Source organism: Apium graveolens, chromosome 6, assembly GCF_009905375.1.
Source record: "Apium graveolens cultivar Ventura chromosome 6, ASM990537v1, whole genome shotgun sequence".
NCBI lineage: Eukaryota > Viridiplantae > Streptophyta > Magnoliopsida > Apiales > Apiaceae > Apium > Apium graveolens.
The window spans coordinates 222,889,416-222,961,504 of NC_133652.1; positions in this window are offsets into that span (position 1 = coordinate 222,889,416).

Genomic DNA, 72,089 nt, shown 5'->3' on the forward strand with positions numbered 1-72,089 from the left:
GTTCCCATAAGGGTTTTAATTGTCAGTACTACGTTAGGTAGCCCGACTATGAACTTGGAAAGAGTTCTTATTATCTTAGTGAGCTTATTATCTTAACGCCACATCATCTCTGAGGTTTATAACGCTTCGCTCTGATACCATTTCTGTAACACCCCCAAATCCGGGGTCGGGGATCCGGGTTGTCACAAGTTCCATTTCCCTTAATAACACTTAATTCTTAATAAACAATCATCTACTGCGTACTGTGACCCCACAATATACACACACCACAAGTTATAGTCTCAGAGATGAATATCCAAAAATAACACAAGTCATTTTATTCCACAATTATAAACCATTACACCTTAAAAGGGTTTCTGAATAAATTTACATATTCTTTCCCATTGTTACAATTCATAAGTATACATAAGTCTGGTACATCAAAAGTTGAAAGCCTAGCCTATTGGTAGTTCCTACCTCAGCTACAACGGCATCAACGCCTACAGGAAACTGCAGAACATTTCTTATCCGCTCACGAATTGGGAGCTTGGTCCTATTCCTCTTGTCTATCTGTTGTTGTGTGATGAAAGAAGAAAGCAAGGGTGAGCAACAAGCCCACCGAAATAATATGTATAATAATCAACAATATATGAGCATTCTCATAGTACTCATGAAAGTCTTGGTCAAGTAAAAATGAACCAAGTTTGTTATTTTAATGCGACGAAGTCGCAAAATATTCAGCATATATATACATATATACTTTTCACAATCTTTGAAATCCTCTGACATGTATAATATACACAGAGTTCCAGTTCATAACTGTATAAAATATCGTTGCAAGGTGATCTCATATGTCTAACCTTGTCTCAACGTTTTTCTGAAAATCTTTGTCATGCATAAGATAATCATTTACTAGATATAAGTTGAAAAGAGAAGTTACAAGATACTCCAATATACTTATATCTTTTCCGAACACTACATGAACTACCACCGTTCAAGTTATAATTAGTTTCAAAAGTTCATCACACATATGAGACTACAAGATAAGACTTGAATAGATTCAATCTTTGAAATATTATTGAATGAAATGAAGTTACGAGATACTTCATTAAGTCCCGATATATATATATATATATATATATATATATATATATATCCATATATATCTCTCATACATTTCCTGAAAACCTCCGTCATGTAAAGTATGAACAGAATTGCAATATCCAATGAATTTGGAAAGAAAAGAATTTCGGCATAAACCCGATATCTTGCTGATCAGGCAAAGATACCAATAAGTAACCTTTTCTACTAGTAGATGGATGAATCCCCCACCGGTCATCACCCTGACCTCATTAGGACCTTGTGCTGGACCACCACCCGGCCTCTTACGCGTTGATGGGCTACCACCCAACCACTTACACTTTGATAGACCGTACCCCGGCCTGTCGCTTATGCCGACTCAATTAGATGGACTTACTTCCCGAACGTTGGGTAAGTAATCAATTCATTTATCAAATCAGCAACCTCGTTGCGAATATAAAATACACCACAGAGCCAGATCCCTTAATTTAAAAGCGAATATTTAAATCCCCTTCGAAAGGATGATCTTAAATTTGAAAACGAGTTTTGGGATCCGCTCTAACTTTTAAAATCATTTTGAAGACTCGAAAACATTTTTAAGAATGTTTGGAGTAATACTGATTTAATAAAATAAATCAGGCCCAATATATTAGAAAATAACTGAATATTATTATTTAAATAATATTCCCATAAAGAATAATCTTTATAAAAATAATTGATGTAAAAGTTTTAAAACTCATACTTGAAATGAATAATAAATAACCAAAGATATACTTATACGAAAGTACGATCTTTATTTGAATAATTGAAAATAAGTTTGATTATCGAAACATTATTCTTTAATAAAATAAAGAATATTATTTAGTAAATAAGCGGAGTCATAAGTCCTCGAATGAATATTCAAAATAATATTCATTAAATAGAATAAACGGAGTCATAAGTCCTCGAATGAATATTCATGATAATATTCCTTAAATAAAATAAACTGAGTCATAAGTCCTCGCATGAATATTCAAAGTAATATTCATTAATAAAAATAAAGTTATCGAATAAATCTTATTCGATTAATAGTTTTGAAAACTATATCTATATATATATATAAATATATATAATATACTCGGGAACATCGACTCCCGATTTTAGAAAATGTTCGCCTTTGGGTCCCCTATACTAAGGGTATACGCAACTACTGCTTATCTCTAGCATAGGTATTATGCAACTTATAAGCATGAATCAACAATTAGATATGAATATTATGAAACAGGCATGCATATAAACCATATCAGCATGCTCTAATATATCGCAAAATTTTGCTAATAACAATCATGCATCTATCACAAGATAATGCATATACATATATACATCACAACAACAGTATAACGGGTAGAAAACTTGCCTGAGTGTTCCCGGTTAGACTTAAGCTTAGAGTGGGTCCGATAACCTATGAACAAAAGCATAAGTCGGAATTAAACCACGGCCGCTTAAGAAACTAGACTTTAACCAATTGAACCCTAATGTTTGCTTATGGTCACTTCTACGCTTAATGAATCACATAAGTCGTTCGAGTACCCTTGGCTCCACCATTTTTAATAAATTAACCATTAAGAATTTTAAGGCGATTCTTTCGCGTGTACTCTACCAACTTCCTAATCCACTTTACATAATTGTTTCATACTCTAATTAGTCATTTAAGGGCCTTAACCAAGGTTTCAAAGTAAGGCGAGGGGTAATGGTTTGTTCGCGAAATGCCGTTATTTAAAACGGTTGTTTCTCCTAAAGCGTACATCGGATTCAAGCGAACCACATATCAAAACGAAGCTCGTAACATGACCTATCTAATAAAGGCAATGGTCAAAACCTATCAGTGAGTTCATGGGTCCTGATGTTAAGGACAAAAACAGTCTAAAGTAAATCGGGCATTACGACGGCTATGTTTACGCGATTACCAAATTTTATACTACTCCAAATCAATCCACGATCAACCCACGATCATTATTACAACCAAACTCCATCCATACACTACTACAACAGCCCCAACATCTCAAGATTTCCAATTTATACTACTTCTCAATCATGAACTAAAAGCTTATATTTAAGTTCATTAACTAATAATCAAGATTTACAACTCCAAAAATATTACAAAACCAACCAATCTCTAAATATTCAATAACCATGCTTCTCATGACCTATACTACTCATAAAAAGCTCTTAACATTCAATAATAATGCTAGGTTAAGATATTATACCTTCCTTGAGAGTAGGAGTAACTAATGAGCTTGAAACAACCTTGGAAAATCCTTACTAAAGCTTTATCTAAACAAAAACACAAGATCAAAATTTCAAGTTCTTGAAAAACACTATTCACTCTTTTCTTCCATGAATTATTGGAAGAGATTGTGGAGGAATTGGAAGCTTAGATTCATGAGATATCTATATCTATGTATAAGGAACCTTGGATAATTACCTCATGATTTAACAAAGCTTGGATCTTGGTTTTGGTTTTTTTTTCTCCTTGAAATGGAAGGAAGGCCGAGAGCTTGATGTTCTTGAAAGTGAAAGTCAACTTGTGTTTTGTGTTTTTGATTTGTTTTATCTTGGTTGCTTTGTTTTTGTTGTTAATTAACCTTTTATCATGGTAAAATTTGTGTGGCTTATAATCAACCAACAATTCCTTCCCATTGTGTCATGCTTATGTCATCCTCTTATGTCATCTTCCCACACTTGTCTTCTTCTTGTTGGTGTGATGACATCATTATCACTAACCTCTTTGATTAACTCCTAATTACTTGGCTAATGATCGCTGATCTGTTATACGGTTCGCTTAACTTTCGTTTTCGTTTACCGTTTGAGGGATCATACCCGGGATCTTATTACTTGGGTTCCCTTAACCTTTCTCAATACATTATATTCCTTTTATGATCCTCTCTTATAATCCTTGAATTTAAATCCTTTTTATCTTGTTACCTCATACTCAATTCTTTCTGTATTTGGTGGATTTTTCGGGAAAAATCAAAGTGTTCGAATTTGGATTCTAACGATCTTTACATACACTTATATACCATATAGAGTACTAATAAGATCTCAAAATAACAATAAAAGAACCTCTACAAGGTGAGGCATGAAAAGTTTTCTTATTCAGCATAATCAGCAAAATCACTATTCATAAGGGTTACAAAAAGTCCAAAATTTTGGGGTTATTACATTAAAGTACTTATCAATAACTAGCATATAAAGCATGTTAAGCATGGAAATGTTAACAGAGTCAAAATTACTAATTTTACCAGAAAATACTTTAGTTACCACATCACATAGATAGTTCCATTCCTTTCTAAGACCTAGCCTCCTAATTTCACTTAACTTAGAAGTAGAAAGTGCATAGCCCATAGAATTTAGCATGTTAACTATATCAGTGTCTGTGTGTGGAACAGTAGCAGTGTTATCTGGAATTCTAAAGCATGCTTTGACAATATCACTATTAATGCAAAATTGCTTACCTTTGAGAGTGAAAGTTATGGTCTTGTCAGATGAGTTGTACACGGCAGTTGTCCATATCTCCTCCACAACTTCACAGTAGATTGTGGGTGATTTCAGCATAGCAAAACTGAGTTTACAGCTCTTTAGAAAATCCATCCTCTTGTGAAAGTCTCCAGACTGAGGAATCTCCTTATTCATAAGTGCTGCAAAGTTGTTCTTTTCATAGATATATCCAGATTGAGACATGATTTTGACTACTGGTGCCATTGTTAGAGAATGAGAAATTTGTAGAGAGAATATTTTCTTTGGAGAAGAAAGGAAGTTAGAGCAATTTATTTGAGAATGATAAAAGAGTAGAATAAAAATGAATTCTGTTTTTATACTATCTCAGGAAGTAAACTGTCAAAAATAATAAAGTTAAGTAAAGTAACCAATCAAAATAGCCCAAAATAGCCGTTTAAAAAAAATAAATTGTAAAAATTATGTCACTTATCCGTCGTGTTATACTTACAAACTGTAAGTATACCCGATGGATAATTTTCAGAGTTTTAACGGCTAAGATTGAGACAATTTCGACGGATGAGGATAAATCAATTATCCGTCGGGTTGTAAAATAATCCAGAAAAGTAATTGATTTTTATTAACAATTGATATTCCGACGAATGATTAAACTCGATGGATAATGAACATCCGTCGGGATGTAAATTTTGACTTAGCCAAAATTTCATCCAAAATAGAAAAATCAATTAAGTTTTTGGCTGCATCAAAACTTGCAAAAATATCTGAAATAATTCAAGACTAATTAAGCATACCTAACTCAGTTACCAACCTTGAAAAGGTGGATTCATCAAGTGTCTTGGTAAAGATATCTGCAAGCTACTTTTCACTTGGAACAAAATGAAGTTCCACAGTACCATTTATCACATGTTCCCTAATGAAGTGGTACTTGATGTCTATGTGCTTTGTTCTTGAATGTTGTACTGGATTTTCAGTGATGGCAATTGCACTTGTGTTATCACAGAAAATGAGAATTTTATCCACTTGTAGACCATAGTCCAACAATTGGTTTTTCATCCATAAAATATGTGCACAGTAACTACCAGCAACAATATATCCAGCTTCAGCTATAGAAGTAGAAACTGAATTTTGCTTTTTACTGAACGAGGACACAAGCTTGTTTCCTAAAAATTGACAGGTTCCTGTTGTACTTTTTCTGTCTATTTTACAACCTGCATAATCTGCATCTGAATAACCAGTTAGATTAAAACCAGAATCTCTAAGGTACCAAATGCCAAGTTTTGGTGTTCCCTTGAGATATCTAAAAATTCTCTTAATAGCTACAAAGTGAGATTCTCTAGGATCAGTCTGAAATCTAACACAAAGACAAGTAGCAAACGTTATATCTGGCCTACTAGCTATTAAGTACATGAGTGAGCCAACCATGCCCCTATAGCTTGAAATATCCACAGACTTTTCAGTAGTGTTTAATTCAAGCTTAGTTGCAGTGACCATGGGAGTTTTTGTATATGTGCAATCCATTAGTTCAAACTTCTTTAAAAGATCATGAATATATTTAGTTTGACTAATGAATATTCCATCACTAACTTGCTTAACTTGTAAACCAAGAAAGTAAGTTAGTTCTCCCATCATGCTCATTTCATACTTACTTTGCATCAATTTGGCAAACTTTTTGCAAAGTTTTTCATCTGTAGAGCCAAATATAATATAATCTACATAGATTTGAACAAGTATACTAGAGCCATTAACATTTCTAAAGAATACGGTTTTATCAACAGTACCTCTTGTGAAGTGATTTTCCAAAAAAAAACTTTGATAAATTGTCATACCAGGCTCTAGTTGTTTGCTTCAGTCCATAAAGTGCTTTCAAAAGATAGTAGACATATCCTGGAAAATTTGGATCTTCAAAACCAGGAGGTTGACTGTCATAGACTTCCTCCTCCAAATCTCCATTCAGAAAGGCACTTTTGACATCCATTTGATAGACCTTGAAATTGGCATGGGCTGCATAGGCTAAAAAAATTCTGATGGCTTCAAGTCTTGCAACAGGAGCAAAGGTTTCATCAAAATCTATTACTTCTTGTTGGCAGTAGCCCTTAGCAACCAATATAGCTTTGTTCCTATCCACTATGCCATTTTCATCCATCTTGTTTCTGAATACCCACTTGGTGTCAATTGGATTCTTTCCTTTAGGTTTGGGTACCAGCTTCCATACCTTGTTTCTTTCAAATTGGTTTAGCTCCTCCTCATAACTAAAACCCAATAAGGATCCAATAAAGCTTCTTCGACCTTCTTTGGTTCTTCCTTAAATAGGAAGCTACTATATAGATATTCTTCTTGAGTTGCTCTCCTTATTTAAACTTTAGAAGAAGCATCACCAATGATGAGCTCAAAAGGGTGATCTTTAGTCCATTTTATTTTTTGAGGTAGATTAGCTCTAGATGAAGAGGCCTCATTGTTGTCTTGATGTGTGACTGAGTTTTGATTATGAGAATCTCCCCCTGAGTTTGTGAATCTTTGATTTGAGAAAGGGGAACTTTCTGTAGGTGATCTATTCTGACTTTCAGCTTCTCTTAATGTTCCGATGGATAATGCACTTTGTGTCCCGACGGATGAAGCTTATTGTAACTTGACAGATGTTGAATTATGTGCTTCATTGGTTGTAGATTTTTCTGCATTATCCTTATTCACTATTTTTTAATCACTTTCATCATCACTAACCATCTCCACATTATCAAACTTGAGGCTCTCATGGAAATCTCCATCTTGCAGTCCTTCAATATTTTTGTCATCAAACACAACATGTACTAATTCTATAACAATGTTGGTTCTTAGATTGTAGACTCTATATGCCTTTCCCATAGCATATTCAAAAAAGATTCATTCATCTTCTTTAGCATTAAACTTCCCATATTGACCAGTTTGATTCTTTAAGATATAACATTTGCATCCAAAGACATGAAGAAAATTTAGAGTTGGCTTCCTATTCTTGAACAATTGGTAGGGTGTCATGCACTTTGCTTGATTAAACAAAGAAATATTCTGAGTGTAGCAGGCAGTATTCACAGCTTCAGCCCAAAAATATGTTGTTAACTTTGATTCTTCAAGCATTATCCTTGCAGCTTCAATAAGAGATCTGTTCTTTCTTTCCACTACTCCATTTGTTGTGGAGTTCTTGTTGCATAAAACTCATGCATAATCCCATCCTCTTCACAAAATGATCTCATCACAGAATTCTTGAACTCAATTCCATTGTCACTCCTGATTCTTCTTACTTTAAAATCAAGATGATTGTTGACTTGCCTTATGTGATTGATGATGATTTCACTAGCTTCATCTTTAGACTTAAGAATATATCTCCAAGAGAACTTTGAGAAATCATCCACAATTACTAGGCAAATCTTTTCGTTGAGATGGACAACACATTGACTAGTCCTAACAAATCCATGTGTAATAATTGCAGAGGTTCTTCAATTTTTGAATCAAGCTTCTTTCTGAATGAAGGTTTGATCTGCTTTCCTTTCTGGTAGGCATCACATAATCCATCCTTAGTAAACTCCACTTGAGGAATGCCTCTAACCAGTTCTTTCTTGACAAGCTCATTCATGGTTTTGAAGTTTAGATGGGACATCTTCTTGTGACATAACCAACTTTCATCTTGACTTGCTTTACTGAGAAGACAAGTGAAAGATTCTGCATTTGATGAGCTAAAGTCAGCTAGGTACGCATTTCCTTTTCTCACTCCAGTGAGAACCACTTTGTTGTGTATATGTTGTGTACTTGATGATTACTTGAACAAAACACCTTAGTAGATTTTACTTAGTGAAATAATGTAGCACTCGACGGATAAGATTTATAGTCCCGACGGATGACTCATTATAGTCCCGACGGATGATGTCTTATTATCCATCGAGTGAGTAGCTTATGTAATAATGAGTCTGTAGCACATTTCTGCATTCACCATTGTATAAATTCTGTAAGTAGTATTCAAGTCATGTTGACTTTAACTAGATATGCAGAATAGGTTGATTAATTGTACATAGATGATGTCTTGTAATTCTACATAAGTGAAATGCAGTCAAATGCCAGTTTGCTACCAGTCGGATAACCTACAATGAAGTCGACGGATGATCAATATCTCGACGGATGATCAATCTCGACGGATGATCACGAACCCGACGGATGAAGAATTCAAACATCAGTTGACAGTGACAACACAGCCACATGCGTCGAGTGGATGCAAATGGAATGTGGTAGCCTATTCAACTGGGTTTTCGAGAACAAAGAAGCATTGCCATTTCCATGCTATTATGAAGATATTCAAAGATGCTAGAATAGAGTAATAAAGTAGTATTGTAATAGATTAGATAGTTTTTGTTTTATTATCTTGTCTTATTACTTTGTAATCTTGGTGATATATAAACCAAGAAGTAGCAAATAGAAACAACAATCTGAGAAACAACAAGAGAAACATTTGTAAGCAGAATTCTTAGCATTTCTCTGTATTCTCAGCAGTTCAATATTTGTAAGCAGCTGTGAGCATTCTTGCACACAGGGTTCTCTCAATATATAATATATATCTCTGGTGGAATCATTCAAATCCACCAGAAAGTTTTTAAAGACTCTTGTATTTAATAACTTGTGTTTTGATTCACTTAAGTTTTATTCCGCATTGTGCTAATCAATACACTTATATTTATATTTGAGTTAGAACATTTTATTTCAAGAAAAAGTTTCAAGAATTCCATTCAACCCCCTTCTGTAATTCTTGTCATATTGTTAAAGGACTAACAATTGGTATCAGAGCAAGCTCTTAACTTACAAAGAGTTTAAAGATCAAAACAATACAGCAAGATGAACAAGAAGGATGTTGGAGTCAAGATTCCTTTTCTGGATAAAGATAATTACCATCATTGGAAGGTAAAGATGCATCTTCATATGCTTTCTCAAGATGAGGCCTATGTGGACTGCATAGAAAGAGGCCCTCATGTTCCAATGAGAGCTGCAACAGGAAACGAGCCATCAGTCCCCAAGCCAAGGCATGAAAGGTCTGATCCTGACATTGAACAAGTCAGGAAGGATAAAAAGGCCATGAATATCCTGTTTAATGGAGTTGATGGAAATATGTTTAACAACATTATCAACTACAAAACTGCCAAGGAAGTTTGGGATACAATACAGATCATCTGTGATGGCACTGAGCAAGTTAGAGAAAACAAGATGCAGCTCCTGATTCAGCAATATGAGCATTTCCACTATGAAGAAAGTGAGTCTCTCACTGACATCTTTAGTAGGATTCAGAAACTACTAAATGCTCTAAAGTTGAATGGAAGGGTCTATCAAACTAAAGATTCCAATCTGAAATTCCTTAGATCTCTTCCAAAGGAATGGAAACCAATGACAGTCTCATTAAGAAACTCACAAGATTATAAGGAGTTTACTTTGGAGAGACTGTATGGTACCCTGAAAACCTATAAGCTTGAAATAGAGCAGGTTGAAAGGATGGTGAGAGGAAAGAAGAAAGGAGGATCCATTGCACTAGTTGCTGAGTTGGAAAAGGAGAAGGAAGTGAAGATGGAAGCTGTTGAATCAACTTCAAGGGTCTGTGAGAACAAAGACAAGGGGCTTGCAATAGAAAGTGAAGATTCTTTGAGCCAGGATGACATGGAGGACATTGATGAACACCTAGCATTTCTTTCCAGGAGATTTTCCAAGCTCAAGTTCAAGAAGAACTTTGGAGCAGCCAAGCCAAATAGAAACATGGTAGATAAATTAAAATTCAAATGTTTCAAATGTGGCTTGGCAGGGCATTTTGCCAGTGAGTGTAGGAAGTCAGATTCCAGTAAGAAAAAGTTTGAGCCAGTGGATTATAAGAAAAAATACTTTGAGCTGCTCAAACAAAAGGAAAGGGCTTTCATAACACAAGAAAATGACTGGGCAGCAGATGGTCTGGATGAAGATGAAGATGTCAGCTATGTCAATCTATCCCTAATGGCCAAGTCTGATGAGAATTAATGACATGTCTACAGAGTTATATCATTTGCGTGTTACACTTAAGTCTCTTACTAAAGAAAATGTTAAAATAAAAAAAAATTGTTTTTGAGTGAGAGGAATACTGTGCTTGAGTCTCAGTTTACTGATTTTGAGAAATTAAAAATTGAGTGTAAGATTGCCAAGGAGGAATTAACTGAGTCCTTGAAAGAGGAAGAAATTTTGAAGGAGCAGCTCGAGCGTGAACAAGAGGTGATTAAGGCATGGAAAACATCCAGGGATGTCCATGCTCAAATCACCAAAGTTCAAGGAATCGAGTCCTTCTGTGATGAAGCCTGGGAAAAGAACAAAGAGAAACTAGAACCTAATTTGGTAGATGGACTGCTAACAGATGTAGACTCGACGGATGATGAGGATCATCCGTCGGATAACAAAAAGTGTTATCCGTCGAATGATGAAATCATCACCCGTCGGCTGTGAGCAAGCCCATCAGTAAAGCCAAACTAGTTAAGCTGAATGAGAAGTATGGGTCTGTTTCCAAGAACTTTGTTTCAGGAGAGTCGAGTCAAGTTAAGAAAGGGAAAAAGGCTAATGTTGGTCACATGACTGTCAAACAGTTAAGTGACAGACTTGAAAAGATTGAGGTAAGAACAGAGACTAAAAAGAAAAATAATAGGAATGGTAAAGTAGGGATTAACAAACACAATAACTACACACCTGATAAATATGCTCCTAGAAATATTTGTGTCAAGTGTGGTAGTGTAAATCATCTGTCTGTTAATTGCAAATCTGCCATGCCTACTTCCATATCTGTGCAACCTCAATTTCCTAACATGAATGCCATGCCTCCCATGCCTGTTAATGCTATGTCTACACAGAACATGAATGCACATTTTGCTAATATGCCATTTGCACCTAATCCTTATTATGCTGCATATAGTATGCCATAAATGCCATTTAGCATGCCTTACGGGAATAATATGTTTACACACAGCATGCCATTTCCTGTTAGTCATAATATGCATAATAATTCTGTTGCAATGAATGGTTTCAAAGGCCCAGCTCAAATGACTAAGGATGAATCTGAAATTCCCAAGTCAAATGAGATAAAGCCTAAGAAACAGAAAAAGAAAGCTAACAAGGCAGGACCCAAGGAAACTTGGGTACCAAAATCAACTTGATTTGATTTTGATGTGTGCAGGGAAACAGAAAGAATCTTTCGTACTTGGATAACGGTTGTTCAAGACACATGACTGGTGATTCTACCCTGCTCACAGAGTTTAAGGAGAGAGCTGGCCCAAGTATTACTTTTGGAGATGACAGCAAGGGTTATACTGTGGGATATGGCTTGATTTCAAAGGACAATGTCATCATTGAGGAGGTTGCTTTAGTGGATGGTCTCAAACATAATCTATTGAGTATCAGCCAGCTTTGTGATAAAGGCAACTCAGTAACCTTCAATTCAGAAGCCTGTGTTGTGACTAATAAAAGAAGCAAAAAAGTGGTTCTCACTGGTGTGAGAAAAGGAAATGTGTACCTAGCTGATTTTAACTCATCTAATGCAGAATCTGTAACTTGTCTTCTCAGTAAAGCAAGTCAGGATGAAAGTTGGCTATGGCACAAGAAGCTATCCCACTTAAACTTCAAGACCATGAATGAGCTAGTAAAGAAAGAACTGGTCAGAGGCATTCCTCTAGTGGAGTTTTCTAAGGATGAACTGTGTGATGCCTGCCAAAAGGGGAAGCAGATTAAAGCATCATTCAGAAAGAAACTTGATTCAACAATTGAAGAGCCTTTGCAACTGCTTCACATGGATTTGTTTGGACCAGTCAATGTAATGTCAATCTCAAGGAAAAGATTTTTCCTAGTAATTGTAGATGATTTCACAAAGTTCTCTTGGACATATTTCCTAAAGTCTAAAGATGAGGCTAGTGAAATCATCATCAATCACATAAGGCAAGTCCATAATCATCCTGATTTCAAGGTTAGAAGAATCAGGAGTGACAATGGAACTGAGTTGAAGAATTCTGTCATGAGAGCATTTTGTGAGGAAAATGGGATTCTGCATGAGTTTTCAGCAGCAAGGACTCCATAACAGAATGGAGTAGTGGAAAGGAAGAACAGATCACTTATTAAAGCTGCAAGGACAATGCTTGAAGAATCAAAGTTACCAACATATTTCTGGGCTGAAGCTGTAAATACTACATGTTACACACAGAATATTTCTCTGGTTAATCAAGCAAGATGTATGACTCCCTATCAATTGTTCAAGAACAAGAAGCCAACTCTTAACTTTCTTCATGTCTTTGGCTGTAAATGCTATATTCTGAGAAATCAAACTGATCAAAATGGGAAGTTTGATGCTAAAAAAGATGAAGGAATTTTTGTTGGATATGATGTTGGTAAAGCATATAGAGTCTACAATCTAAGAACCAACATTGTTGTGGAATCAATACATGTTGTGTTTGATGATAAAAAGATTGAAGGACTGAAGGATGGAGATTACCATGAGAGCCTCAAATTCGATAATGTGGAGATGGTTAGTGATGATAGTGATGATGAAAGTGATCAAGAGAATGAATCTAAGGATAATGCAGATAAATCTACCGCCATTGAAGCACAAAACTCAACATCTGTTGAGTTGCATAATGCTTCATCCGTCGGAAGGCAATCTGCGTTATCCGTCGGGAGACAACCAGCTTCATCCGTCGGTACTCAAAATTCACCATCCGTCGGGTTATCAAAAGGAGCTGGAAGTCAAGATAGATCACCTATAGAAAGCTCCCCTTTCTCAAATCAAAGATCCACAAACTCAGGGGGAGTTTCTAACAATCAAAACTCAATCACACATCAAGACAACAATGAGGTTTCTTCATCTAGAGCTAATCTACCTCAACAAAGGAAATGGACTAAAGATCACCCCTTTGAGCTTATTATTGGTGATGTTTCTTCTAGAGTTCAAACAAGAAGAGCAACTTAGGAAGAATGTCTATACAGCAGCTTTCTTTCCAAGGAAGAACCAAAGAAGGTAGAAGAAGCTTTGTTGGATCCTGATTGGATTTTAGCTATACAGGAGGAGCTAAACCAATTTGAAAGGAATAATGTATAGAAGTTGGTGCCCAAGCCTAAAGGAAAGAATCCAATAGACACCAAGTGGGTATTCAGAAACAAGATGGATGAAAATGTTAATGGCTCTAGTATACTTGTTCAAATTTATGTAGATGATATTATTTTTGGCTCTACAGATGAGAAACTTTGCAAAAAGTTTGCCAAATTGATGCAAAGTAAGTATGAAATGAGTATGATGGGAGAACTAACTTACTTTCTTGGCTTACAAGTTAAGCAAGTTAGTGATGGAATATTCATTAGTCAAACTAAATATATTTTTGATCTTTTAAAGAAGTTTGATCTAACGGATTGCACATTTGCAAAAACTCCTATGGCCACTGCAACTAAGCTTGAATTAAACACTACTGAAAAGTCTGTGGATATTTCAAGTTATAGGGGCATGGTTGGTTCACTTCTGTACTTAATAGCTAGTAGGTCAGATATAATGTTTGCTACATATTTATGTGCTAGATTTCAGGCTGATCCTAGAGAATCTCACTTAATAGCTATTAAGAGAATTTTCAGATATCTCAAGGGAATACCAAACCTTGGCATTTGGTACCCTAGAGATTTTGGTTTTGATCTAACTGGTTATTCAGATGCAGATTATACAGGTTATAGAATTGACAGAAAGAGTACAACAGGAACCTGTCAATTTCTAGGAAACAAGCTTTTGTCCTGGTTCAGTAAAAAGCAAAATTCAGTTTCTACTTCTACAGTTGAAGCTGAATATATTGCTGCTGGCAGTTGCTGTGCACAGATTTTATGGATGAGAAATCAATTGCTAGACTCTGGTTTGCAAGTTGAGAGGATTTCTATTTTCTGTGATAACACAAGTGCAATTGCCATCACTGAAAATCCAGTACAACATTCAAGGACAAAGCATATAGATATCAAGTACCATTTTATAAGGAAACATGTAATGAATGGTACTGTGGAACTACATTTTGTTCCCAGTGAGAAGCAGCTTGCAGATATCTTTACCAAACCACTGGATGAATCCACCTTTTCAAGGTTGGTAAGTGAGTTAGGTATGCTTAATTACTCTTAAATCTATCTGAGTTAATTTGCAAGTTGGAATGCAACCAGAAATTTAATTGATTTTTCAGTCTTGGATGAAATTTTGGCTAAGTCAAAATTTACATCTCGACGGATGACCCTTATCCATCGAGTTTGGTCATCCGTCGAAATACAATTTGCTAATAAAAATCAATTACTTTTCTGGAATATTTTATGTCTCGACGGATAACAGTTTATCCTCATCCGTTGAATTGTCTTAATCTCAGCCGTTAATTCCCTGTACATTATCTATCGAGTATACTTACAGTTTGTAAGCATAACACGACGGATAATGGGTGGAATTTTTACAGTTTATTTTTAAACGGCTATTTTAGGCAATTTCTATTGGTCACTTTATTTTACTTTATTATTTTTATCAGTTATTTTTTAGATAGTATAAAAGCTTATTTCATTGCAATTGCTTTTCTTTTATCATTCTCAAGTCAACTACTCTAATTTCATTCTCTTTCAAAGCACTTACTCTATTTCTCTTCAAGCTCTTATTCTCTAACAATGGCACCTGTTGTAAAGATTATGTCTCAAACTGGATTCATTTATGAGAAGAACAATTTCACTGCATTAGTGAACAAGGGTATTCAGCAATCGGATGACTATCACAAGATGATGGACTTTATGAAGAATTGCAAGCTCAATTATGCCATGCTGAAATCACCCACAATCTTCTGTGAAGTTGTTGAAGAGATGTGGACCACTACTACCTATAACTCTACAGATAAGACAATCACTCTAACCATTAAAGGTAAAGAATTCTGTATAAATAGTGATGTGATAAAAACATGTTTCAAAATTCCTGATAACAATGTGACTTCACCACACACTGACACTGATATAGTCAATATGCTCAATTCCATGCACTATGCACTTCCGACTTCTAAACTAAGTGATATTAGGAGAATGGGTCTTAGGAAAGAGTGGAGTTTCTTGTGTGATGTAGTTATAAAGGTTTTCTCAGGAAAGATCAGTAATTTTGATTCAGTGAATATTTCCATGCTTAACATGCTATACATTCTAGTTACAGATAAATTTTATAATTTCAGTGATCTTGTTTTGTTTGAGTTAGTTTTTAAATTAGGGGAGTTAAATAAAAGAGGTAAAAATGTGTATTATTCTAGATTTCTTGTGTTATTAGCTAACCACCTCTGTGAAGAGATTGTGCTTGAGAACCCAAACAACAAACTAGATTATTGGGTTCAAGAGAGAAGGCTCATTACAGAATTGAATAGGGCCAATCATCACAAGGATGTGCAAAGGTTCTACTTTCCTATAATGCAAGCACCTCAGGTAAGTGAGGTAAGTTCATCCATCCCTACAACTATTCCAACCTCCACAATTTCTTTGAGTTCAAGAGTAGCTATGGCAACTGTGCCAATGACCAAAAAGTTGCCTACCAAAGCTGCCAAACCTACTATTATTTCAAAATCCAAATCAAAAAAAGCCCCCTCTGGTATCTCCCAAAAGATGCCAGTTGAAAAATCCACTAAAGCCAAAGAGGGGAGTGTGAAGGAGGGTAAGTTAGGTGAGGGAAGGGGTGAACATAAAAGAAACCCCAAGAATAAGGTTGGAGAGTTGAGTGAATCCCAGCCTAGCCACACTGCAGTTTCCCAACAAACTGGAGTGCTTAAAAAGGACAAAAGCTCATTTCTAGCTGCATCTTCCCAAAAGGATATAGCTATTGAACAAAGCTCTCAGCCAAGAGCACAGGCCAAGAGGGTTAGGGACACAAGCTCACCCTAAACTTATGCCAGAAAGAAGAAATCAAAAACCTCTGGGGATGCACAGGGCACACACACTGTGCAAACTGGTGCTAAAGACACAGTCATTGCACCTTCACAAATTCAGCTTGATATGGCTCCAATAAATGTGGAGTCACAGCCAAAATCTCTAGTTATAGAAGCACCTCTAACACCATACTCACCAACAAATTCTCTGGATGTGGATATGATAAATACATCAATTCCTGATTCCCTTCTTTAACTCTGTTGGGGAAGCCAAAATCTAGTGCAAGTGAGTATCATCTTTTAGATGATTTGTTGGCTCACTTGCCAATCCTTTCAGGAACTATTGTGTCATCTGTGCCTAAAATATCTTCAATCAGCACAGAGTCAACAATAGTTTCCATTCACAACTCATTCATTTCTACTCTCTCGACGGATATTGCTCATCCGTCGAGTAGTGATTGTATCCGACCGGATAAGCCTAACAGCTGTTATCCGTCGGATAACAAAACCACTCACTCGATGGATATCACTTATCTGTTGAGTAACTCTGCATAACTTCAAACTTCAATTCTTTCAAGTGCAGAAGATTTAGTGGTTGTACAGTCACTCTTAGGATTGAGAGAGAAGAGTGTCTTGAGTGAGAGTCTGGGTTGCTCCCAGGAAAAATGAGAGGAAATGAGTGAAAATATGTAATCCATTTCTTCAGGATTGGCAAAAGGGAGTGAGAGGAGTCCCACCTTAGTAGGTGAAGGTGAGGGTGTGAGGGTGGGGAGCCAGGGTGAGACCTGATGCAACAAAAGAGAGAAAATGAGAGAAATGTAGGTACTGGAGCAATAAGGATGAATGTTATTGCTAGTGAGTCAATGAATGCCCAGGATGCAGACAGGGAAGGACTATCTCAGCATCCTAAAGTTGTTATAGATTCCACTTCTCTTGATGCTGAGGCATTTACTCACCCTGTTCCAGCTTATCAAATTCTAGATGAACAGGGCAATGACAATGCAGAAAGGATGCTCAATCTGGTGCATACCACCCAGTCTATGCAAAGGGCTAAGGATGCCATCACAGCTTTACCTTCTACAGCTTGTGATGTGGACTATGAGACTGGGGGTTCAGCTGATTTCTTTGGAGATATAAGTGGGGATAGTGAAGATGAAGCAATGGACATAGGGGGAGAAGTAGGCTCAAGCTCAAGGTCAGGTATGCCATCATGGACATTCTTAAAGCATTGTGATGAGCATTACTTCAAGACAACCCTGATCCAGTTAATTAATCAAACTCACACTGCTCTTCAAACCACTACCAATTCTAGCACCAAGAAGCTCCTTCAGGAACATCTAGCCTCCCTGCAACTTCAGCAAATCCAGTGCTTCCAGCATGCTAGAGATGTGAACACCATGAAGGGTGATATTGAGGAGATGAAGAAGGCCATTTCAGATAATATATACTCTAAACTTCCAGACATTGCAATGATTGACATTAAGAGGCAATTAAGGAAAAATTCTGATCTTGCAACAAAGATAGAATCCTTGGATACAAGAGTATCAGCTATGGAAGCATCTTTGACTGCCATTCAACTCCATCAAGCCCAACAGACTGATCTACTTCAAAAATTGGTGGCAGCTCAAACCCCCTCCACAACTCAACTTGATGATAACAAAAAGGGGGAGAAAGGACCAAGTGCGGGGGAGAAGCTTCAGATACAAATCAGTAAAGTAATTGTGCCTTCAATTACTATCTCAAAGCCACCAGTCACAGATGGTATAGATCTTATTCAAGCAGCAGCAGCCAACTTGAAAGTTGCTGAGAAGGAAAAGTTGAGTTTGGTCAACTGAGAGAAGATTGATGAGGAGATACAGAAGAATTTTAAACTTGTTAAGGAGCCAGTGAAGTCAGCCATCCATCACTCTCAAGTCAAGCAAATTAGTGTGAATGAGATGAGCATGAACTATTTGGAAATAGGACAATCTTCTTGCATCAAGTCTCCAAAGGCTGAAATGATTCTTAAACCAAGGGCAAACTACTCAAAATCATCTTTGAAGAACCCCTTGGACACTGTGTATGAGACACCCAAGCCTGATGAGAAGAAGCTTCTGTCAAGATCAATTGCCTTCTATAAAGATCCAGCTGATTCAGCTTCTAAAAGGAGGATTTCTAAGATTTTCACAAATGGGAAAGAAATTTGTGTGGTGGCTGGACATCCTCAATTTGCTCAAGCAAAGAGAGAGGAAAAAGCTAGATTGAAGCAGGAAAAGAAGTAGGCTGCTCTAGATGCTAAAAAGGCTAAACAGAAGAAAGAGCAAATTGCTAACTTGGCCAAGCTACATGCTGTAAATTCATCACAACAAATACCCTCTCAACCATCTGAAGCTACTGAATCAAGGAAGCAAGTTGAAGAACAGAAGAAATCTCCAAGAAAGAAAGAATTGGCTAAAAGAACTAAAAGGAGACTGGATATTGTTGACAAGGAATTGGAAGATCAATTTCCTAAGGAATCCACACCAGCTACAACCCAAGCAACAAAGCCCTCTGCGGTATTTGAAGACATAAGGGTGGTGGATCCCTACAGGAATATTCATGGTGAACCTATTGTGCCCAAGGATGTGCCAATAGAATGGGAGAACATGCCAATTCCAGACTTCCATCTACCAATCCTTGGCAAGCCAAAAAGGACAAAGTCAAGAGCAGTCAAGAAAGTGAAGCTGTCACCTCTCAAATCCAAATCTATAGTCAAAGTTCAGCCCAAAGTCAATAGGGGAGACTATCTATACTTGTGTGACATCAAAGAATTTTCTGATCTAAATCTCTATCTGGATGAACTAGATGAATTAAGAGGTATTGATGCATACAGAAACCTACCTGAAAGGTTAGTGTTCAAGTACAAAGGAGGAAAGGAGATTCAGTGGCCACTTCACAGGATTCTTCAAGAGAGCCAAGCTGTACTGATTAAAGTTTATTCATCCTTCAAGAAGAACTTTGGGTTGAATGTCACTGCAAGAAGACTAGTATTGAAGAAGATTGAAGAACTAAGGAGTGTTAGAGCTAAAGATGCACTCCTAAAGACTCTAATCATCCCATACACAGGGAAAAAAGTGCATCTAAGGCCCTACTGGCTGATGGACTTCAATGATGACAAAGGTGTGAGAAGATTCTTCAGATTGGAAGACCAATTGAGTATCTCCAGCAATGAGAATCTTTTGCAAATGCAAGGAAAGCTAAATCTCTCAGAATCTGATGAACTAGAATTCCACAGGCAGCTCCAATATCAGATTGAAGAAAACAACAGAAAGCTTGGAAGAAGATCCAGACCTTCAAGGAACTAGATAAATCTGCTCAGGCTAGAGGAGCATCTTGAAAATGACTGTGAGCAAAACTTTGTACAATTTTTGTTATTTGAAGCACTTTTCAGTATTATCTACTTTTCTTTAAAGTTATATTTTTAGGGTGTTTTGTTATCATCAAGTATCTCTTAATTTATGGCTACAATTCCAGTAGACATAAATTGGGGGAGATTGTTGTGTATATATTGTGTACTTGATGATTACTTGAACAAAACACCTTAGTAGATTTTACTTAGTGAAATAATGTAGCACTCGACGGATAAGATTTATAGTCCCGATGGATGACTCAGTATAGTCCTGACGGATGATGTCTTATTATCCATCGAGTGAGTAGCTTATGTAATAATGAGTCTGTAGCACATTTCTGCATTCACCATTGTATAAATATTGTAAGTAGTATTCAAGTCATGTTGACTTTAACTAGATATGCAGAATAGGTTGATTAATTGTACATAGATGATGTCTTGTAATTCTGCATAAGTGAAATGAAGTTAAGTGCCAGTTTGCTAGCCGACGGATAACCTACAATGAAGTCGACGGATGATCAATATCTCGACGGATGATCAATCTCGATGGATGATCATGAACCCGATGGATGAAGAATTCAAATATCAGTTGACAGTGACAACACAGTCACATGCGTCGAGTGGATTCAAATGGAATGTGGTAGCCTATTCAACTGGGTTTTTGAGAACAAAGAAGCATTGTCATTTCCATGTAATTATGAAGATATTCAAAGATGCTGGAATAGAGTAATGAAGTAGCATTGTAATAGATTAGATAGTTTTTGATTTATTATCTTGTCTTATTACTTTGTAATCTTGGTGATATATAAACCAAGAAGTAGCAAATAGAAACAACAATCTGAGAAACAACAAGAGAAACATTTGTAAGCAGAATTCTTAGCATTTCTCTGTATTCTCAGCAGTTCAATATTTGTAAGCAGCTGTGAGCATTCTTGCACAGATGGTTCTCTCGATATATAATATATATCTCTGGTGGAATCATTCAAATCCACCAAAAAGTTTTTAAAGACTCTTGTTTTTAAATTACATGTGTTTTGATTCACTTTAGTTTTATTCCGCATTGTGCTAATCAATTCACTTATATTTATATTTGAGTTAGAACATTTTATTTCAAGAAAAAGTTTCAAGAATTCCATTCAACCCCCCTTCTGTAATTCTTGTCATATTGTTAAGGGACTAACACACTTTGTTGCTCTTTTTGTTTGTCACAACACAGGCTTCTGAATTAAAGGTTACTGAATTGCCCTTATCACAAAGCTGGCTGATATTCAAAAAATTGTGCTTGAGACCATCCACTAGGGCAACCTCTTCAATGATGACATTTTCTTTTAAAATCAAGCCATATCCCACAGTATAACCCTTATTGTCATCTCCAAATGTAATACTTGGGCCAACTCTTTCCTTGAACTCAGTGAGCAGGGTAGAATCTCCAGTCATGTGTCTTGAGCAACCACTATCCAGATACCTAAGATTCTTTCTATTTTCCTGCGCTTATCAAAATCAAATCAAGTTAATTTTGGTACCCAAGTTTCCTTGGGTCCTGCCTTGTTAGCTTTCTTCTTTGGTTTCTTAGGTTTGATCTCATTTGACTTGGGAATTTCTGTTTCATCCTTAGTCATCTGAGTTGGACCTTTGAAACCAGTCATTAAAATAGAATTGTCATGCACATTTTGATTAACAGGAAAAGGCATGCTATTTGAAAACATGTTATTCCAGTAAGGCATGCTAAATGGCATTTGAGGCATACTAAATGCAGCATAATAGGGATTAGATGCAAATGGCATATTAGCAAATTGTGCATTCATATTTTGAGAAAACATAGCATTCATAGGCATGGTAGGCATGGCAGTCATGTTGGGAAAAGAAGAGGGTGTAGACATAGGAGTAGACATGTCAAGTTTGCCATTAACAGACAAATGATTAACACTACCACACTTAACACAGATTTTTCATGGAGCATATTTATCAGGTGTGTAGTTGTTATGTTTGTTAATTCCTACTTTCCCATTTCTATTGTTTTTCTTTTTAGCTTTTGTTTTAACCTCAATCTTTTCTAGTCTGTCATTCAATTGCTTGATGGACAGATGACCAACATTAACTTTCTTTTCCTTCCTGACTTGACTTGATTCTCCTTGAATAAAGTTCTTAGAAGTTGATCCATATTTTTCATTTAACTTGGCTAGCTTAGCTTTGCTAACTGGTATACTCACAACCGATGGATGTGGCTCCTTGTCACTCGACAGATAATCTTTTTGATTATCTGACGAGTCCACATCTGTAAGCAATCCTTCAGCCAAATTGGACTCAAGCTTCTCTTTACTCTTCTTCCAGGCTGCATCACAAAAGGACTCAATACCTTGAACTTTAGTGATTTGAGCATGAGCATCTCTGGATGATTTCCATGCTTTAATCACTTCATGTTCTCATTCAAGCTACTTCTTTAAAATCTCTTCTTTCTTCAAGGACCTAGTTAATTCATCCTTAGCAATCTTACACTCAATTCTCAATTTTTCAAATTTAATAAACTGAGATTCTAGCACATTATTCCTCTCACTTAAAAACAAATTGTTTTCTTTAATTTTAGCATTTTCCTTAATGAGGGACTTAAGTGTAAGACACAAGTGATATAATTCTATGGACATGTCATTGATTGCATCATTACACTCAGCTTTAGATAAATGTGCTAGGTTAGTGGTGATTACTTGATTACTTGAAGAACTTTTTTATGTTTCATCAGACTTGGCCATCAGGGCTAGGTTGACATAGCTTGTTTTTTCATCTTCATCCGATCCATCAGCTGCCCAATCATTTTCTTGTGTAATGAAAGCCCTTTCCTTTTGCTTGAGCAACTCAAAATATTTCTTTTATAATCAACAGGCTCAAACTTCTTCTTTCTAGAATATGACTTTCTACACTCATTGGCAAAATGCCCTACCAAGCCACATTTGAAACATTTGAATTTGGATTTATCCACCATGTTTCTACTTGGCTTGGCTTCTCCAAAATTCTTTTTGAACTTGAGCTTGGAAAATCTTCTGGATAGGAATGCTAGATTCTCATCAATATCATCCATGTCATCTTGGCTCAACTGATCTTCATTTTCAGCTACCAGCCCTTTACCCTTGCTTTCACAGACCTTTGTTGTAGACTCAATAGCTTCTACCTTCATCTTTTTCTCTTTCTCTAACTCAGCAACCAGTGCTATGGACCCTCCTTTCTTCCTTCCTTTCTCCATCCTCTCATCTTGCTCAATTTTAAGCTCATAAGTTTTTAGGATTCCATACAGTCTCTCCAAGGTGAACTCCTTGTAATCTTGAGAATTTCTCAATGAAACTATCATTGGCTTCCACTCCTTTGGAAGAGATCTAAGGAACTTGAGGTTAGAGTCTTTTGTTTGATAGACTCTTCCATGTAACTTCAGAGCATTTAGTATCTTTTGAAATCTACTGAGAATATCAGTGAGAGACTCACTTTCTTCACAGTGAAAATGCTCATATTGCTGAATCAATAGCTGCATCTTGTTCTCCCTTACTTGCTCAGTACCATCACAAATAATCTGGATTATGTCCCGAACCTCTTTGGCTATTTTACAGTTAATGATGTTATCAAACATATCACCATCAACTCCATTGAACAAAATATTCATGGCCTTCTTATCTTTCCTGACTTGCTCAAATATCAGGATCTGACCATTCATGCCTAGGTTTGGGAACAGATGGTTCATTTCCAGTTGCAGCTCTCATTGGTACATGAGGACCTCCCTCTACGTAATCCACATAGGCCTCATCTTTGGAAAGAAGATGTAGGTGCATTTTCACCTTCTTGTGGTGATAATTATCTTTATCCAGAAATGGAATTTTGATTCCAACATCCTTCTTGTTCATCTTGCTGTTTGTTGTGATCTTTACACTCTTTGTACTTCAAGATCTTGCTCTGATACCAATTATTATTCCCTAACAATACAACAATAATTACAAAAGGGGGGTTGAATGTAATTTTGGCTACTTATTCAAGATTTTAAAACTAATCTAACTGAATATGTATAAGTGTTTGATTTGCAGAGTGTGGAATGAAAGGATTATATAAATCAAAAATACAAAGTAATAAAAACACAAGCTTTTAAAACTTTCTGATGGATTTGAATGTATCCACCATAGATATATATATCAGTTTGAGAACTCTGTATGGCTTAAAATGGCTCATAGCTGCTTTACAAGTAGAACAAACAAACTACAGAGAAATTCATGACAAGTAGAGCTTTTTCTATCTCTCTTTAAAATGTGTTGGTTTAGTTGAATGTTCTACTAGCTACACTTGGTTTATATATCACCAAGTTTACATGATAATAAGACAAGATAATAAAACAAACATATCTAGTCTAACTTCATGCTGCTTCACTACTCTATTCCAACATCTTTGAATATCTTCACAATTGCATAGAAATGGTAATGCTTCTTTGTTCTCAAATTCCTGCTTAACAAGATGCCACATTCCTTTTGCAAACACCCAACGCATGTGATTTTGTTGTCACTGTCAACAGATATTTGAATTTGATCATCCGTCGGGTACATGTTTGTCATCCGTCGGGAAGCTTTGTTGATCATCCGTCGGGTAGCTTTGTTGATCATTTGTCGGATAACTATTTGTCACTTGACTCCATTTCACTTATACAGAATTACAAGACATCTCATATTTACAATTAATCAACCTATTTTACATATCCACTAGTAGTCAACATGACTCATATAATCCTACAGAATCTACACAAAATTTTTTGCAGAAATATGCTACAATACTTATTTGTTACATAAGCTACTCACCCGGTGGATGTCAAATTGTCATCCTTCGGGACTATATTAAATCATCCATCGAGACTATATTTCATTATCCATCGAGTGCTACAAAATTCAATAAGTTAAATTTACTAAGGTGTTTTGTTTAATTTATCATCAAGTTCATAATATATTCCTAACACCCTCCTTTGGGATGAAAGGTGTAACTCTGTTTGATGTCATTGGAATAGTTTGAATTTGAGTGGGTAAGAAAAAGTAGAAAGAAAGAGCTTGAAACGAGAGAGAGCGATTGAGAATTGGAAAAATAGGTCACTTAGAGATCTCGAAGGCGTAAAGAGGTGTATGTCGAGATGTCTAGGTATTTATAGTAAAAGATAAATGACTTATCGAGAACTAAAAATGGGCGTTTGGAATTTGCTTATCGAGAAGTCATATTGAGAATGGATACATATCGATATGTCATTTTCCTGACTCTTATCGAGAACTAGAAAATGACTTCTCAAGATGTCAAATAAATATCTAGTTTGTCCTGAATGGACTGAATTGATTCCATTTTTTATTTGAATAAATCAAATTAAAATAAGACTGATTTTATCAAAAGTATTTTACCAAAATAATTTATTAAATTAAATTATCTCAGTTCTGAGTTATAGATAAGTCTAAAATTTATACATGTAGAGAACTTTGTTAGTTAACAATTATAGAGAACTCTACAATGACTTATCGATAAGTCATAATAAAGCTTGTCGAGAAGTCCTTCGAGAAGTAAAAAAATGGCTTATCGAGAACTTACCTGAGAATTATAAAATGGCTTGTCGAGAAGTCAATTAGACTTATCGAGAACTCGGTTCTCTAAATACTTTTGTTATTTTTGATTCCGTCTTGTGCTAATTTTACATACTGAAAATGTAAATCAATATTTAGACAGATTTCTTAGAATTTGAAAAAGTCTAAGCTAAATTTTGAATTTTGAAAAATAAATATACAAATATTTCTGAAATATTGATAATTCATATTTCAGTTAATTTCCAACTAAATCAAATTAATTTTAATTTATTAAAAATCAATTTACTGCAAATCATTAGCCGAGTTCTTGCCTTTAGGATGAAGAATTTAGCATTCCAATTTCACTTACAGGTCTAGTGAAAGTTGCTTCATCCAAAGGTTTGGTAAAAATGTCAGCTAACTATTTTTCTGTTGGAACAAAAATAAGCTCAATGGTACCATTTGCAACATGTTCTCTAATAAAATGGTACCTTACATCAATGTGTTTTGTTCTAGAATGATTAACTAGATTAGACACAATAAATATAGCACTAGTATTGTCACACATAATTGGAATTTTGTGTAACACTAGGTCATAATCCATTAGCTGATTTCTAATCCAAAGCACTGGAGCACAGCAACTTCCAGCAACTATGTATTCAGCCTCATCTGTGGAAGTTTATACAAATTGTTGTTTCTTGCTATACCAGGATACAAGTCTTTGTCCAAGAAACTGATAGCTTCCACTAGTACTCTTTCTGTCAACCCTGCATCCATCAAAATCTGCATTTGTGTATCCAACAGCTTCAAAACCTGTTCCCTTAGGATACCATTATCCCAAGTTTAGAGTCCCTTTAAGTATCTGAAAATTCTCTTCACATCCATCAAATGTGATTCCTTTGGATTGGCTTGAAATCTTACACATAGACATGTTGTAAACATAATATCGGGTCTACTAGCACTTAAATACAACAAAGATCCAATCATTCCTCTACAACCTGAAATGTCTACACTTTTCCTTTCTTATATTCATCCAACTTAGCAGTTGTAGACATAGATATAGACGCAGGTGAACAATCAACCATGCCAAACTTCTTCAATAAATCCTTGACATACTTAGTTTGGCTGATGAAAATCCCATCACTTATTTGACTTACTTGAAGTCTAAGAAAGTAACTTAGTTCTCATCATACTCATTTCATATTCACTCTGCATGAGCTTTGAGAATCTTTGACATAGCTTTTCATTCGTAAAACCAAAGATGATATCATCCACATAGATCTGAACTATGATTAATTCATCATCACCATGCTACTTGTTGAAGAGAATCTTGTCAATTGTACCTCTAGTGAATCCATATTTAAGCAAAAATTCTGACAGTGTGTCATACTAAGCTCTAGGTGCTTGCTTTAGTCCATAGAGAGCCTTGAGTAGCTTGTACACAAAGTTTGGAAATTCTGGATCTTCAAAGCCAGGTGGTTGTTGCACATAAACTTCTTTTTCTAACTCACCATTAAGGAATGCACTATTCACATCCATTTGATACACCTTAAAATTTTAGTGTGCGGCAAATGCAAGAAAGATCCTTATTGCTTCAAGTCTTGCAATTAGAGCAAAAGTTTCATTATAATCAATTCCTTCCTCCTATGAGTAGCCTTTTGCAACCAACCTTGCTTTGTTTCTGGTAGGGCTGTCAAACGGATAATTCGGATATGGATATGCGTATATCCATATCCGCATCCACAATCGAATTCGAATACAGATAATATCCTCTTTATTTCGGATACGGATAATATCCGCTTTTTCTCGGATACGAATGCGGATATTTCGGACGAATATCGGATTTTTTGAATTTTTTGTTGCTCCTACCATTTTGACGATGATTATAGAATATTTTCTCCGATTAAATACACATAATATATTTATATATTTATAAAGTAAGTGTACAATATATATAATTTGTATAAACGTATTATTTATTACATTTACACACACTATAAACTAAAAAGGTAAAATTTAAATTATATATAATATTAAATTTATATAATTTAAATATCATATATGTATTTAGTTTAGGATTCGAATATCCCGAATTCGGATACGGATAATATCCGCTTTTTCTCGGATACGGATGCGGATTTTTCGGACGAATATCGGATTTTTTGAATTCTTTTGACAGCCCTAGTTTCTGGTGACAATCCCATTTTCATCCATTTTGTTCCTGAACACCCACTCTGTTCCAATTATACTTATGTTCTTTGGTGCAGAAACCAACTCCCAAACTTTGTTTCTTTCACACTGATTTAGCTCCTCTTGATATCCAATCAGGATCACGTAGAGCTTCCTCGGTTTTTTTAGGCTCAACTTGTGAAAGAAAATATGCATGAAGACATTCATTTGCAGTTGCACTTCTAGTCCTCACTCCAATAGTTGGATCACCAATAATTGCTTCTTTTATGTGAATCCAATCCCATTTCCTGGTGTGAGTTTGTTGACTTGAGTTTTCTACATTTACTTCACCATTGGCATGACTTGCAGAAGTTTCTCCTCCTTCTCCACCTGAGTTTGTTCTATCAAATTCGGTTGTTTGAGATGAGCTTCCATTCTCATGATTCATTTGTTCAATTGACTCTTCATTCATTCTGTGATTTGTGTTGACTTCATCTTCATCTTCGAAATCACTATCAATGTTGATATTTTCAAATCTAAGGGCTTCTACTTCATTTTCATCAAGGCATTCCAAGCATGGACACTTGTCATCATCAAAAGTTATATATGTGATTTCCATAGTTTTCTTTTGTTCTAGCACATAGACTTTATTGACAGTTCTTTCCAATGAATATCCCAGAAAATTGCTTCAAAAACCTTAGAGCCAAATTTTCCCACATATTCAGAGTTGTCTTTCAAAACATAACACTTGATTCCAAACACATGAAGATGTTTTACAGTAGGATTTCTTTTAGATAATATTGAGTAGGGTGATTTGCCAAGATTTTGTTGATGAGATATCTGTTTTGAGTATAACAAGCAATGTTCACAGCTTCTTCCCAAAAATTTATTGGCAGTTTGGCATCTTGCAATATTATTCTAGAAGCATCCACTAATGTTATGTATTTTCTTTCAACTATACCATTCTGTTGAGGTATCCTAGATGCTGAGAATTCTTGAACAATGCCCTTGTCTTTGCAGAATTTAGTTAAAGTTATATTTCTGAATTCTGTGCCATTGTCACTCCTTAACCCTTTCACACAATTATGATCTTCAGCCTGCTTCTCAATCTTCTTGATGTGTTCAATTATGATGTGTGGAGTTTCATCCTTAGAGTGCATAAATTCTACCCATGTATACCTTGAGTAGTCATCCACCATCACAAGTGCATACTTTTTCTTTAAATTGATAAGATATTTACTGGTCCAAATAAGTCCATATGAATAAGTTGCAAAGGTGCATTTATAGAATTCACAATTTTACTCATGTGACTTGATTTCTTCATTTTTCCTTTTTGACAAGCCTCACAGACCTCATTTTGAGCAAACTCCGAATTTGGCTTGTCTCTCACTAACTCCTTTTTGACTAGAGTATTGATTGCTTTGTAATTTAAGTGAGAGAGCTTTTTATGTCACAACTTGCTTTGTTCTTTAGATTCCTTGGTATAGAAATAACAAATTCCATCCTTATTTGCTGAGTCTAGGTCTGCAATAAATAAGCTTCCTTTCCTTGCTTCTTTCAAAACAGTTTCACCATTCTTTTTGCTGATAAATAGGCATTCTCCTTTATCAAATAAAACATTGAATCCTCTATCTGTAAATTGGCTGACACTTAGGAGATTCACCTCAAGACCAGCTACCAGTGCTACATCTTCAATGACAATATTTCCAGAAATTATCTTGCCATATCCCATTGTGAAACCTTTGTTTTTGTCTCCAAAAGTCACTGATGTTCTAGCCCTCTCCTCAAATTATGATAGCGGGGCCATATCACATGTCATATGTCTTGAGCATCCACTGTCTATGATCCAAATGACCTTCTTCACTTTTCCCTGCACACAATGAGGATTAAGTGTGTTTAGCAACCGAAGCAGTGTTGGGTACTTTCTCTTCATGTTAACAAATTTGATAGAAGTAGAATTTGATAATTCATAAAGAATGGAGTTCATTGATTGATGTGCATTTTCCTTTTTAGCTGAGGACTCAATATTGACTTCCTTAAGATCTATTCTCAGCTTGTGACAACTTGTCATTACTTTCATGTTGCAAGGTATGCAATCAAACTTGTCACAGAATGAGTAGGGATCATCGGCTTTTGCTTCATTATACTTGTATGCTCCCAATCTTGGTCCACCAACAACCTTTTTACAAAGGTGAGTTAGATGATTTGTAAAGCCATATTTATGACACTGTTTCCTAGGAGCATCTGCAACAAATGCAAAGTTATTGCTTTTGTTTATTCCAACCTTCCCGTTTCTATTTTTCTTTTTCTTTCCTGTATTCTCAGCTTTAACTTCCTTGATTGGTTTCTTGGGAGTTTGGTTTACCATGGGCTCCTTCTCAGCTTTAGAAGTTGGAGTTGTTTCTGTGCATTTCTTCATATTGTCCTCATTAGCAAGTTATTGCTTTATGATCAACTCCTCTTCACTAAAATTTACTTCACATGCTTTGAATAATGGTGAATCAACTTTTCTCAGCATAGCTGAGACATCTTCATATCCTGTTGTTTTTCCTTTGTCACCTTCAATTTTCTTGTTGTTGTTCAATACATCATAACCAAGACAATAGGTATGTTAGCACATGGCTTGTTCTTCTTGTGGTACTGACCAAATAGCTGGGATGCATTTATGAATGACTTCAGTCTCACTTCATTCTTCTCTATCTTTTCTCTTAACGCAACTTATATCTCACTAGCACACTTGAGCATGTTCTTTAGACATTCATTTTCTTGCTTGACTGTCTCAAGCTCTACAAGCAATATCTCAAAATTTTATTTCTCACTCTCAAGCTTCTCATTAGCTTTTGATAACCTACTAACCTCCTCAGTAGCTGCTATCATGCTAATGTGAATGTGGAACATTTCTATGCTCATCTTTTCAACAATCTCCTTATATTGACTTTCATTTAAATCAATAGTGTTAAGAGTTGTTACCTGTGTTTTTGATGATGATGACTCTCATTGTTTCAAGGCCATGAGTGCATAGTTTTCTACTTCCTCATCATCATCATTATCTGAATCATCCCAACTCCTTCCTTCTGCAATATAAGCTTTACCCTGTTGCTTTCTTAGAGGGGCCTCATACTTTGCCTCCAGTTAAATATAAGCCTTGTCCTTTTTCACTTTCTTTGGCTTTCTGCATTCTGTAGAAAAATGGCCCAATTCATCACAATTGAAGCACCTGATCTTTGACATGTCAACAGATCCTATTTTGTAGCCATTTTTGCTTCCAGATTTGTACTGTGCCTTTGCCTTCCAGCTGTTGTCCTTGTTGGATGTTTGTCCCTTATTTTTTAAGAACTTTGGCTTCTTTACTCTAATGTTAGAGAACTTTTTTGCTAAGTAATCCATGGAATGATCTAACTCATCCAGTTCATCTAAGTTATAGAATTCATCCTCTTTGAGTTTAAGAGTAACTTGCTTCTGTGGTTCTTTATTCTTTTGCTCATTACTTGAAGCAACTGGAGTCTGGATTTCTAGCATCATCAGATGACTGGATGTCATTACCAACTACTGCACTTGAACCATTAATAATATGCCCTTGACCAGCTCTTAAAGATTTTTTTTGGATCATTTCCAGTTGATAGGTTTTTAGAATACCATATAGAACCTCTAGTGTCATTCTGCTCAAGTCTCTCCCTTCTCTTATGGCTGAAATCTTCTATTCTAGATGGTCAGGAAGGGTGAGCAAAAACTTCAAGTTAACCTCCTCAGCTTCATAGTACTTGTCCTGGAATTGCAAGTCATTAATCAGCTTGTTGAATCTTTCAAAGACATCAATTATACTTTCTTTAGGTTTAGCCATGAAACCCTAATACTGAGACACCAGTATTCTCCTTTGGTTGGATCTAACTTCCTCTGTACCTTCACACAGAATCTCTATTTTCTCCCAGATCTGTTTAGCTGTGTCACAATTGACAATGTTAGTATACATAACATTGTCAAGTGACTCTATCAGAATTAATTACAGACCACTGTCAAGAGAAACTTTTTCCTTCTCAATGTCTGTGTATTTTGAACGATCTTTAGGACCATATTAAACTGGGATGACCATGTCTCCTTCTGTAGACTCTTTAATCCTTTCCATAGGAATAAAATGTCCATTATTCATAATCTAGATGTACAAGGGGTTGGCCATCCTTCAAAACAACATCATCTTCTTTTTCCATAATGTGTAGTTAGTCTTATCAAGGTTGGTATTTTTATAATGCTAATCTTCTGTGTATTCATTCTTCCAAGATCTTTAAGGCTATTTTTAAGGCTTTTTGGATGTGTGTTACTTGGTTAACAAAGCAGATTTGAAATGCAGTAATATTATGCTTAACTGAAATAAAAAATACACACTATATTTCAAAACTCGCTTAATTTTGTATTAAAATTAAGCTAGTGTTTTGCTACAAATCCTGGGTTCTTTGTAAGTAAAGAACTCAGCTTCTTCCTTGATAGAGTTTCTAGAAAACCTAGATATGTTTGATACAATCTAAAAGTAAGGAAACAATGTTCACTTTATAGATTAGTAAACATAGGTTTACACAACATTCAATAAGATGTACTAAACCCTATGTTTAAGTTATTTTTAAAGCTTTCCATTTCTGGCTTAGTGTATCCTGTGGATATGTGACTTTCCTTTGTTAGTTAATCTTGGCCTTTGATCTTATACTCTTCAAGCTGCTTTTGTAGACTTTTCAATCTAAGTGATTAGATCGTTTGTTGATTGATAATCTTGAATATTTAACTTGTCTGCATTCTGTACTTTAGGTTCATATCGAGATCTCCAGTTTGTTCTATAGAGAACTGACATCTCGATAAGTATAATGGCTTATCGAGATCTTTGAGTTCTCTATAAGTGAACTTGGCTTGTCGAGGTCTCCAAATTTCTGCATGTAAAAATGACTTGTTGATATCTCTGAGATCTCTATAAGCATTTTAACTTATCAATATCTCTGAGATCTCTAATAAGAAAATTGACTTGTCGATATCTCCAATCTTCATATCTTCATTTTGACATGTCGATATCTCTGAGTTCTCTCATGCAGAAATGACTTGTCGATATATCAAATAACTCTATATACATTTTGACTTGTCGATATCTCCAATCTTCATCTCTACATTTGGCTTGTCGATATCTCTAGGACTTCTCTATAAGCTGTTTTGGACTTCTCGATAAGTCATTCTGGAGTTCTCGAATGACTTCTCTATATGACTTGATCTGTAACTTGTAGATATCTTGACTTAGAATATTTTTCCCAATACAGATTTATTCAACTCCAAGCTTCTTCATTATTTCTCTGATGTATGATCTTATTCCAGAGTTTATTCTTAGGCTTGAGATTGTTTACAGAAAAATACTCCAGTCTAATCTTTGACATTTTTACAGACTCAAGTAATACAATATAAAATACAAATTTAGATTATCATACAACTAATTCTTAGGGCTGTTAATTTGACTTAGTCTCGTTATAGTATAGGCATTTCTTGCACAACAAGAAGCAAGATGGATGAGAATGGCATAGTCATAAGAAATAAAGCTAGATTGGTTTCTAAGGGCTACTGTCAACAAGAAAGAATAGATTTTGATGAAAAATTTACTCCACTTGCAAGACTTGAGGCAATCAGGATCTTTCTAGCTTATGCAGCCCATGCCAATTTTAAAGTATATCAAATGGATGTCAAAAGTGCATTTCTGAATGGAGATTTGGAAGAGGAATTCTATGTCAATCAACCTCCAGATTTTGAAGATCCCAACTTTCCAGATTATGTTTACTATCTTTTGAAAGCACTTTATGGATTGAAGCAAGTACCTAGAGCCTGATACGATACTTTGTCAAAGTTCCTTTTAGAAAATCATTTCACAAGAGGTACTATTGACAAAACTCTTTTCTTTAGAAATGTTAATGGCTCTAGTATACTTGTTCAAATTTATGTAGATGATATTATATCTGGCTCTATAGATGAGAAACTTTGTAAAATGTTTGCCAAATTGATGCAAAGTAAAATATAAAATAAGCATGATGGGAGAACTAACTTACTTTCTTGGTTTACAAGTTAAGCAAATTAGTTATGGAATATTCAATAGTCAAACTAAATATATTTATGATCTTTTAAAGAAGTTTGACGTAATGGATTGCACATCTGTAAAAACTCCCATGACCACTTCTACTAGGCTTGAATTGAACACGACTGGAAAATGTGTGGACATTTCAAACTATAGAGGCATGGTTGGCTGGCTCACTTCTATATTTAACAGCTAGTAGGACAAATATAATGTTTGATATTGTCTGTGTGCTAGATTTCAGGCTGATCCTAGAGAATCTCATTTAGTAGCTATTAAGAGAATTTTCAGATATCTCATGGGTACACCAAAACTTGGCATTTGGAATCCTAGAGATTCTGGCTTTGATCTAATTGGTTATTCAGATGCAAATTATGTATGGTGCAAAATAGACCGAAAAAGCACAACTGGCACACGTCAATTTCTAGGAAACAAGCTTGTGTCCTGGTTTAGTAAGAAACGAAATTCAGTTTCTACTTCAACAGCTGAGGCTAAATATATTATTGTTGGTAGCTGTTGTGCACAGATTTTATGGATGAGAAATCAACTATTGGATTATGGTCTATATGTGGACAAGATTTTAATTTTCTGTGACAACACAAGTGCCATTGCCATCACTAATATGAATGGTACTGTGAAACTTCATTTTGTTCCAAGTGAGCAGCAACTTGTAGACATCTTTAACAAGCCACTTGATAAATCAACTTTTACTAGGTTGGTAAGTGAGTTAGGTATGTTAAACTATTCTTAAATTTCAATTATTGATGTCTATGCAATTTGTAATGCAACCAGTGTTCCAAAAATCGCTAATCAGACATAATCAGTGAAGGTACCTTATAGGGATTAATCGGCAAATTGGGGATTAATCGGAAGGATTAATCGGACCACTAATCATAAGTACTTTAATATATTTTTTTAAATATATAAATATGGTATACACAACTTATGTTACGACCGACATTTTGTGTAATATTATTTGTGAACTTTGTATAATATTAGAGCCGATTATAAATATACTTAATGATTGTACGTTTGTGTGAATGGAAATTTCTGCATTATAAATTGCTTTATGTAGAATATAAATTTTTCAAAGCAAGAATTTTATTAATTTCCCTTATTTTCGATTTATAAGGAATATTCTATACCTTGGAAAATTTTCTTTTAAAAATTATTTCATTCACAAATTTCAAAAGTGATCTCATAAAATTTCTAAAAATCCAAGTTATTTTATGGTATAAATTTTATAATTTTTGAACTTTTATTTTATTTTATAAAAATAAATCTTTGAAAATTAGTTGCTTAGTAATTAACAAATTACATGGTTACCCTTGCATGCAAATACTCTTCCATTCAACTAAAGGGCAAAGAAGGCATTTCCAACCCCACTCACTTTCATTCTACTAGCCAAGTTACCACTTTGTCCTTGCATGCAAATCTACCTAACTTTAGCTAGAAGGTTACTCTTGTCATTTCCTAAATCCACTCACTTTTGGTCAAATCAAAAGCATAAAAACCAAGCAAGTGTGATGATCACTCCACTTTCACTCCACCATTCCACCCCCTCCTTTCTCCTCCCTCCCCTCTCGGCTCTCCTCCCTCTCGGCTCTTTTGGCCGAGCCCCACCCCCTCTTTTCTTTCATTTTTCATTCAAGCATCTATCTCCCATTCAAGCAAATGTTACTTCCTATATCTTGATCATATATAAACCAAAGAGTTCTGAGTGAAAAGTTTAAGTTTTGAGCTTGCATGTCAAAGTTTTAATTGGAAATTAAAATACAATCTTGATTCTCATGGATTTAAGGTTGTATTTTGAGGGAACTACAAGGAATGGTGAAATGTCAAGTCATGAGAATGAGGCTCTTGATTTTAATGGTCATTTCCCTTCCATTTCATTCAGCCATGACCTTGAGGGAGCCGAATGAATGGTTCTTGAGGTTGTTTTGTTACCTTATTTCATTCTTATATGTTTTTGGTGGTGATCACATGAATTTTGTAGCAAAAACTTGATAAAACCCTCTGCATGCTAAGTGAAAATTTAGTTATAGCTTATGCTATGCTTGCATATTGATTTATGATAAAATTTATTTTGGAAACCATATTGTTTTGGTTTGAATATTCGAAGGCATGCATGCATGTAAACCACTCATGATTTTCGAACGTTTTTGATCAATTGGATTGATTTTTGCTAGTAAGCCTTAATTTCAGTAGGGTTAAGATATTAATCTTGATTTGTGCTCCTTTATATGTGATGTTAATTCGTATATATTTATAAAGAAGATATAACTTGTCGTCTTCAAAAACTTGATGACTTGTAATTTGTGTAATGTGTTAACTTTTATTTTGCTATGTTGCACCTTAGGTAAGGATGATCTCCACTAAGCTTATTTTGAGTGTAAGGGAGTTAGTTCAGTAGAACACCTTAGTTAAGGTTTGGTTTGGGTTTTTGGTTGTTGTTGGTTGGGTTTGTTAAGTAAGAACCTTGGTGAAAGGAGAGTATTAGTTTCTGCAGAAAATCAGTTTGGTACCCTGAGGTTTAGAGTGAGATTTCACCTTGTCATTGTTGTGCACTTTGAGGCCCAAGCCACCAGAAGCTAGCACTAAGAGATACAATAGGTTTTAGGTGTTTGTTGGAGGTTTGTAAGACGTTTGGTTAGGTGCACGAGTGAAAACACCAAATATGTCCAGTAGAGGACAGTTTTGTTGTAACTTAGAAATGGGAAGTTTTGACCATGTCATAGGTAGGCCCTTATTAGGCCCTATTGGGCCTTAGTTAGAGGGAATGTCAAAGAAGTTTTTCCAGCCATAGTTCATAGGATTTGAGTTAGAATAATGTGTCACAAGTTAGTTCAAGTCAGGACCTTCTCTGCCCAGAAAAACAAGGGAATCATGAACTTTAAACTTAGGCCTAGGGAGGCCCAAGCGAGGCCCTTAAGCCACATCAAGTTTGCCTTATGATAAGAAGAGTCTATTGTAGAAGTTTTGAAGGAAAATTCGAAGTGTAAGAGTTTCAAACGCACCCAAGAAACCTTAGATGTCATTCTGAAATTTACCATAATAAGCACCTTCACTTCCCACATAGTTTTAGAGCACTTATGAGTGAGGCCTAGGTTGACCACCATAGTTTCAAGATAGCATAAAGTCAGTAGAGTGAAAGGACCAAGTTAGGGTCAATAGGAATTGGATGGTTTAGTAAAGGCACTTCGAGTAGGAAGCCAAAATTTGGAGATTTTGTCTAGTTTAGCGACCAAGTGACTTAAGTATGTGGAGCGAGATCATCCAAGCCTAGTGTTGCAATATGGCGTGTGTGATATTATTTGGTACTTAAATATGGTATGTGAGCATTTGTGGCTATGTTTACTATTATGTTTATAAGGTGATTGTAAATTGCGTGTATATAGGCCTAAGTGCCATTGTGTTTAATTTCGGTTTGTAAATAGGTTGAGTTGGTGAGAATATATTATAATGAGGTTATTATTATTTTTGTAGGATCTCGAGACGAGGGTAAAATTGCCATAAAGGTCGAGTAAAGCTTCCAATTGCTCCTACCTGCCAGTCCAGTCCAGCCTTTTTCAAGGCAAGTGATTCAACTTGCCTTTTTTTTCGTTTACACTACAAGTGTGTGATAACTAGTTCCTATATATGATGCAAGTATTCTGATTTACCTTGATATACATGAACCAAGTGGTTTTCAAATCTATCTTTGTATTATATAGAAATACCATGAACCCTCAAGTGTCTATTGCAAGTAATTTAACCTTATTTGAAGATTATTATGCAAGTAGATCAAAATATCATATTATGCTAGTATACCAAAGTAATCGTAACCATGTGTAAGTTATACTCAGTAACCTCAGCTTGAAGCCTAAAAGCCAGTCATTCCTTAAAGATTGTTAATGATTGTTTGATAACCCTATCCTTACCCTAAAGCGTGATACCCTGTTATACCTTGAGCTGATGATCACTTTCTTTGTAGTTTAATACCTATATCATACCTGGAACTAGTGATGCTTATCTTCTTGATATTTTAATACCTATACCTTATTTGAAAACCATTGCTTTATGCCTAGTCTAGCATTACTCTTTCATATTATTCGATAGCATTACTAAATCTCCTTGTCAAAGTCCTAGTAAATAGAAACCTTTCAATTACCCTGATAGAGTAAAGTCTAGTGGATCATGGCCCTAGTGGTTATATTCTCAGTGTTTCAAAGTGGATTTATAACCCTTGAGAAAGATGTTTACTGTTTAAGAAATTAATTGTCAATTGGCATCAGTTTTTGAAATGATTAAAAATTTGGATTTTCAGTCCCAAAGGGGGACAAATGTTTTCTTTAAATAGTGGATCTGGACTGAGACGCAAGTCCTTTCCGCACTTAAATTATAGGCTTAAAAGTTTCCTAGGGATACCATTAATGTTTTAGAACCCAGCGAGGTTCGGGATTACTTCGCGGCTAATAACCTGCTGTAATATGTAGCGTCATAAAATGGGTTTTGATTAAGAAATGATTTTGGAAATGTTTTGATACAAACAAATGATGCCATCACCCAACAGTCCATCTCTTATTATTATTAGCTATATCTTCACATTGTTATTCTTTTATCTCGTTTTATTGTATAGCACTTGTTAAGCATTTGGCTCACTACTTGTTTTCACCCTGATATTACAGCTAGCAGCTATGGTTAGATTCAAGCAGACAGCACGTAAGACTTGTGATGTAGATGCGTATGTTCGAGCTCAGGTAGAATAAGAGATAGTTTTGTGTGAGGACTCGATATTAAAAATCAGGCTGTAATAGTTAATAGTGTTGGGCTGTTCCAAACCCTAAACTGTAAGATCTTGGATTCGGTTGTATTTACTTTCTTTTGTTAACTATTATAATAATTTGTATAATATGTATTGTCAAGTTAGGGGCATGACATGTTTTGGTATCAAATAATATCACACACGCCATATTGCAACACTAGGCTTGGATGATCTCGCTCCACATACTTAAGTCACTTGGTCGCTAAAGTAGACAAAATCTCCAAATTTTGGCTTCCTACTCGAAGTGCCTTTACTAAAACATCCAATTCCTATTGACCCTAACTTGGGCCTTTTACTCTACTGACTTTATGCTATCTTGCAACTATAGTGGTCAACCTAGGCATCACTCATAAGTGCTCTAAAACTATGTGATAAGTGAAGGTGCTTATTATGGTAAATTTCAGAATGACATCCCAGGTTTCTTGGGTGCGTTTGACACTCTTACACTTCAAATTTTCCGTCAAAACTTCTACACTAGACTCTTCTGATCATAATGAAACTCCCAAACTTGATGTGGCTCAAGGGCCTAGCTTGGGCCTCCCTAGGCCTAAGCTTAAAGTCCATGATTTCCCTATTTTTCTAGGCAGAAAAGGTCCTGACTTGAACTAACTTGTGACACATTATTCTAACTCAAATCCTATTAACTATGGCTGGAAAAACTTCTCTGGCATTCCCTCTAACTAAGGCCCAACAGGGCCAAATGAGGGCCTGTGGCGCCCTCCAAACCCGGGTCAGAAGTTTGGGATCCACAACACAAATACAATATATCAACCTGTATAAGAAATATTATTTATAATGACCCTGCTTCACAAAACCACGGATCGCAACAGGTTAAAGTATGAAAACAAGCCACAACCGTAACTTTTATTACAACGTACCAAATCCCAACTAATTTAACTTACAATTGATAATAAAATCATTCTTACAATCTGACTATCTCTATACCGCATGAAGCTTCTGCTAGCTTGATTCAACTCCCTGGAACCTTAGCCCGCACTTTCGACTGAGGAACTTCACTATCATCCACATTCTTTTCAACTGTAAAATATATAAAAGATTCGCAAGGGTGAGCTAACTAGCTCAGCAAGTCATAATAGTGATAACTGAGATTAAACAATGATCAATTGAAATGATTCAAAGGAATCAAGTTGCTTTTTAACTCATCATTAGAATTGGATATTCATTTTTAAGTTTTAAAAACCAAGGTTAGGCTGCTGATCAGTCACGCACTAACCCCGAGCAAGCACACAACACTGCTCTAATTACTGGATCCAAGGCACACATTGGCCTAACTTGACCATTGGTATGGTCTGACCACGAATCTGGTCCACATATATAGAAACTATCCAATCCTAAAGCAGTTCCATATGATAACCATATAATTCAATAAAACAAGATCATAAACAATGATGGTTAAACATTTGCATAAAAACATAAGGAAACTCAGGGATATCTCAAGGATATATCAGGGTATGTATAAGAAACGGTTTTCAATTTGTACCAGTATCCGGTATTAGGTCAGAAATGATTTTTCAAGGTATAGTTCTTTGATGTTATAAAGAATGGTTGAAGTATAAAAGTTTCTGTGTTTTCAAACAATTTTGTTTCAGTATTTTGTATTTGGTAGTGATACATTTGGAAAGTAGTATCATATTTGTGTGGTTTGTATATGAGGATCAGCAAAGGATGGTTTTACAAAGAATAAGGCTTATGGCTCAAGATCAAGAAAGATCAGGGTTCAAGGGTAAATTGTTTACAGCACTTGCTATATAAAACATGGGTTATTTTGAATAGTAGCGACATGTTATGAAACAGTTCAAAAATATATTTGCAATATATCTTGAAGAAAAGTTCAGAAGTACTTGCCTTACAAGGCTTTACAACTATTACTAATCAACTCTGAGCCGACTCTGTTGCTCAGGTTCTAACGTCCAACCACTAGATCTCATTGGATTCGACTTTGACACCCAGGTCTCTCTGTTGAAATTCTACTGAACTTGTCAATTGACCACTAGGTTATCTTTACTCCATCGTCCACTTTCAGGTTCTCGATCATAACCTACAGGGTCGAAATGCCCTACGTTAGTCGTCTAGGTATGTTTGACATGTCCTCGATACTAATTCTTACCCAACGATATTTAAACCCAACTCGTAATTATTCATATTAGAATAACACAGAAAACAATTAGGGTTCATATTCTCGAAATCGATCCAGTGTTCATTTTCAGAAAATACGTATACTCGTCATTTTACAAAATTAGGGTTACTGTGTTTTGGTCAAAACATACAACACATCATACAATCAGGTTCTGTATAAACATACGTATATGTATTTACTTATACTCGCTCGACGTCCCGATAATCCTCGGATACGCTCCCGTATTTCCGTAGTTCGATTTTCCCGGAAATCGAGCAGCGCCTCCTTTGTTTATTGGGCTACCCGTCGAACACAATATCGACGTCAAATCAATTCACAACAACTACAATGACAATCCAACTCACAATCCAATTGCACGAATCCCAATCACCGATATTATTTAACTATTACTCTTATTCGCATTTTATATTTTTATTTGTATTAGGACTCAGAATAAATTCATCACCGTCCACGGTTGGCTCACCGAAGCTCATCGCCGATGGCGATAAACTTCAGGGGTTTCCAATTACATCGGACATCCTTCATGAATTTCATCGATTAAATTCTATAATTATGCACAACAATTATTTTCTTTCATGAATTGTTAATCAAACGATTTGCAGAAAAATCAAAAGTTCAGTTAATAAATAAATGAACAATCAATTAACACAGCACGATACACGCGTATCACGCGCCAACAACCGCAGACAGCACACAGTCGGAGATAAACAAAGAACAAGCAGGTGGAACAAAGGTAATCACCGGAAAAAGAAAGAATAGGGCGGCAACACCAACAAGACACACACCACTACAGTCGCGCACAACTGCGCAGACCACCCGACCGGAAGTAATCCGACGGCGGCCGGAAAACCCATAGGCAGTAAATCAGAAAGAACACAGGGAATCACCAGGCACGCGACACATGCGTGTGTACGTATTCAGGGGATGAGAAATCCGGCGAAAAGGGTGAACCCGAAGGGACTAAGGAGAATAAAGGGAGAGACAGAGTTCTCTTGTTCCTGTTTATTTTTGCATTTTTATCTTATCTTATCTTTTTTTTAGCTGTACTAATCGTTGTAGTACATCTGGTAGTACAGGTTATAGTACAATATTTATTATTTAAACACATATTATTGAATAATTACTAAAATTCTGAGACCCGGTTTATCCCGAAATTCGAAATTAACGAAACGGGGTGCGAATAAAACAACCCCTGAAAATTACGAAAATATTTTTAAAATATCATAAGTATCCCGAAGTTTATAAAAACATAAATTCCATAATTTTAAAATAATTTCTGAAGCGCAATTTATACCCGTATTTCTCATTTAACGAACCGAGGTGTACTTAAAACAGATTCAGAAAATCATGAAAATAATCTTAAAATATTACAAATATCCCGAAGTTAATAAAAACATGAATTTTGAAATTTTAAAACAATTTTTAAAATGCACTTTATATCCGCTTTTATCAATGAAGCGAAACAACGAGCGCGCGAAATTATTATGCAAATTTCCCGAGCACTTTATATCCCGAAAATTTCCAAAATAATTTTGAAATTCTTGGAATATTCCAAACTTAAATAAATATGAGTTTCATAATTTTTGAAGAATTTTAGAATTAAATATGGATTTTACAAATAAAAGCATTCAGAAAATCATTTAAAGATAAATAATTAATAAAATATTGATTTCTCAATTTTATAAAATCCTAAAAATAATTATTGTAATTATAAAATCATAAAAATAATTTTTTTGAAACATTCCCAATATTTATGCAAATAAATTTGCACCAAATCCACTTTTAAAAAATGAAAACAATCCAATACGATTCCATAATTAATCACACGAACAACCCGGTATATTATAAATTACACCTATATAATAATCAACCAACACAGAGCGGTTAAAACCAATACACATATTTTATTTAATAATTTCCGTAATAATCGCATATTTAAATAATTCAAAAACACACGAGTCGTTATAGGGCCTACCTATGACATGGTCAAAACTTTCCATTTCTAAGTTACAACAAAACTGTCCTTTGTTGGACAGAATTGGTGTTTCCACTCGTGCACCTAACCAAACGTCTTACAAACCTCTAAAAAACACCTAAAACCTATTATATACTCCTAGTGCTAGCTTCTGGTGGCTTGGACCTCAAAGTGCACAACAATGACAAGGTTAAATCTCACTCTAAACCTCAGGGTACCAAACTGATTTTCTGCAGAAACTAATACTCTCCTTTCACCAAGGTTCTTACTTAACAAACCCAACCAACAACAACCAAAAACCAAAACCAAACCTTAACTAAGGTGTTCTACTGAACTAAATCCCTTACACTCAAAATAAGCTTAGTGGAGATCATCCTTACCTAAGGTGCAACATAGTAAAATAAAAGTTAACACATTACACAAATTACAAGTCATCACGTTTTTTAAAATGACAAGTTATATCTTCTTTATAAATATATATGAATTAACATCATATATCAAGGAGCACAAATCAAGATTAATATCTTAACCCTACTGAAATTAAGGCTTACTAACAAAAATCAATCCAAATGATCAAAAACTTTCAAAAATCATGAGTGGTTTACTTGCATGCATGCCTTCGAATATTCAAACCAAAACAATATAGTTTCCAAAATAAATTTTATCATATAATCAACATGCAAGCCTAGCATAAGCTATAACTAAATGATCAATTAGCATGCAAAGGGTTTTATCAAGTTTTTGCTACAAAATTCATGTTATCACCACCAAAAACACATAAGAATGAAACAAGGCAACAAAACAACCTCAAGAACCATTCATTCGGCTCCCTCAAGGTCATGGCCGAATGAAATGGAAGGGAAATGACCATTAAAATCAAGAGCCTCATTCTCATGACTTGGCATTTCACCATTCCTTTTAGTTCCCTCAAAATACAATCTTAAATCCATTATCTACCTTTCATGATGTTGTATTATTGGACTTTGTAGAATTCCCTGTTGTTTCTTTTAAATAAGCATGTTATTCCTAGATTCAGACTTAATTCTAATCTTGATGTATCTTGACCTTTAAATTTCAATTATTATGCACTATCGTTCCGTTTGCTTTCAACTGTTATTTTACGCCTTTATATGCATCACCCTATTCGTTTAAATTAAAATTTAACCTCATATGTGAACAAGATTGCCATGTGACACCCTCGAATCATCTCATTGTTCATACCTATTTTGATGTAACTTTTATTTCAGGATCATGCCACCCAAAAAGAAGAACCCAACAACCACATCTACCACAGATACTAATATTCTTCGATTATTGGAAACCTTACAACAGCAAACAAATGCTATAGCTCAACAACAACTAACTCTTCAACAACAATTTGAAAACCAAGATAAATGTGAACCACACCAACCACTTGATCCACCGGTACCACCTCGACAAGTTGTTACTTTCAAAGCTTTTCAGAATGTGAATCCACATGTATTTCATGATACCATTGATCCAGTAATAGCTAACACATGGATTAAGGAAATTGAAAGGGCTTTTGAATTGGTACAGTTAGGGGACGGTCAGAAGACACCATATGCTACTTACTTCCTGAAGGGCAAAGTCATCTATTGGTGGGATTCAGTGAAAGCTATGGAAGCAAATAACCAAGTTTCTTGGGAAAGATTTAAGAAGTTATTTCTGGAAAAGTATTACCCTAAGTACATGCAGAATCAGATGGAGCTTAAATTTCTTTAATTAGAGCAAGGGAGTATGTATGTACTGGAGTATGAGAAGAAGTTCACAGAGCTGTCAAGGTTTGTTCTGATGAACGTGGCAAGTACTAGTGCAAGCGTGCCAGCTGAGGTATTTGCCTTACCTCCACCACCTACAACAACTTCGCAAGCAACAGCGAGGACATTCGATTTAAAAATGAAGGACGTTGTTCAGAATTCTGAGGTGATAGCAGGTACACTTTTACTAAATAATGTCGAGGCTAAAGTATTGATTGATTCTGAAGCAACGAGATCTTTCAAAACCATACATATACAAGCATATTATATCAACATCAAATCATGGCGAATCACGTACATGCTCATATTTCGAAAACGGTTAAACACATAAACGAATTAAAAACTTTTCGCAGGTAGCTCTGATGTCATTGAAGGGTTTTTAGCACATAAACGCAACGAAGACGTAAATTTAAATCTTATGAAAACAAAACCCTCCGCAGGATCCATGCGAAAATAATATTTAATTCGTAGTTTAGTATGTTTATCTTAAGAAGCTTTACGTTAATGGAAAGATGGAGGTCTTGAATGATCACCACGTAGCCCGTCTCTAGAACGATCTACGCCTTGAAAGTATCCACACGAATGATCGCCCGGAGGATGGGTGTGTACTAGCACGTTCTTGAGGCCGCCTTCTTGCTCTCTCTATCTCTCTTCATGCTGCTAGGGTTTATGTTTTATCAAATAAAACGTGTAACCCTAATTCTATTAGAAAAAGATATTATATAGGCAAGAGCTAATGGGCCTCCAACCCTAAACTTAATTTTAGAGTTATTATTATTAAATTCGAAATTCTAATTATTGTATTATTAAGTCTCACTTAATCATCCAATAACTTAGTTTCAGATTTAATATTAAATTCGAATTTCCTATTTATTTAATTAATTAAGTCACACTTATTTAATAACAAATAATTCGAATTACGTACATTTAATTTAAATTTGAATTTAAATTAAATAATCCTCCAATCATTCTTTGCGCGACCCTTTAGGTTATTATTACGTTGGCAACAATTTTAAATCTAATTTAAAATCATAAACAATGAGCGGCATCTAGTAATACATCATTGTTACCCAAGTAATAATAATTAAATTGGTGATCGATTAAACCTTTTGTGTATAATGTACAATGTAGTATAATCCTTTTAACCATATATTATAGATTAAACTCGAGGCATGTTATGTGTCATCCTCTTCATAATTTAATCCAGGTTTCCTTGATCGATGAGTAGACTATAACATCAAATCAACATTTGAGCATGGCCATGCATTTCATAGTCTAACTCAAACAAGAGGTCAATAATATCACTCCTAAAATAGGAGGGTTAAATCCTTTCTAGATCATTCATATTTCTCATATGATTCATAATGTACCCAATATACACTTTTATCATCACCCGGTCAAAGGTAACTTTTAATGCAACCAAAGTATATTAATTCTCATATAGAAATATAATGATTTCAAGTCTAAGGACCAATACATCATTATCATTGTGAGAATTACTTATGACACAACAGACATGTAGAATCTCATATTGGGTCCTCCAGCACCATGTATATAATACATGTGCCTGTGTTTTGACTTTAGTATCACTATACCTATGATCAATGAGATGTGATCATCAGTCAATATTCACACTAGTCTTAATGCATTATTATTGTCCCTTAATAATAATACTCGACCAGGGATCTTTAGAAATATCGATACTATTCTCATAATCTCATTTCTAAGTCACGTACTTAGAGATATAAAATTACATATCATATTCCAAGGACATTTATTAATCTAACATCTTATCGCAGAAAATAAAGATATAATAAATTACTAAAGAATAATCCATATAATCAGAATTAATAATCCAAATGTTTCCTAATATAAACATAATAGTGTTGTCTCTAGGGCACAAACACTAACAATCTCCCACTTGCACTAGAGCCAATCACCCAGATATCTAATACCCATGGAACTAGTATGACCTTCGTACTTTTGCTGCGACAAAGCCTTAGTCAGTGGGTCTGCAACATTATCATCAGTATGTACTTTACATATATGTATATCTCCTCCATACACCAAGAATGAATCTTTAGTCCTTTTCAAGTACTTAAGAATATTCTTGACTGCTGTCCAGTGACCCTCGCCAGGATTAGACTGGTATCTGCTCGTCATGCTCAAGGCATACGAAACATCAGGTCGAGTACATATCATCACATACATTATAGATCCAATTGTCGAAGCATATGGAACTTTGCTAATACGGCCCTTATCATCTAATGATTTAGGGCAGTTGTCTTTTGAGATCAATATGCCATGAGACATTGGGAAATATCCTCTTTTTGCCTCTTGCATCCCGAAATGATGCAATACTTTGTCAATGTATGTACTCTGACTTAGGCCGATTAATTTCCTTGATCTATCTCTATAGATCTTGATCCTTAATATATAGGTAGCATCACCTAAGTCCTTCATCGAGAAACTATTTCCCAACCAAGTCCTAACAACCTGTAGAGAAGGTATGTCATTCCCTATTAGTAATATGTCATCTACATATAGTACTAGGAATGCCACGTGGCTCCCACTAACCTTCTTGTAAACACATCGTTCATCTTCATTTTGAATAAAGCCAAAATCTTTGACTGTTTCATCAAAATGACGATTCCATCTCCTTGAGGCTTGCTTCAATCCATAAATAGATCGAAGCAACTTACAGACTATCTTAGCAAACTTGGGATCGACAAAACCCTCAGGTTGTATCATGTATACATCCTCTTCAAGGCTCCCATTTAAGAAAGCGGTTTTGACATCCATTTACCAAATCTCATAGTCGTAGTAAGCAACTATTGCTAGAAAAATCCTGATGGACTTGACCATAGAAACTGGTGAAAAGGTCTCATCATAGTCTATACTATGAACTTGTTTGAAACCTTTTGCCACCAGTCGCGCTTTATAGGTCTGTACTTTACCATCCATGTCAGTTTTCTTCTTGAAAACCCATTTGCACCCTATAGGTTTTACCCCTTTAGGTGGATCAACTAAAGTCCATACTTTATTTTGATACATGGATTCCATTTCGGATTTCATGGCCTCTAGCCATCTCTCGGAGTCTGGACTGTTCATAGCATCTTGGTAGGTAAGAGGCTCATCATTATCTATGAGCATTACATCATCATCTTGAGTTAAGAGAAATCCATAATATCTCTCTCGCTCATGACGAGCCCTAGTAGATCTACGAACAACCTGTGTTTCTGGAGCAGGAACATTTTGATGTACTTCCTGCCCATTTTCCAACTCTAGTTCAATATTATTTTGTAGAACTCGATCTTCATCGAGATCTATAGTCCTCCTACTAATTTTCTTTGAAAGTAACTCTCTTTCAAGAAATACAGCGGTTCGAGCAACTAACACTTTGTTCTCGGTAGGATAATAGAAACTATACCCTTTAGTTTCTTCAGGATATCCCACAAAATAACATTTATTTGATTTTGGTCCCAGCTTGTCAGACACCAAGCATTTCACAAACGCTTCGCATCCCCATACTTTCATAAAAGACATGTTGTGACATTTCTCAGTCCATATCTCATATAGAGTCTTTTGAACCGATTTAGTTGGAACTCGGTTTAGTGTATATGCAGCCGTTTCTAGAGCATAAACCCATAAACTTATTGGAAGATCTGCTAGACTCATCATCGATCGCGCCATGTCCAACAAGGTACGATTTCTCCTCTCAGAAACTCCATTCCATTGAGGTGTTCCAGGAGGAGTAAGTTGTGATACGATACCACACTCCTTCAAGAAACCTTTAAACTCGAGGCTTAAGTATTCTCCTTCACGATCTGATCGTAGAACTTTTATACTTTCCCCTGTTTGCTTTTCCACTTCAGCCTTGTATTCTTTGAACTTTTCAAAAGAATCGGATTTGTTCTTCAAAAGATACACATATCCATATCTACTGAAATCATCAGTAAAAGTAATGAAGTAGTAAAAGCCACCTCTTGCCATCGTACACATTGGACCACATGCATCACTATGTATAAGTCCTGATCGTTCGGTGGCCCTTTCACCTTGTCCGGTAAAAGGAGCTTTAGCCATTTTACCAATGAGACAAGATTTGCATTCTTCGTATGATTCAAAATCAAACTTATCCAAGTAACCATCTTTATGTAATTTGGAAATGTGTTTCTCATTTAAGTGACCTAAATGACAATGCCAAAGGTATGTTTGATTTGAGTCTTTCATCTTAATACATTTATTATCATTATTTATGTTATAGACAGGAGTATCTATATCAAGAACATATAAACCATTAAACAAACGTGCAATCCCGTAGGTAACATTATTGAATGAAAAGGAACAACTATTGTTCTGAATCAAAAAACGAAAAACCTTTCTTGTCCAAACAAGAAACCGAAATAATGTTTCTGTAAATCACAGGCACGTAAAAACAGTTATCTAGTTCTCAAATAAGCCCAGTGGGCAACGATAAATGATAAGTCCCTATAGCTAAAGCAGCAACATTTGCTCCATTGCCAACTCGTAGGTCGACTTCTCCCTTCGCCAATGTCCTACTTCCCTGCAGTTCCTGCACATTTATACAAATGTGAGAACCACATCCAGTATCTAATACCCAAGATGTAGAAGTAGATAAATTGACTTCAATAACATAAATACCTGAATCAGAAGCAGTAACAACAGCCTTCTTCTTCTTCAGATCCTCCAAATAAGCATGACAGTTCCTCTTCCAATGACCTGGTTTCTTGCAATAGTGACAATCACCAACCTTTGGAACACCACCTATAGGCTTCAAAGCTTTTGTCGGATCAGGTTTCAGATTGGCATTCGATATAGATCCCATCTTCCTCTTGTATTTCCATTTACCCTTTCCTTTGGCATTCCCCTTATTCACCATCAACATGGAAGCTGGGGATGTCTTCTGAATGTTGGTCTCAGCAGTTTTCAACATAGCCAACAGTTCGGTGGGGTTCTTATCTATCTCATTCATATTATAATTCATCACAAATTGAGAATAACTGATGTTTAAAGATTACAAAATTAGGTCAATCTGGTGCTCCACAGCAATCGGGGCACCCAACTTGGCAAGGTACTCAATATACCCAATCATCCTTAGAACATGCGGTCCAACCGGATCATGTTCTCCCTACTTACATGCATGCAACGATTTGAAAGTATCAAACCTCTCCTGACGAGCCTGTCCTTCAAACATATGTTTGAGGTGCTCAATCATATCATAAGAATCCATATTCTCATATTGTTTCTGAAGTTCATCACTCATGGTCGCTAACATGAGACATTGAACATCCGTGTCATCATCAATATGTTTCTGATAAACATTATGTTGAGCACGGGATGCTCCTTCAGTGAGAGGTGCAGGGCGAGGGATATCTATAACATAGAGCTTGCGCTCTTGTTTGAGGACAATCCTCAAGTTCCTCTGCCAGTCAAGGAAGTTTGTTCCTGTCAGCTTGTCCTTCTCAAGGACTGATCGCACAGAGAAGTTATTTGAATTGATTGCCATTTGATATCTACAATGTTTAAAATGCATAAGATAAATTACTTTACAGAGGATTATTAAATTATGTTCAAGTGATTATTCATATATATTCAAAATATATATCTCCCACTATTTTATCAAATTAATAGCCCTAACTATTAACTCGGAAAGAGTATCTTCTATATACTTTCTAGTGAGCCAAGATCCAAATTTTCACAACATTTTAGTTCAGCTTTGGCTTTACTCCTAAAATATGATTCAATAAGGTAGACAACATTTGTCAATTATATCAACTATATAACTCTTGGATAGTTTAGTGGAATAACATTTATTCTTATTTATCCAATAAATCTCACCAAACTCTATGCCTCTAAGTTCACAATCTTATTGTGGTAACTTAGTTAAGTTAAAACCCAAAGGTCTAAAAAGTATCATATACTTCAACACGCCGTCCCACAATAGATGGGAGTACTTCGCTCTGGCGAACCCACTCCTTATCGATCTAGGGGTTAACACATTGGACATATTGGAAGGCATCTAAATAACTTAATATAAATATTAGGGTTTTGTTAGTATTATAACGATCAAGATCCCATCATAAAGAGATTCCCAATTTTTCCTTGAATAAAATATTTCAAATCAATACTCGTCAATGGTTTGATTTCCAGGTAGTGGAGGAGTCACATCAGTCTCGCTTAAAACCCACAGCCTTACAAGTTCTATGAACCCGTTGTTGACAAAATCGCCCTATGTCGGAAATAAAGAAGATTTGTATTTCATTCCGTGTTTCATAAACACGAGAATCTCATAATCGTTTATAAATTTTTAAAATCTTGAGTCTTACAGATTTTATCTTGTTTAGTCATGGCATGGGTGACGTATCTAATACATACATTCATGCATGATTAATATAATTAAAGCATGCATCATTAACTATTCTATACATACATTCATACATCAATATGTAAAGTGCAATAAAGTAAATGTGTTTGGTTATGGCCCCATCCTATGTGATCTTTATCAAGCTCATGATAAAGATCAAGGTCAATCTAATATGGTGATGGAAATAAATACAACTACTTATTACATAAGTCTTCTTATTTGTTTAGACTTCTTGAATGCCTCGTCTTCTTCTTTGTTTAGACTCCTTGTATGTCTCGTCTTCTTCTTTGAATCACCTCCATTAGATAGCCTTCTTGAGTCTTCAATTACATTACATGATTGAAAGAAAAACTAATCTAATGAACTTACAAGAATAACTCGAGTTACATTCGAGATTTATGATTACAAAGATTCACGACATGTAAGTCGTATTTAAAACCAAAACCAAAACCATTACACTAAGGTCGAAAGGCCATAACCATCCACCATGCTCATAAAACACATAAAAGCATGTCAAAACACATAATTTGATCTTAACATATCATATTATCCATGATCTAATCATAAAAAAAATATGACAAAATCAAAAAAATCAGAATCAAATCAGAAAAACAAGAATCACTGTTAACGGGCAGTAAATGACGTTAAACGCCTTATAGACGAGTCGTTGATAGCTTTGGCTATCAGTTTTGTTCAGACACTCGTTTACCTATCGAATAGGGTATCCGTTTGCGTAAATCAGACACCAGACCCAGATTTCAGCAAATCTGCAGCAGCCAATTCAGAATTCGTATCTAATATGATTCTCATAATTAGAACAAACATAAATCATGTATATATCATTATATATACAGATTACATAATCATCTTATGATTATACAACTCACATGAATATCATATATTCAAAACCATACATATACAAGCATATTATATCAACATCAAATCATGGCGAATCACGTACATGATCATATATCGAAAACGGTTAAACACATAAACGAATTAAAAACTTTTCGCAAGTAGCTCTGATGTCATTGAAGGGTTTTTAGCACATAAACGCAACGAAAACGTAAATTTAAATCTTATGAAAACGAAACCCTCTACAGGATCCATGCGAAAATAATATTTAATCTGTAGTTCAGTATGTTTACCTTAAGAAGCTTTACGTTAATGGAAAGATGGAGGTCTTGAATGATCACCACGTAGCCCGTGACTGGAACGATCTACGCCTTGAAGGTATCTGCACGAATGATCGCCCGGAGGATGGGTGTGTACTAGCACATTCTTGAGGCCGCCTTCTTGCTCTCTCTATCTCTCTTCAAGCTGCTAGGGTTTATGTTTTATCAAATAAAACGTGTAACCCTAATTCTATTAGAAAAAGATATTATATAGGCAAGAGCTAATGGGCCTCCAACCCTAAACTTAATTTTAAAGTTATTATTATTATTAAATTCGAAATTCTAATTATTCTATTATTAAGTCTCACTTAATCATCCAATAACTTAATTTCGGATTTAATATTAAATTTGAATTTCCTATTTATTTAATTAATTAAGTCACACTTATTTAATAACAAAGAATTCGAATTACTTACATTTAATTTAAATCCGAATTTAAATTAAATAATCCTCCAATCATTCTTTGTGCGACCCTTTAGGTTATTATTACGTTGGCAACAATTTGAAATCTAATTTAAAATCATAAACAATGTGCGGCATCTAGTAATACATCATTGTTACCCAAGTAATAATAATTAAATCGGTGATCGATTAAACCTTTTGTGTATAATGTACAATGTACTATAATCCTTTTAACCATATATTATAGATTAAACTCGAGGCATGTTATGTGTCATCATCTTCATAATTTAAGCCAGATTTCCTTGATCGATGAGTAGACTATAACATCAAATCAACATTTGAGCATGGCCATGCATTTCATAGTCTAACTCAAACAAGAGGCCAATAATATCACTCCTAAAATAGGAGGGTTAAATCATTTCTAGATCATTCATATTTCTCATATGATTCATAATGTACCCAATATACACTTTTATCATCACCCGGTCAAAGGTAACTTTTAATGCAACCAAAGTATATTAATTCTCATATAGAAATATAATGATTTCAAGTCTAAGGACCAATATATCATTATCACTGTGAGAATTACTTATGACACAACAGACATGTAGAATCTCACATTGGGTCTTCCAGCACCATGTATATAATACATGTGCCTGTGTTTTGACTTTAGTATCACTATACCTATGATCAATGAGATGTGATCATCAATCAATATTCACACTAGTCTTAATACATTATTATTGTCCCTTAATAATAATACTCGACTAGGGATCTTTAGGAATATCGATACTATTCTCATAATCTCATTTCTAAGTCACGTACTTAGAGATATAAAATTACATATCATATACCAAGGACATTTATTAATCTAACATCTTATTGCAGAAAATAAAGATATAATAAATTACTAAAGAATAATCCATATAATCAAAATTAATAATCCAAATGTTTCATAATATAAACCTAATAGTGTTGTCTCTAGGGCACAAACACTAACATAACGCCCGGCAGCATTTATGGATTTGATTAACCGGGTATTTAAAAAGTATTTGGACGAGTTCGTAGTGGTGTTCATTGATGACATCCTTATTTATTCAAAGTCAAAAGAAGAACAGAAGCAGCATCTATGGATAGCATTGGAGATACTCCGACAAGAGAAGTTGTATGCCAAGTTTTCTAAATGTGATTTTTGGTTAAAGGAAGTTCAATTTTTGGGACACGTTATTGGAGATGAAGGAGTTAAAGTAGATCTGGCAAAGATTGAAGCGATTATGAGTTGGGAGAGGCCAAAGACACCTACGGAAGTGCGAAGTTTTCTAGGATTGGCGGGATATTATAGAAAATTTGTCAAGGATTTTCCGAAAATCGCCACGCCATTGACTAAGTTAACTAGGAAGAAGCAGAAGTTTGAATGGAATGCAGAATGTGAGGATAGCTTTCAAGAGTACTACCAGACGATCAAGGAAACTTTATGATTGTCATTGATGCTTCACATAAAGGATTGGGTTGTGTGCTAATGCAACACAATAAGGTGATCGCGTATGCGTCAAGACAGTTAAAACCGCTTGAATTAAAGTACCCTACGCATGACTTGGGACTAGCAGCCATAGTATTCGCACTTTAGATTTGCAGACATTACCTCTACGGAGAAAAGTGTGAGATCTACACGGATCACAAGAGTTTAAAGTATATTTTCACTCAGAAGGAGCTCAATATGAGGCAAAGGAGATGGTTGGAATTGATCAAGGACTATGATTGCTCGATTAATTATCATCCGGGAAAGGCAAATGTTGTAGCCGATGCTTTGAGTAGGAATGAAAGATTGAATATGATAGCAATACCAAAAGAATTATTGGAAGAGATTAAGAGATTTGGAGTGGAACTTTGTGATTGTGGGATAGTTGAAGAGGTTTGTCGTACAATGACTTTTCAGCCAACATTATTGGAAAAGATAAAGAAATGTCAGGAAGAAGTAATGAAGCAAGAGAAAAATCAGCTAACTGGAGAAGAGATTGATACTCAAAGGGATGAGCAAGGTATACTAAGGTTCTCCTCAAGAATTTGGATTCCTCATGTACCTGAATTGAAGAATGAGATTTTGCAAGAAGCCCACAATTCAAGATTTTCAATCCATCCAGGAAGCACCAAGATGTATTGAGACTTGAAGCAGAACTTTTGGTGGCCAAATATGAAGCGAGAAGTGGCAGAATGGGTTGCGAAGTGTTATACTTGTCAGAAAGTAAAGGTAGAACATCAAAGACGAAGCGGATTAATTCAGCCCCTAAAGATTCCAGAATGGAAATGGGAAAACATTGCTATGGACTTTATAGTGGGACTACCGTGAACGAAATCCGGACATGACGCTATATGGGTTATAGTTGATCGTATTACGAAGTTGGCGTATTTTCTTCCAATTAATGAGAAGTCATCATTGGACAGATTGGTTCATCTGTATGTGCGTGAAATCATACTAAGACATGGCGTGCCCGTATCGATAGTTTCAGACAGAGATCCCCGATTTAACTCGAGATTCTGGAAGAAATTTCAAGAGAGTCTTGGCACAAAGTTGAACATGAGTCTGGCGTATCATCCACAGACTGATGGTTAGAGCGAAAGGATAATTCAAACAATCGAAGACATGTTGCGCAGTTGTGCAATTAATTTTGCAGGAAGTTGGGACGACCACTTGCCATTGGTAGAATTCTCCTATAACAACAGCTATCACTCCAGTATTGGCATGCCATCATACGAAGCTTTATACGGACGGAAATATAGATCACCGACAAGTTGGGATGAAGTGGGAGAAGGAAAGATTCTAGGCCCAAAATTGGTATAACAGTTGCACGAGACAGTCAAATTAGTTCAAAAAAGGTTGCTTGTTGCTCAAGATAGACAGAGAAAGTATGTGGATCCAGCGCGTAAGGATGTTAGATTCTAAGTAGGCGAAGCCGTTTTGCTGAAAGTATCGCCAAGGAAAGGGTTGTCTAGATTTGGTAAAGAAGGGAAGTTAGTGCCTAGATATATAGGCCCTTTTGAAATTTTGAGTCAAGTGGGGAAGGTGGCTTATGAGTTAGCCTTACCACCTCAGTATCAGCATGTGCATAATGTGTTCCATGTGTTATTGCTTAAGAAGTACAATCCTGATGACAACCAAGTGATAGAATATGAACCTATAGAAATTCAGGCAGACATGTCATTTATGGAACAACCTATCAAATTACTCGACTGGCAAGTAAAGAGTCTTAGAAATAAGTCGGTAAAATTAGTAAAAGTACTTTGGAGGAACCCAAGGTCGAAGAATCAACCTGGGAGTTAGAGTCTAATATGCGTTGCCGGTATCCTCATTTGTTCTCTTAGATTCTGGGGACAGAATCCTTTAAAGGGGAGAGGATGTTAGGACCGGAATTTTGTGTAATATTATTTGTGAACTCTGTATAATATTAGAGCCGATTATAAATATACTTAATGATTGTACGTTTGTGTGAATGGAAATTTCTGCATTATATATTGCTTTATGTAGAATATAAATTTTTCAAAGCAAGAATTTTATTAATTGCCCTTATTTTCGATTTATAAGGAATATTCTATACCTTGAAAAATTTTCTTTTAAAAATTATTTCATTCATAAATTTCAAAAGTGATCTCATAAAATTTCTAAAAATCCAAGTTATTTTATAGTATAAATTTTATAATTTTTGAACTTTTATTTCATTTTATAAAAATAAATCTTTGAAAATTAGTTGCTTAGTAATTATCAAATTACATGGTTACCCTTGCATGCAAATACTCTTCCATTCAACTATAGGGCAAAGAAGGCATTTCCAACCCCACTCACTTTCATTCTACTAGCCAAGTTACCACTTTGTCCTTGCATGCAAATCTACCTAACTTTAGCTAGAAGGTTACTCTTGTCATTTCCAAAATCCACTCACTGTTGGTCAAATAAAAAGCATAAAAACCAAACAAGTGTGATGATCACTCCACTTTCACTCCAGCATTCCACCCCCCTCCTTTCTCCTCCCTCCCCTCTCGGCCCTCCTCCCTCTCGGCTCTTTTGGCCGAGCCCCACCCCCTCTTTTCTTTCATTTTTATTCAAGCATCTATCTCCCATTCAAGTAAATGTTACTTCCTATATCTTGATCATATATAATCCAAAGAGTTTTGAGTGAAAAGTTTAAGTTTTGAGCTTGCAAGTCAAAGTTTTAGTTGAAACTCAAAGTACAATCTTGATTCTCATGGATTTAAGGTTGTATTTTGAGGGAACTACAAGGAATGGTGAAATGCCAAGTCATGAGAATGAGGCTCTTGATTTTAATGGTCATTTTCCTTCTATTTCATTCGGCCATGGCCTTGAGGGAGCCGAATGAATGGTTCTTGAGGTTGTTTTGTTGCCTTGTTTCATTCTCATGTGTTTTTGGTGGTGATAACATGAATTTTGTAGAAAAAACTTGATAAAACCCTTTGCATGCTAAGTGATTATTTAGTTATAGCTTATGCTAGGCTTGCATGTTGATTTTATGATAAAATTTATTTTGAAAACCATATTGTTTTGGTTTGAATATTCGAAGGCATGCATGCATGTAAACCACTCATGATTTTCGAAAGTTTTTGATCATTTGGATTGATTTTTGTTAGTAAGACTTAATTTCAGTAGGGTTAAGATATTAATCTTGATTTGTTCTCCTTGATATGTGATGTTAATTCGTATATATTTATAAAGAAGATATAACTTGTTATTTTCAAAAACTTGATGACTTGTAATTTGTGTAATGTGTTAACTTTTATTTTTCTATGTTGCACCTTAGGTAAGGATGATCTCCACTAAGCTTATTTTGAGTGTAAGGGAGTTAGTTCAGTAGAACACCTTAGTTAAGGTTTGGTTTGGGTTTTTGGTTGTTGTTGGTTGGGTTTGTTAAGTAAGAACCTTGGTGAAAGGAGAGTATTAGTTAGAGGTAATTTCAAAGAAGTTTTTCCAGCCATAGTTCATAGGATTTGAGTTAGAATAATGTGTCACAAGTTAGTTCAAGTCAGGACCTTTTCTGCCTAGAAAAATAGGGGAATCATGGACTTTAAGCTTAGGCCTAGGGAGGCCCAAGATAGGCCCTTGAGTCACATCAAGTTTGGGAGTTGCCTTATGATCAGAAGAGTCTAGTGTAGAAGTTTTGAAGGAAATTTTGAAGTGTAAGAGTGTCAAACGCACCCAAGAAACCTTAGATGTCATTCTGAAATTTACCATAATAAGCACCTTCACTTACCACATAGTTTTAGAGCACTTATGAGTCAGGCCTAGGTTGACCACCATAGTTGCAAGATAGCATAAAGTCAGTAGAGTGAAAGGTCCAAGTTAGGGTCAATAGGAATTGGATGGTTTAGTAAAGGCACTTCGAGTAGGAAGCCGAAATTTGGAGATTTTGTCTAGTTTTGCGACCAAGTGACTTAAGTATGTGGAGCAAGATCATCCAAGCCTAGTGTTGCAATATGGCGTGTGTGATATTGTTTGGTACTTAAATATGGTATGTGAGCATATGTGTCTATGTGTACTATTATGTTTATAAGGTGATTGAAAATTGCGTATATATAGGCCTAAGTACCATTGTGTTTAATTTTGATTTGCAAATAGGTTGAGTTGGTGAGAATATATTATAATGAGGTTATTATTATTTGCGTAGGATCTCGAGACGAGGGTAAACTTGCCATAAAGGTCGAGTAAAGCTTCCAGTTGCTCCTACCTGCCAGTCTAGTCCAGCCTTTTTCAAGGCAAGTGATTCAACCTGCCTTTTTTTTCGCTTACACTGTGTGATAACTAGTTCCTATATATGATGCAAGTATTCTGATTTACCTTGATATACATGAACCAAGTGGTTTTCAAATCTATCTTCGTATTATATAGAACTACCATGAACCCTCAAGTGTCTATTGCAAGTAATTTAACCTTATTTAAAGATCGTTATGCAAGTAGATCAAAATGTCATATTATGGTAGTATACGAAAGTAATCTTAACCATGTGTAAGTTATACTCAGTAACCTCAGCTTGAAGCCTAAAAGCCAGTCATTCCTTAAAGATTGTTAATGATTGTTTGATAACCCTATCCTTACCCTAAAGCGTGATACCCTGTTATACCTTGAGCTGATGATCACTTTCTTTGTATTTTCATACCTATACCATACCTGGAACCAGTGATGCTTATTTTCTTGATATTTTAATACCTATACCTTATTTGAAAACCATTGCTTTAAGCCTAGTCTGGCATTACTCTTTCATATTATTCGATAGCCTTACTAAATCTCTTTGTCAAAGTCCTTGTAAATAGAAACCTTTCAACTACCTTGATAGAGTAAATTCTAGTGGATCATGGCCCTAGTTGTTATATTCCCAGTGTTTCAAAGTGGATCTATAACCCTTGATAAAGATGTTTACTGTTTAAGAAATTAATTATCAATTGGCATCAGTTTTTGAAATGATTAAAAATTTGGATTTTCAGTCCCAAAGGGGGACAAATGTTTTCTTTAAATAGTGGATCTTGACTGAGACGCAAGTCCTTTCCGCACTTAAATTGTAGGCTTAAAAGTTGCCTAGGGATCTCATTAATGTTTTATAACCCATCGAGGTTCAGGATTACTTCACGGCTGATCACCGGCTGTAATCCGTAGCGTCATAAAATGTTTTTTGATTAAGAAATGATTTTGGAAATGTTTTGATACAAACAAATGATACCATCACCCAACAGTATATCTCTTGTTATTATTAGCTCTATCTTCACATTGTTATTCTTTTATCTCGTTTTATTGTATAGCACTTGTTGAGCATTTGGCTCACTACTTATTTTCACCCTGATATTACAGCTAGCAGCTATGGTTAGATTCAAGCAGACAACACGTAAGACTTGTGATGCTGATGCGTATGTTCGAGCTCAGGTAGAATAAGAGATAGTTTTGTGTGAGGACTCGATATTAAAAAATTAGGTTTTAATAGTTAATAGTGTTGGGCTGTTCCAAACCCTAAACTGTAAGATCTTGGATTCGGTTGTGTTTACTTTCTTTTGTTAACTATTGTAATAATTTGTATAATATCTATTGTCAAGTTGGGGGCGTGACAACTTATGCTAGTAATTTAATACAACATTAAATGGTTACATTACCAAGTCCTCAGGTTTCAAAAAGTGATCTATTAACTTGATCACTAACATTTACATAATTACATCCCAATTCATATATCAGAATTCAGAACTAGCATATCAGTCAGGCACTTACCTTGCTAAAAAAATCAACAGTCTATAATTACACATTGTGTGACTTAAGCTTTTTTGCCCTATACTATATACTTAGAGCATTAACAAAAATGGTTATTTATAAGACCTGTTTAGGCGTCAAAATATCACCAACAATTCAAATCTGTGTCACGGAACATAAAATCATCATCAATTTGTGGCTCTTCTTCTGAATCAAAATCATCTTCGTCAAGTTCTCTAATTGTCTCTTCGAATGTGTTTGTTGAACCTTCAGACTCATCTTCATAGCCACACTCCACAATCCACTCTTGAGCCATACGAGAATCATTTGTTAACAATGCATCACACTTATTCTGCATTTTTTTATTCCTATTCATAAGTTTGGAATTAAACTGAACATAAACAAAGCTGCTTAATCTCTCCAAATCCAACCTGTTCCTCTTCTTTGTATGAATCTAACAATGGAAGATTAAATTAGATAACTTGGAAAATTTAAATAAAAAAGTATCAACCTAATTCAAAAAATATCAAAAAAAATAACCCCTTCAAAAGCACTCCAGTTTCTTTCGCAGCCGGAAGAACTTGTGGTTAAAGCAAGTATTTTCATTGCCATTCTTTGCAAATTTGGTGTCTCAGAACCATAATTAGACCACCACGCAACTGTTATATGTTAAATAAAAAATTGATTAAATTAAATAAATGTAAGCATGCGACCAGGATACTTAATATCTTAACTACAAAGTTGTTACCAGGGTTGAAATTGTCATCATTGTTTAGCCTACCTGAAACAGCTAACTTTCTTGAAAAATCCCTTCCATTGCTTTATACCTGTGCGACTCCATGTTGGACACCAAATGTTGAATGTCATAATCATCCGAGAAGAATGCCTCAACACAAGTTAATAAAGCTGCGATACAGTTAGGGTCTTTCTTCGCTTCATCATCTCTGTAATAATAATAAGGATTCAAGAGATAGGCAGTCAAATGTAATGGACCGTCGAGTCGATCCTTGATCCTCGAATCAATGATATACATTATAGGCTCGTATGTTTCTTTCACATCTTTGCACATTTTGATGACTTCCTTTTTGGCATCTTTAAGTTCACCATAGATAAAACCCATTGATGGCCTCAAATCTCCATCCACAAGTCTCAACAACTTAACCAACGGCTTAAAAAGTTCTACACAATATGAAAGATTCGAACAGAAAGTTTGACTAACAATTATATTATAAGCTGATATCCCCTTTGGTTGAGTAGACCACTTACAACCACTCCATTCACTGGACAGGAACATATATTTCAAGTTTTCCTATTTTTCTAGCATGCTCTGCATTGTAAGAAATGAACTTGCAAATCTCGTGACACCTGGTCTTATAATATTTCTTTGTTTGGTGAACTTTCTCATCAATGCAAGGATTTTATGATGTGCGTAAATGTATACACTCAAAGACTTTGACGTGTCAATCACCAACTTAAACCTCGGAGTCTTACCTGCATAAACAAGTAGAACAATCATCAATGAAAATGAATAATAAGGTAAAACAAAGAAAATATTTAATAGAGTAATATACCAATTGCTTCCAGAACGATATTAAGTGTTTGTGCTGCACATGAAGTCCAAAATATATTTGGTCTCTTTAGTTTCAACAGTTTTGCCGTGGTAAAATTATTAGTTGCATTATCAGTCACTACTTATATTACATTTTTACTCCCAACTGTATCAATTCACTTGTCCACATAGTCAAATATGTAATTTCATGTATGTGCCTCTAAAGAACATTCAATAGAAGATAGAAAGTTGGTTCCAATCTTGCAGTTCACATATAAATTCATTATGTTTCTCCTCTTTCGGTCTAACCAAGTGTCTGTCATAATTGAGCATCCCCAATCTTCCATTCATCTTCTTGTTCCTTCATTACTGTTTTAGTATTTTCAACTGCCTGCTTTAACAAAGGTTCCCTTAACTGGTACTGAGTTGCAGATACGTAACCTGGACCAAATTGTCCAACAACTTCTAAAAATCTTTGAAAGCTGTCATTGTTGATTGCGTTAAATGGAATTTCGGATTCATATACCCAAGAAGCCAAATAAGTGTGCACTTGGTTGGTCCTGCTCTTGAACAATGCTTCACTAATATTTTGTTGCCTCTTTTCTTTAGATGAAGATATCGATCTTGCAAATTGATCAATTGGACCAAGTGAGTGTGGTTGTTTGCTAACACGATCGATCACTATACAATCATCAGCTTCTTTGCTATTTTCAATTATGTTAACTTCTGCCCTGGTTTCTTCATGAGCTTTTCTTTTGTTTTCTTTCAGGAGTTTTACCTCATTCAGTGCTTGTTTATATTTTATATGGTCTAGCGGAGTAGATTTATCACAAGACACCACATTGCTTTTAATTCGAGCTATATGTTGTTTTAGGCAAAAAAACACCTCCGGTTAGTACTCTATTACACAATTTGCATTTCATCTTTTGTGAATTTTTTGGATCTATCAACTCACCATATTCCCATCCTATGTTGTCATATTTACTTTTTATTATATTATCAGAAGTATCAACAGGAGGAGTAGAATTTTGCATTCTGCACAAATATGCAAGAAAATTACAACTTTCACTATATGTACAATAAACTACTACAACAAACTACTAATTACAAACACAATATCACAATGATATAAGTTAAAGAGAAGCCAATTACTCAAGAATACTCAAGAATACTATGACCCAGTGAGTTATAACCAAATATTAAGCAAAGAATCATAAAAAATGACCAAGCTCAAACTTTTGCATATCCAATTATCTATATGTAACTCAGTACTCGACATTCATATAACAAGTTAGAGGTGAAAGTAAATTAAACTAAGATTTTAAGAGTACAAACTACAGAGTACCTTGATTTGAAGTATTGATCTTGCTTCTGAATCTTGATTCTCGTACATTAATAAAATTTTGGGTTTCCCTTTTCCCTCTTTCCCGCTCTTAAATAAGAAGCAGAGATATTTTTGTGAAGAAAAACCCAAAATTGATATAAGTATGTACACAGTACATCCTTTGACTTTTTGGCCGGGCCAGATTTTTCCAGTACTTGACCCGATTTTCTCCGTCTTTGACCGATGTTTGAGGAAAACGTATAAACTAACGATTCTCAGGAAAAAGATTGCTAGGCTGCCGCATACCGATTAAGCGCCCGATAAATCAGAATCATAGGCGATGTTTACAACACTGAATACAGCCAGAAACAATTTTGACTTTATTTTAGTTACTGATCAGGATTTGCAAACTGACAAATCCTGATGCTTAATCAGGATTTGCAAGTTGACAAATCCTGACACCAAAATCAGGATTTGCTAATGTCACACCCCCCAACTTAACAATACATAATATAAAACTATTACAATATTTAAAAAAAAAATACAACTGAATCCAAGATCTTACAGTTTAGGGTTTGGAACAGCCCAACACTACTAACTATTACAACTGGTTTTAAATATCGAGTCCTCACACAAAACTATCTCTTATTCTACCTGAGCTCGGACATACGCATCGGCATCACAAGTCTTACGTGCTGTCTGCTTGAATCTAACCATAGCTGCTAGCTATAATATCAGGGTTAAAGCAAGTAGTGAGCCAAATGCTCAACAAGTGCTAAACAAAACGATACAAAACATAAATCGAGATATATATTAAAGAATGACAATATGAAGATATAACTAACAATAACAAGAGATGAACTTTTGGGTGATGGCATCATTTGCTTGTATCAAAAACTTTTTCAAAATCATATCTTAATCAAAAACCATTTTATGACGCTACGGATTACAGCCGGTGATTAGCCGCGAAGTAATCCCGAACCTCGCTGGGTTCTAAAACATTAATGGGATCCCTATGCAACTTTTACGCCTACAATATCAGTGTGGAAAGGACTTGCGTCTCAGTCCAGATTCACTATTTAAAGAAAACATTTATTCCCTTTGGGACTGAAAATCCAAATTTTAATCATTTCAAAAACTGATGCCGATTGATAATAAAATTTCTTAAACAGTAAACATCTTTATCAAGGGATTGTAGATTGACTTGAAACACTGGAATTATGTTCACTAAATCTTAGGGCCATGATCCACTAGACTTTACTCTATCAGGGTAATTGAAAGGTTTCCATTTACAAGAATTTTAACAAGGAGATTTAGTAGGGTTATTGAATAATATGAAAGAGTAATGCCAAACTAGGCTTAAAGCAATGGTTTTAGACAAGGTATAGGTATTAGAACATCAAGAAGATAAGCATTACTGGTTACAAGTATGATACAGGTGTTAAGATATAAAGAAAGTGATCATTAGCTCAAGGTATATCAGGATGTCAAGCTTTAGGGTAAGGATAGGGTTATCAAACAATCGTGAATGACTTTAAAGAATATCTGGCTTTTAGGTATGAAGATAAAGTTTCTATCGGAGTTCTTACAAGAGTTAAATCAAGCATCAGGGTGTAAAATAAAGATTTCTCAGTAATCAATAGCATGTTAATCAAAAGGATCAATCAGGTATTATAAAAATTCTCTATTTTCACATGGCATCCCGATTACTTTGGTATACTAGCATGGTATGATTTTTGATCTACTTGCAATAAGTACTTGAGGGTTCATGGCATTTCTATATAATACGAAGATAGATTTGAGAGTCACTTGGTCCGGGTATAACAAGGTAAATCAGGATACTCGCATCATATATATAAGAACTAGTTATCACACATTCGCAGTGTAAACTAAAAAGTAGGTTGAATCACTTGCCTTGAGAAGGCTGGACTGGACTGGACTGGAAAGTAGGAGCAACTGGAAGCTTTACTCGACCTTTATGGCAAGTTTACCCTCGTCTCGAGATCCTACACAATTAATAATAACCTCATTATAATATATTCTCACCAACGCAACCTATTTACAACCCGAAATTAAACACAAATGGCACTTAGGCTTATATGCACGCAATTTATAATCACCTTATAAACATAATAGTACACATAGCCACATATAATCACATATCATATTTTAAATACCAACAATATCACACACACACCATATTGCAACACTATACTTGGATGATCTCGTTCCACAACTTAAGTCACTTGATCGCTAAACTAGACAAAGTCTCCAAATTTTGGCCTCCTAACTCGATGTCCCTTTACTAAACTATCCAAAACCTATTGACCCTCACTTGGGCCTTTCACTCTACTGGATTTATTCTATCTTGAAACTATAGTGGTCAACCTAGGCCTCACTCATAAATGCTCTAAAACTATGTGGTAAGTGAAGGTGCTTACTAAGATAAATTTCAGAATGACATCTATGGTTTCTTGAGTGCATTAGACACTCTTACACTACAAGTTTACCTCCAAAACTTCTACACTAGACTCATCTGATCATAAGGCAACTCCCAAACTTGATGTGGCTCAAAACCCTAGCTTGGGCCTCCCTAGGCCTAAGCTTAAAGTCCATGGTTCCCCTGTTTTTTCTGGGCAGAAAAGGTCCTGACTTGAACTAACTTGTGACACATTATTCTAACTCAAATCCTATGAACTGTGGCTGGAAAAACTCCTCTGAAACTCCCTCTAACTAAGGTCCAACAGGGCCTAATGAGGGCCTACATATGACATGGTCAAAAGTTCATATTTCTAAGTTGCAACAAAACTGTCCCCTGCTGGACAGATTTTGTGATTCCACTCGTGCACCTAACCAAACATCTTACAAACCTCCAACAAACACCTAAAACCTATTATATACTCCTAGTGCATCAAATATGGAAAAATGCAAACACTAACTAATCCCTTTCCACCTTGACTCCCACTTATTAACCAAACATCCAACCTTTACCAAAGCAAACCTAGTGCATCAACATCCTAAATAGTGCCTCAACAGGAGTGGAGATCATCCATGCCCTAGAACACCAACATGCAAATAAAAATATAACATGCAACCCATGGAAAACACTTAACAAGATTTCGGCTAAAACATAGAGATTAAATTCTTGTAAATTCGACTTGTACCTATTACTCAACCTTAATAATCATGAAATATATCTTCTCTTAACTATTATTAAGAAATATATCATGGAAACAATCTATTTCAAGCACAAATAATTCGAATTTATAGATTTTTAAACATGAAAACATGATTTCGAGAAGAGTAGCATACACAACATGGTTGATCATCATATTAACATCTTAAACTAGCATGCATGGCTAAACATGATTATATAGTGAAATTTCAGTAGCGTGCAAAGGTTTTTAAAGCATGGTTTCTCCATAAAACACTTAGTTAAAACATATATAAAATGTATCTCATAGAGAGCTCTTGAATTCACAAGAATCAAGAGCTTCTCTTTGGAGTAAACACAAAAGCTACACATGCAACCATGAAACTTCATCTCCCAAATCACAAAACTCTTGGGAAGTATATAAAATAAATGTAGGTGGAAGAATTACACTAGGGAAGATGAGAAATGGGATGGAAAAATGGAAGGGAGTGGGGGAGGGGGTTCTCGGCCGAGAGCAAGGAGAAGGAGGGGGAGGAGAGAAAAAGAGAGGTGAGTTGGAGTGTGGAGTGAGTGAAATGATGTAATAACCCCAAAATTTTGAACTTTTTGTAACCCTTATGAATAGTATTTTGCTGATTATGCTGAATAAGAAAACTTTTCATGCCACACTATGTAGGGGTTCTTTTATTGATCTTCTGAGATATTATTAGTACTCTATGTGGTATATAAGTGTATGTAAAGATCGTCAGAATCCAAATCCGAACACTTTGATGTTTCCCGAAAATCCACCAGATACCGAAAGAATTGAGTATAAGGTAACATGATTAAAAGGATTTAAATTCAAGGATTATAAGAGAGGATCATAAAAGGAATATAATGTATTGAGAAAGGTTAAGGGAACCCAAGTAATAAGATCCCGGGTATGATCCCTCAAACGATAAACGAGAACGAAAGTTAAGCGAACCGTATAACAGATCAGCGGTCATTAGCCAAGTAATTAGGAGTTAATCAAAGAGTTAGTGGATGATGATGTCATCACACCAACAAGAAGAGGACAAGTGTGGGAAGATGACATGGGAGGATGACATAAGCATGACCAAAAGGGAAGGAAGTGTTGGTTGATTATAAGCCACACAAATTTCACCATGGTTAAAAGGTAATTAATCAAAACAAAAGCAAAACAACCAATCCAAGACAAAACAAATCATAAAACACAAAATTGACTTCATTATCCAACAAGAAGCTCTCGACCTTTATCCATTTCAAAGGAAGAAATAATTCAAATTCAAGTTCCAAGCTTTGTTAATTAGTGAGGTAATTATCTAAGGTTCCTTGTACATAGTTATAGATATCCTATGAATCTAAGCTTCAAATTCCTTCACAATCTCTTCCAATAATTCATGGAAGAAGAGAGTGAATAGTGTTTTTCAAGAACTTGAAATTTTGATCTTGTGTTTTTATTTAGATAAAGCTTTAGTAAGGAATTTCCAAGGTTGTTTCAAGCTCGTTAGTTACTCCTACTCTCAAGGAAGGTATAATCTCTTAACCTAGCATAGTTATTGAATGTTAAGAGCTTGCTATGAGTAGTATAGTTCATGAGAAGCATGGTTATTGAATATTTAGAGATTGGTTGGTTTTGTAATGTTTTTGGAATGGTAAATCTTGGTTATTAGTTAATGAACTTAAGTAAGCTCTTAGTTCATGATTGAGAAGTATTATAAATTGGAAATCTTGAGTTGTTGGGGATGTTGTAGTAAAAAAAGGATGAAGTTTGGTTGAAGTGGTGATTGTGGGTTGAATTGTGAATGGATTGGAATGGTTTAAATTTGGTAATCAAACCTAGCCGTCATAATGCCTGATTTACCCTAGACTGCTTTTGTTCTTAATATTAGGACCCGTGAACTCACTTTTAGGTTTTGACCATTGCCATGATTAGATAGTTCATGTTACGAGCTTCGTTTTGATATGTGGTTCGCTTAAATCCGATGTACGGTTTAGGAAAAATGACCGTTTTAAGTAACGGCGTTTCGCGACCGAACCATTACCCCTCACCTTACTTTGAAACCTTGGTTAAGGACCTTAAATGACTAATTGGAGTATAAAACAATTATGTAAAGTGGATTAGTCAGTTGGGAGGGTACTCGCGAAAGAATCGCCTTAAAACCCTTAATGGTTAATTTATTAAAAATAGTGAAGCCGAGGGTACTCGAATGACTTATGTGATTCATTTAGCGTAGAAGTGACCATAAGCGAACGTTAGGGTTCAATTGGTTAAAGTCTAGTTTCTTAAGCGACCGGGGTTTAATTCCGACTTATGTTGTTGTTCATAGGTTATCGGACCCACTCTAAGCTTAAGTCTATCCGGGAATACTCAGGCAAGTTTTATACCCGCTATACTGTTATTGTGATGTATATATGTATATGCATTATCTTGTGATAGATGCATGATGGTTAATTAGCAAATCTTGCGATATATTGGAGCATGCTGATATGCGATATATGCATGTCTGTTTCGTAATCTTGATATCTATATGTTGATTCCAATGCTTATAGTTGCATAATACATATGCTAGAGATAAGCAGTAATTGCGTATACCCTTAGTATAGGGGACCCAAAAGGTGAACATTTTCTAAAACCGGGAGTCGATGTTCCCGGGTATATTATATATATTTATATATATATATAGATATAGTTTTCAAAACTATTAATTGAATAAGGTTTATTCGATAACTTTATTTTATTTAATGAATATTATTTTGAATATTCATTTGAGGACTTATGACTCCGTTTAATTTATTTAATGAATATTATTTTGAATATTCATTCGAGGACTTATGACTCTGTTTAATTTATTTAATGAATATTATTTTGAATATTCATTCGAGGACTTATGACTCCGTTTAATTTATTTAATGAATATTATTTTGAATATTCATTTGAGGACTTATGACTCCTCTTATTTATTAAATAATATTCTTTATTTTATTAAAGAATAATGTTTCGATAATCAAACTTATTTTCGATTATTCAAATGAAGATCGTACTTTCGTATAAGTATATCTTTGGTTATTTACTATTCATTTCAAGTATGAGTTTTAAAACTTCTACTTCAATTATTTTTATAAAGATTATTCTTTATGGGAATATTATTTAAATAATAATATTCAGATATTTTCTAATATATTGGGATTGAGTTATTTTATTAAATCACCATTACTCCAAACATTCTTAAAAATGTTTTCGGGTCTTCAAAATGATTTTTAAAAGTTAGGGCGGATCCCAAAACTCTTTTTTTTATATTTAAGATCCTCCTTTCGAAGGGGATTTAAATACTCGCTCAAAACCTGAGGGATCTGGCTCTGTGGTGTATTTTATATTCGCAACAAGGTTGCTGTTTTGATAAATGAATTGATTACTTACCCAACGTTTGGGAAGTAAGTCCATCTAATTGAGTCGGCATAAGCGACAGGCCGGGGTACGGTCTATCAAGGTGGCAGTCCATCAACGCGTAAGAGGCCGGGTGGCAGTCCAGCACAAGGTCCTAATACGGCCAGGGTGATGACCGGTGGGGGATTCATCCATCTACTAGTAGAAAAGGTTACTTATTGGTATCATTGCCTGATCAGCAAGATATCGGGTTTATGCCAAAATTCTTTTCTTTCCAAAATTCATTGGATATTGCAAACTCTGTTCATACTATACATAACAAAGGTTTCCAGGAAATGTATAAGAGATATATATGTGGATATATATTGGGACTAAATAAAGTACCCGTAACTTCATTTCATTCAATAATATTTCAAAGATTGAATCTATTCAAGTCTTATCTTGTAGTCTCATCAGTGTGATGAACTTTTGAACTAATTATAACTTGAACGGTGGTAGTTCAAGTAGTATTCGGAAAAGATATAAGTATATTGGAGTATCTTGTAACTTCATCTTTTAAACTTATATCTAGTAAATGATTATCTTCTGCATGTCAAAGATTTTCAGAAAAACGTTGAGACAAGGTTAGATATATGAGATCACCTTGCAATGGTATTTTTATACAGTTACAAACTGGAACTCTGTGTATATTATACATGTCAGAGGATTTCAAAGATTGTGAAAAGTATATATGTATATATATATACTGAATATTTTGCGACTTGGTCGCGTTAAGAAATCAGCTTGGTTCATCTCTTCTTGACCAAGACTTTCATGAGTACTATGAGAATGCTCATATATTGTTAATTATTATACATATTATTTCGGTGGGCTTGTTGTTCACCCTTGCTTTCTTTTTTCATCACACAACAACAGATAGCAAAGATGAACAGGACCAAGCTTCCAATTCGTGAGCAGATAGGGAATGTTCCGCAGTTTCCTGTAGGCGTTGATGTCGTTGTAGCTGAGGTAGGAACTACCAATACGCTAGGCTTTCAACTTTTGTTGTGCCAGACTTATGTATATTTATGAATTATAATAATGGCAAGGAATATGTAAATTTATTCAGAAACCCTTTTGAGGTGTAATGGCTTATAATTGTGGAATAAAATGACTTGTGTTATTTTTGGATATTCATCTCTGAGACTATAACTTGTGGTGTGTGTGTTTATTGTGGGGTCACAGTACGCCGTAGTTGGTTCGTGACAACCCGAATCCCCGACCCCGGATTTGGGGGTGTTACAAATGATTTCTCACATTTTGTTTTTGGTTTTTATGCCTTTGATTGACTAAAAGAAATGAGTGGAAATGAGAATGTACAAGAATACCCTCTAGCTAAAGTTAGGCCATTTTGCATGCAAGGTTAATGTGGTAATTTGGTTAACAACAAGTGAGTTAGTGGGGTTGGAAAGGTCTCCTTTGCCCTTTAATATAATGGAAGAGTGATTTGCATGCAAGGGTTTCCATGTAATTTGCTAATTATAACAAATAAATTTTTAAAGATTTATTTTTATAAAATAAAATACAAGTTCAAAAATTATAAAATTTATACCATAAAATAACTTGGATTTTTAGAAATTTTATAAGATCGCTTTTGAAATTTGTGAATGAAATAACTTTTAAAAGAAAATTTTTCCAAGGTTTAGAATATTCCTTATAAATCAAAAATAAGGGGAATAAATAAACTTTTGCTTTGAAAAATCATATTCTACATAAAGCAATTTATAATGCAGAAATTTTCATTCACACCACGTACAATCATTAAGTATATTTACATTCGGCTCTAATATTATACAAAGTTCACAAATAATATTACACAAAATACCGGTCGTAACATCCTCTCCCCCTTAAGGGATTCTGTCCCCAGAATCTAAGAGAACAGATGAGGACACCGGGAATGCATATCAGACTCTAACTCCCAAGTTGATTCTTCGACCTTGGGGTTCCTCCAAAGTACTTTCACTAACTTTACTGACTTATTCCTAAGACTCTTTACTTGCCAGTCGAGTAATTTGACAGGTTGCTCCACAAATGACAGGTCTTCCTAAATTTCTACAGGTTCATATTCTATCACATGGTTGACATCAGGATTGTACTTCTTAAACAATGACACATGGAACACATTATGCACATGCTAATACTGAGGTGGTAAGGCTAACTCGTAGGCCACCTTCCCCACTTGACACAAAATTTCAAAAGGACCTATATATATAGGTGCTAACTTCCCTTTCTTTCCAAATCTAGACAACCCTTTCCTTGGTGACACCTTCAGCAAAACGGCTTCGCCTACTTGGAATCTAACATCCTTACGCGCTGGATCCGCATACTTTCTCTGTCTATCTTGAGCAGCAAGCAACCTTTTCTGAATTAACTTGACTGTCTCATGCAACTGTTGTACCAATTCCGAGCCTAGAATCTTTCCTTCTCCTACTTCATCCCAACTTGTCGGTGATCTACATTTGCGTCCGTACAAAGCTTCGTATGGTGGCATGCCAATACTGGGGTGATAGCTGTTATTATAGGAGAATTCTACTAATGGCAAGTGGTCGTCCCAACTTCCTGCAAAATTGATTTCACAACTGCGCAACATGTCTTCAATTGTTTGAATTGTCCTTTCGCTCTGACCATCAGTCTGCAGGTGATACGCCGTACTCATGTTTAACTTTGTGCAAAGACTCTCATGAAAATGCTTCCAGAATCTCGAGTTAAATCGGGGATCTATGTCTGAAACTATCGATACGGGTACTCAATGTCTTAGTACGATTTCACGCACATACAGATGAACCAATCTGTCCAATGATGACTTCTCATTAATTGGAAAGAAATGCACCGACTTCGTAAGGCGATCAACTATAACCCATATAGCGTCATGTCCGGATTTCTTTCGCGGTAGTCCCACTATAAAGTCCATAGCAATATTTTCCCATTTCCATTCTGGAATCTTTAGGGGCTGAATTAATCCGCATGGTCGTTGATGTTCTGCCTTCACTTTCTGACAAGTATAACACTTCGTAACCCATTCTACAACCTCTCACTTCATATTTGGCAACCAAAAGTTCTGCTTCAAGTCCCGATACATCTTGGTGCTTCCCGG